Consider the following 72,089-nt stretch of genomic DNA (forward strand, 5'->3'; position numbering starts at 1 on the left):
CCCCACCTCAAGGCAGCAAGAAGCCAAGAAATGAGCAAACCACCCAAAATCCACCTGAGGACAGTAAGAGCCCAAGGAAAAATAATTCTGGCGCTAAAACGCCAGAAATTGAGTGGAAGGCTGGCGCTGAACGCCTAGACCATGCTCAGAACTGGCGTTCAACGCCAGAAACAAGTAAGGATCTGGCGTTGAACACCCAAAAGAAGCACAGTTCTGGCGTTCAGACGCCAGGAACAGATGAGGAGCTGGCATCTAACGTCACTCCAGCTTCTAACTCTGGCACTCAATTGCCAGTGAGGGATCAGACACACACAAGTGCTGATGACAACCCATCTAAAAAGGCTTCTTCAACCACTTCTGTAGGAAATAAACTTACCGCAACTAAGGTTGAGGAATATAAAGCCAAGATACCTTATCCTCAAAAAGTCCGCCAAGAGGAGCAGGATAAGCAATTTGCTCGCTTTACAGATTATCTCAGGACTCTTGAAATAAAGATTCCATTTGCAGAGGCACTTGAGCAAATACCTTCTTATGCCAAGTTCATGAAAGAGATCTTGAGTCATAAGAAGGATTGGAGAGAAACTGAAAGAGTTATCCTCACTGAAGAATGCAGTGCAGTCATTCTGAAAAGCTTTCCTGAAAAGCTTAAAGACCCTGGGAGTTTTCTGATACCATGCACATTAGAAGGTAATTGTACCAAGACAGCTTTATGTGATCTTGGGGCAAGCATCAACCTAATACCTGCATCCACTATCAGAAAGCTTGGTTTAACTGAAGAAGTTGAACCAACCCGGATATGTCTCCAACTTGCTGATGGCTCCATTAAATACCCATCAGGCGTCATTGAAGACATGATTGTCAGAGTTGGGCCATTCGCCTTTCCCACTGACTTTGTAGTGCTGGAAATGGAGGAGCACAAGAGTGCTACTCTCATTCTAGGAAGACCCTTCCTAGCAACTGGACGAACTCTCATTGATGTCCAACATGGGGAAATAACCCTGAGAGTCAATGAGGATGAGTTTAAGTTGAATGCTGTCAAAGCCATGCAGCATCCAGACACATCAAAAGACTGCATGAAAGTTGATCTTATTGACTCTTTGGTAGAAGAGATCAACATGGCTGAGAGTCTCGAATCAGAGTTGGAAGACATCTTTAAAGATGTTCAGCCTGATTTGGAGGATTCAGAGGAAATGAAAAAGCCTCTGAAATTTCCTCTGGAAGAGGAAAAACCTCCTAAACCCGAGCTCAAACCATTACCACCATCCCTGAAATATGTATTTCTGGGAGAAGGTGACACTTTTCCAGTGATCATAAGCTCTGCTTTAAATCCACAGGAAGAGGAAGCACTGATTCAAGTGCTAAGGACACACAAGACAGCTCTTGGGTGGTCCATAGGTGACCTTAAGGGCATAAGCCCAGCTAGATGCATGCACAAAATCTTATTGGAGGATAATGCTAAACCAGTGGTTCAACCACAGAGGCGGCTAAATCCAGCCATGAAGGAAGTGGTGCAGAAAGAGGTCACCAAATTACTGGAGGCTGTGATTATTTATCCTATTTCTAATAGCCCCTGGGTGAGCCCTGTTCAAGTTGTCCCCAAAATGGGAGGCATGACAATGGTTCATAATGAAAAGAATGAACTGGTTCCTACAAGAACAGTTACAGGGTGGCGCATCTCTATTGACTATAGAAGGCTCAATACAGCTACCAGAAAGGATCATTTTCCTTTACCATTCATAGACCAGATGCTAGAAAGATTGGCAGGTCATGATTATTACTGCTTTTTGGATGGCTACTCAGGCTATAACCAGATTGCAGTAGATTCCCAGGATCAAGAGAAAACAGCATTCACATGTCCATCTGGAGTGTTTGCTTATAGAAGGATGCCGTTTGGGCTGTGTAATGCGCCTGCAACCCTCCAGAGATGCATGCTCTCTATTTTCTCTGATATGGTGGAAAAATTTCTGGAAGTCTTCATGGATGACTTCTCAGTATATGGAAACTCATTCAGCTCCTGTCTTGATCACCTGAAACTAGTTCTAAAAAGATGCCAAGAGACCAACCTGGTTTTAAACTGGGAAAAATGTCACTTTATGGTGACTGAAGGGATTGTCCTTGGGCATAAAATTTCAAACAAGGGAATAGAGGTGGATCAAGCAAAAATAGAGGTAATTGAAAAATTACCACCACCTGCCAATGTTAAGGCAATCAGAAGCTTTCTGGGGCATGCAGAATTCTATAGGAGGTTTATAAAGGATTTTTCAAAAATCGCAAAACCTCTGAGCAATCTGCTAGCTGCTGACACGCCATTTGTGTTTGACACAGAGTGTCTGCAGGCGTTTGAAACCCTGAAAGCCAAGCTGGTCACAGCACCAGTTATTTCTGCACCAGATTGGACATTACCATTTGAGCTAATGTGTGATGCCAGTGATCACGCCATTGGTGCAGTATTGGGACAGAGGCATGACAAGCTTCTGCATGTCATTTATTATGCTAGCCGTGTTTTAAATGATGCCCAGAAAAATTACACAACCACAGAAAAAGAATTGCTTGCAGTGGTTTATGCCATTGACAAGTTTAGATCATACTTAGTAGGATCAAAGGTGATTGTGTATACTGACCATGCTACTCTTAAATATCTACTCACAAAGCAGGATTCAAAACCCAGGCTCATAAGATGGGTGTTGCTTCTGCAAGAGTTTGATATAGAAATAAGAGACAGAAAAGGGACAGAGAACCAAGTGGCTGATCATCTGTCCCGGATAGAGCCAATAGAAGGGACGTCCCTCCCCTCTCTTGAGATCTCTGAGACTTTCCCAGATGAGCATTTGTTTGCCATTTAAAAAATACCATGGTTTGCAGACATTGCAAACTATAAGGCTGCAAAGTTCATACCTAAGGAGTACAACAGGCAACAAAAGAAAAAATTAATCACTGATGCAAAGTACTACTTGTGGGATGAACCCTATCTCTTCAAGAGATGTGCAGACGGAATAATCTGTAGGTGTGTGCCTAGAGAAGAAGCACAGAGGATCCTATGGCATTGCCATGGATCACAATATGGAGGCCATTTCGGAGGTGAGCGAACAACCACCAAGGTCCTCCAATGTGGCTTCTATTGGCCCACACTCTATAGAGATTCCCGAGAGTTTGTACATAACTGTGACAGTTGCCAAAGAGCTGGTAATCTACCTCATGGTTACGCCATGCCTCAACAAGGAATCTTGGAGATTGAGTTGTTTGACGTATGGGGAATTGACTTCATGGGACCTTTCCCACCATCATACTCAAATACTTATATTCTGGTGGCAGTTGACTACGTATCAAAATGGGTAGAGGCCGTTGCCACACCTACCAATAATACTAAAACAGTGCTGAAGTTCCTCCAGAAATATATCTTCAGCAGGTTTGGGGTCCTTAGAGTACTAATCAGTGATGGGGGCACTCACATCTGCAACAAACAGCTTTACTCTACCATGGTCCAGTATGAGATTCGCCACAAGGTGGCAACTCCATATCATCCACAAACTAATGGGCAAGCTGAAGTCTCTAACAGAGAGCTAAAAAGAATCCTAGAATGGACTGTAAATACCCGTAGAAAGGATTGGGCAAGAAGCTTGGATGATGCTCTGTGGGCATACAGAACAGCATTCAAGACTCCTATAGGGACCTCTCCATACCAACTTGTATATGGTAAGGCATGTCACCTGCCCGTGGAACTGGAATATAAAGCCTACTGGGCAACCAGATTCCTAAACTTTGATGCCAAATTAGCTGGAGAAAAAAGATTGCTTCAGCTAAATAAGCTAGAGGAATTCAGATTCACTGCTTTCGAAAATGCCAAGCTTTATAAAGAGAAATAAAAAAAGTGGCATGACAGAAAGCTGTCATCTAGAATCTTTGAACCAGGACAGAAGGTTCTGTTGTTTAACTCTAGACTCAGGCTATTCCCCGGGAAACTGAAATCCCGGTGGAGGGGACCATATGTGATTACAAGTGTATCACCATATGGTTATGTGGAACTTCAAGATATTGATTCTGATAAGAAGTTCATTGTTAATGGACAGAGAATCAAGCACTATCTTGAAGGCAATATTGAGCAAGAGTGCTCAAGGCTGAAGTTAAATTAAAAGCTCAGCAAGGTCCAGCTAAAGACAATAAAGAAGCGCTTGCTGTGAGGCAACCCAGCCATGGGGCATCACTTCCTCTAAGCATTTTGCCATATTCTTGATTTTATTTGTTCATATAAAGTTCATTGATACTAAGGTAAAGAGTCAATTACATAAGTTCACAGGGTTACAGAAGAAATCTGCACACAAAACAGAGAAAAAGAGCTCACTGGCAAGAAAACGCCAGTAAGAGTCTGTTTTGGGCATTCAACGCCCAAAAGAAGCATCCACTGGGCGTTGAACGCCAGTAAGGATAGCCATCTGGGCGTTAAACGCCAGAAAGAAGCATCTTCTGGGCATTGAACGCCAGAAAGAAGCTCCTTCTGGGCGTTTAACGCCAGATTTACAGCGTCCTGGGCGTTCAGAAAAACGCCCAGTGACAAGGGAGTTCCTGGCGTTCAACGCCAGAAAGAAGCAACAGCTGGGCGTTGAACGCCTAGGAGAGGCAGCATTTGGGCGTTGAACGCCCAAAACATGCAGCATTTGGGCGTTCAAATGCCAGGATGGTGGGGAGGACGTGAATTCATTTTTACTTCATATTTTTCATTCTAATTTTAATTTTCATGTTTCAATTCATGATTTCTTGCATAAACATGTTAAGAACCCTGATTTCTAAAATCCCTAATTTCTAAAAACCCTACCTTAAAAATATCAAATGTATCTTAATCCATAAACACGAATTCTTCTTTTCAATCCAATTCAACTCTTTTTCAAATTTTCAAAACAAATCTATATCTTTTCATTCTAAAATCTTTTTAACTAATCAATATCTTTTTCAAATCTCCACATTATCTTTTTCAAAATCCAAATTTATCTTTTTCAAATATCCTTCATATCTTTTTAATCTTAAATCACATCTTTTCATATCATACTTTTTAAATCATATCTTCTATCTTATCTTTTTTTAATATTTTCGAAAATCCCACCCCCTCCCTTTTAAAAACATATTCGGCCTCCCTCCTCAAATCCACCATTCGACACTAGCTCTCCTTCTATCCCTCTCCTTTCTTTTATTTTGCTTGAGGACAAGCAAACCTCTAAGTTTGGTGTGTTTATCCGTGATCACTAAACCATACCCACTAAGATCATGGCTCCTAAAGGAAAACAACCCACTCCAAGAGGCAAGAAAGAGAGTGTTCCGAAACCACTTTGGAATCAAGGGAAGTTCTTAACTAAAGAACACTCAGACCATTATTACAAAATAATGGGTCTAAGATCAGTGATCCCGGAAGTTAGATTCGATCTGAAAGAAGACGAATATCCGGAGATCCAGGAGCAAATTCGAATCAGGAACTGGGAGATCCTAGCTAATCCTGAAACAAAAGTGGGAAGGAATATGGTCCAGGAGTTCTATGCTAATATGTGGCAAACAGACAGGCAAAAACTATCTGGATCTGCTATCTATGACTATCGGACCTTGGTCAGAGGAAAGATTGTTCATACCCACCCTAACAAGATCAGGGAGATCTTAAAGCTACCTCAGCTGAAAGATGATCCAGACTCCTTCAATAGGAGAATGATGAGAACGGACAAGGGCCTGGATAAGATTCTAGAGGATATATGTATCCCTGGAGCCAGGTCGACCACCAGCACGAAGGGTGTCCCAAATCAACTCAAAAGAGAAGATCTCAAACCAGTCGCCAGAGGATGGCTGGACTTCATTGGGCATTCTCTGCTGCCCACTAGCAACCATTCTAAAGTCACTATTAGAAGAGCAGTGATGATCCATTACATCATGATGGGAAAAGAAGTGGAAGTTCATCAACTGATTTCAACTGAATTTTACAAAATTGCAAACAAAAATTCCAAAGATGCCAGGTTGGGTTATCCAAGCTTGATTTCTATGCTCTGCAAGGACGCTTGAGTAAGGATGGGAATAACTGAGTATATCTCAGTTGAGCGGCCAATCACCAAAGCATCAATGGAAAAACAACAAGCACAGGATGACCCCATCAAGAAGAGAACACAGGAAATTCTCCCAGAAATCCCTCAATCTGAATACTGGGAGTATCTTGAAACATCTATTACCAGGATGCAAGAAGCTCTGGAACAAATAAAGAAAGAATAGAAGGAACAAAGTAGCATTCTTTGCTATTTGCTTAAAGAGCAAGAGGAGCAAGGGCGTGATTTAAGGGAATTGAAGCGCCAGAAATTATCTCTTGAAGGACCAAGCACTCCGCAGATTAGAGGAACATCCACTTCCCAGAACAAAGGTTGTTAAATTCCAATTTATGCTTTAACTCTGTGATAGTTGTCATTATAGGAGTTTACCTTAGAAAGTAGATATAAGTAGTAGTAATTAGCATACCTATTTTGATCTTATTTTCAATTAAGTTATAATTTATTTTTCTCATCATCAGCAAACATGAATAAAATAGTAGATCTTTAGAATAAGAGGCAATAAATTTTGAGTTTTTAACAAGAAAAATTCTAATTATTTACATGTGGTGGCAATGCTTTCTGTCTCCTGAATAAATGCTTGAACAGTGCACATGTCTTTTGAATTTGATGTTTAAGATTGTTAAATATGTTGGCTCTTGAAAGAATGATGAACATGAGACATGTTATTGATAATCTGAAAAATCATAAAAATGATTCTTGAAGCAAGAAAAAGCAGTGAATACAAAAGCTTGCAGAAAAAAAAATTTTTTAGAGAAAGAAAAAGAAAAAGCAAGCAGAAAAAGCCAAAGCTCTTAAAACCAAAAGGCAAGAGCAAAAAGCCAATGGCCCTTAAAACCAAAAGGCAAGGGTAATAAAAAGGATCCAAAGTTTTGAGCATCAGTGGATAGGAGGGCCTAAAGGAATAAAATCCTGGCCTAAGCGGCTAAACCAAGCTGTCCCTAACCATGTGCTTGTGGCGTGAAGCTGTCAAGTGAAAACTTGAGACTGAGCAGTTAAAGTCAAGGTCTAAAGTAAAAAGAAGAGTGTGCTTAAGAACTCTGGACACCTCTAATTGGGGACTTTAGCAAAGCTGAGTCACAATCTGAAAAGGTTCACCCAATTATGTGTCTGTGGCATTTATGTATCCGGTGGTAATAGTGGAAAACAAAGTGCTTAGGGCCACGGCCAAGAATCATAAAGTAGCTGTGTTCAAGAATCATCATAGTAAAATAGGAGAATCAATAACACTATCTGAATTCTAAGTTCCTATAGATGCCAATCACTTTGAGCTTCAATGGATAAAGTGAGGTGCCAAAACTGTTCGGAAGCAAAAAGCTACTAGTCCCGCTCATCTAATTAGAATCTGAGCTTCACTCAAAAACTCTGAGATATTATTGCTTCTTGACTTATTAGTAGTCTATTTTATTTATCTAGTTGCTTGGGGACAAGCAACAGTTTAAGTTTGGTGTTGTGATGAGCGGATATTTTATACGCTTTTTGGGGATAATTTCATATAGTTTTTAGTATGTTTTAGTTAATTTTTAGTTTATTTTCATTAGTTTCTAGGCAAAATTCATATTTCTGGACTTTACTATGAGTTTGTGTATTTTTCTGTAATTTCAGGTATTTTCTGGCTGAAATTGAGGGAGCTGAGCAAAAATCTGATTCAGGCTGAAAAAGGACTGCTGATGTTGTTGGATTCTGACCTCTCTGCACTCGGAATGGAATTTCTGGAGCTACAGAAGTCCAAATGGCGCGCTTCCAATTGCGTTGGAAAGTAGACATCCAGGGCTTTCCAGAAATATATAATAGTCCATACTTAGCTCAAGAATAGACGACGTAAACTGGCATTCAACGCCAGTTCCATGTTGCAGTCTGGTGTCCAGCGCCAGAAACAAGTTATAAGTTGGAGTTCAACGCCAGAAACAGATTACAACCTGGCGTTGAACGCCCAAAACAGCCCATGCACGTGAGAAGCTTAAGTCTCAGCCCCAGCACACACCAAGTGGGCCCCAGAAGTGGATTTCTGCACCATCTATCATAGTTTACTCATTTTCTGTAAACCTAGGTTACTAGTTTAGTATTTAAACAACTTTTAGAGATTTATTTTGTATCTCATGACATTTTAGATCTGAACTTTGTACCTTTTGACGGCATGAGTCTCTAAACTCCATTGTTGGGAGTGAGGAGCTCTGCTGTGTCTCGATGAATTAATGCAAGTATTTCTGTTTTCCATTCAAACATGCGTGTTCCTATCTAAGATATCCATTCGCACTTCAATATGAATGTGATGAACGTGACAATCATCATCATTCCTCCACGAACGCGTGTGACAACCACTTACGTTCCACCGTAGAATGAATGAATATCTCTTAGATCTCTTAATCAGAATCTTCGTGGCATAAGCTAGATTGATAGCAGCATTCAAGAGAATCCAGAAAGTCTAAATCTTGTCTATGGTATTCCGAGTAGGATTCAGGGATTGAATGACTGTGACGAGCTTCAAACTTGCGAGTGCTGGGCATAGTGACAGACGCAAAAGGATAGTAAATCCTATTCTGGTACGATTGAGAACCTGCAGATGATTAGCCATACGGTGACAGCGCACCTGGACCCTTTTCACTGGAAGGATGGATGGTAGCCATTGACAACGGTGATCCACCAACACACAGCTTGCCATAGGAGGACGTGCGTGCGTGAATCAGAAACAGAGGAAAGCAGAATTTCAGAAGACAAAGCATCTCCAAAACTCCAACATATTCTCCATCATTGCATACAAGTATAATTTGTGTTCTGCCCTTTTATTCCTTGCAATCAAATTTGATAAGTGAATTATTTTATTGTCTTCCTGACTAAAAGTTACAAGATAACCATAGATTGCTTCAAGCCAATAATCTCCGTGGGATCGACCCTTACTCACGTAAGGTATTACTTGGACGACCCAGTGCACCTTCTGGTTAGTTGTGCGAATTTGTGAAGAATTGTGATTTCCAATTTCGTGCACCAGTAACAATAGAAGCCTCATCCAGAAAATGCTACAGAACCCGTCAATCTCGGATGCAGAAAAAGTCCTAGCTATAACAAGTCAGGATCAAGGATGGATGACCCCCATAATTAATTACCTCCAAGAAGAAACACTCCCCACAAATGAGAAGGAAGGAAAAAGGTTAAAACGGGAGGCTCAGTACTACACCATCATAAACAACACCCTATACAAAAGAGGAATTTTAATACCATCGTTAAAATGTGTGCCGACCTCTAACACAAGGGAAGTTTTAGAGGAAGTACACAGCGATATTTGTGGCCATCATCTCGGGGCACAAGCTCTCACCAAAAAGGTACTTCAGGCGGGATTTTACTGGCCAACTCTACAAAAGGAAGCTACAGAATTCGTAAAGACATGTCCCCCATGCCAGAAACATGCCAACTTTCACATCGCCCCGCCAGAAGAACTCATCAGCGTAACTTTGCCTTGGCCATTTGCAAAATGGGGACTCGATCTTTTCGGACCCTTTCCCCAGGGATCAGGACAAGTCAAATTCCTCATAGTCGGAGTAGACTATTTCACAAAGTGGATTGAGGCAGAGCCCCTAGCCAATGCCACTGCTCAAAGAAGCCGGAGATTCCTATATAGGAACATTGTCACAAGGTTCGAGGTTCCATACTCCATCACCATAGACAATGGCACTCAATTCACAGATGCAGGCTTCAGGAAATTAGTAGCCGACTTAAACATAAAGCACCAGTTCACATCCGTCGAACATCCTCAAGCCAATGGGCAAGCTGAAGCTGCCAACAAAGTCATATTGGCTGGGTTGAAATGGAGACTGCAAGATGCGAAGGGAGCTTGGGCTGAAGAACTTCCATAGGTCCTATGGGCATATCAAACCACGCCACATTCTACCACAAACGAATCACCGTTCCGATTAGCGTACGGAGTGGAGGCAATGATCCCAGTAGAGGTCGAGGAAGGGTCCCCTAGAGTGGTCCACTACAATGAACAAACTAACTCTCAGCTTCAAAGAGAAGAGCTCGACCTACTTCTAGAAATCCAAGAAAGAGCTCGGATCAAGGAAGAAGCGCTAAAGTGCCGAATGGCTTCGAGGTATAATCAGAGGGTAGTGCCAAGAAGTTTCGTTGAGAATGATCTCATCCTAATCCGAAATGATATTGGAACAACTCGACCTGGAGAAGGAAAGCTGGCAGCAAACTGGAAAGGACCCTACCGAGTTACAGAAGTACTGGGAAAGGGCTACTACAGACTGTCCGAACTCGAGGGACGAGAGCTCCCCAGATCATGGCACGGTTGCAACCTAAAAAGGTACTATAGCTAGAAGATCTCGTCATAGGATGCACTCTTTTTCCTGAAAAGTTTTTTAATGAGGCACCAAGTTGAGATCTAGAAATTATTCGACTTAAAGGAATGAAAAACTCCCGCATGTATATATTTGTATTTTCTTTTGAATAAAATATATTTTAGATATTCTACAAATTCTCAAGACGCATTAATCTGAAGCATTCATTGCCCGATTATAAAGCAACAGATCAGCAGAAAGTGGAAAACAGATTCACTGCACGATCACGATGGAAGACCAATAAAGATGAAAACGCGATTCATCTAAAGGTCGACCAAACAAAGACAGAAATCACCTTCTACAAATCGACAAAGATGAACACAGAATAATGCAAGAAGTTATCGAAAGTAATCCGAAAAAGAACCTGACGAGGTCTTATGGATTGCTAAATAATAACTTAAAGACTGACCGACATTGAGAAGTCGGACCAAGTCAACCTAAGTTATCAGCAAATCCCTGGAAAGAGGTCTGGCCAACCCTATAAAAGAGGAATTGCTATAACTTAGAAGAGATCGACCTAACGAAGTCGGTTTCCTACAAAACAAGTTATAAAAGTAATCCCTGAAAGAGACCTAACAAAGGTCAAAGAAAGAGGATTACGAAATAACTTAGAAGAGATCGACATAAAGAAGTCGGTCCCCTACAACAAAATAAGTTATAAAAGTAATCCCTGAAAGAGACCTGACAAAGGTCCAAGAAAGAGGATTACGAAATAACTTAGAAGAAATCGACATAAAGAAGTTAGTCTCCTACAACGAACAAGTTATAAAAGTAATCCCTGAAAGAGACCTGACAAAGGTCCAAGAAAGAGGATTACCAAAATAACTTAAAAGAAGATGACATAAAGAAGTCGACCTCCTACAAACAAGTTATAAAAGAAGTCCCTGAAAGAGACCTCGCAAGGGTCCAAGAAAGAGGACTGCAAAAGTAATGGGAAAGAGGACCAACGTAAAGAAATCGGTTACGGATTGCTAGAAATACAAAGCAAGAGTGGGAAAACCGAGAAACAAGTTGGACCCCCACATCCACGATCTCAAAGGATCCAATCAACAAGCAACAAGTGCTAAGACAAGCACAAACGAGCATGATAAAATACAATATTATAACGAGCTTCAGGGTCAGGCCCAAAAGCTTGAAAACTACTTCTTGTTTTTCAAAACAAAAGTTGCTAGGCAAGCAACCTAAAGGATTATCCACAGTCGAGCAAAACATTCAAATTACACATAAAGAGTTTAAAAGCCCACAAGCCGGGCCAACTACACAAATACCCGAAGAGAAATCAGCAAAGATCAGGAGCCCTCTCGGCAGCATCAGTACCAGAAGAGGGAGGGCGATCTGAATAGGCACAGCATCCACGGTTCCATCATCCTGGTTCAGAATCTGGCAATCCGAACCAGACACAACCGGAGGAACTGAAGAGGTCGACACTTTGGCAGAAGACACAGGGGGAGGTTCAACATCATCATCATCCTAGTCATCAGGGACAATCTTACCATCCCTCACAACATTATCCAGGCTGAAGAGAGTAAGGTTGGCCTTGGGAGCAATAATCCGAACCTGCTCCCTCAAGTTCTCATAGGCAGCAATTACGCTTCCAACAAGATGACCTTGGAGCTCGGAGTAATCAGCTCGGGCATTCTCCAACTCCTCCCTCGGGCGCACCACCTCCCGATAAGATGTCACATAGCTGTCCTTATGCCTCAGTGCCGTGTCCTCGGCCAGCCTCACAGAAGCCGCCAGAGAAAGGGAACTCGCCTTCTCGTTCTCCAGATCCTTCTCCAGCTTGGCTACCTTTGCTTCAAGCTCCTCCTTCAGGCCCTTCATCTGATCAAACTCCTGTTTAGCCTCCTCCATAAAGGCTTTGGTGGCATGGAGAGGAAGATTTTGAGCAGTTCGGTATAGGGCAGCCCCCATATATGCCATCCTAACACTACTTCGAGTTATAAAGTCCTGATGGCGAAGAAGTGACACATCATCCATAGGAAGGGCACCAAAGGGACCAATTTGCTGATCTACGAACTCGATCGCATCAAAATCAGGGGCATCAAGGTTGAAAGGCTCAATTGTTTTTTGCTTCTTGTTAGGAGGAGCACCAGAAGCAGCGGCAGAAGATTGAGGAGGCTCAGCCAGACGAACCCGAGGAGTGGGGATCACCTTCCTCGGCCCAGGAGAACCCGGCACGGGCGGCTTCACTTGAACCTGAGAAGGTCCCTCCCCGGCCGCCTTGGCCGAAATGTTTTGAGCAGCAGCAGCCTTCTTCGCCTTCTTGTAGGCCTTCATGGAATCATTGTTTTTAGACATCTTTGAAAATACAGAATCAACCACAATGACGAGTTATAACATAGGAGAAGAAAAACTCAGAAACAAATATAGAAACAAGTCAGAGAGTACCCAAAGCAGTTCGAACCAAAGATGGATCACTCAAGAATCTTTTTGTATCCAGATGGGGTGGTTCCCCCCACAAATCTTCAAGAACAACCACAAAAGCCCGCTCAACCTCATTAAGCATCTCCCATGTATAACGTGGCACTCTCACATTCTTTTTCCACTTTAGAAGAAAAGCAGGCTCGTCATTCTCATCAAGAAAAAAGGGGCGGACCCCCTCAACAGCACGGACTCGGAAGAAATAATTCTTAAAATCTTTAAAAGACTCATCATACATGGCAAAAACTTTATGCCCCTGGGCCGATCTGAAAGAAACCCAGGAAGCTTTCTTTTTGGAAGAACCCCAGGGCTTGGCCGAGACAAAAAGATAGAGGAAAAGAGTTTGAGAAGGTGTTATGCCTAACTCTTGGCAAAGAAGTTGAAATATCTTGATAAAACCCCAGGAATTCGGATGAAGCTGGGATGGAGCAATGTTACATGACCACAACAAGTCGGTCTCGAAAGCAGTAAAAGGAAAAGTAACGTCCAACTAGCTGAAGAAATATTCATAGGCGTAGAAGAAGGGACGCTCCCCCTTGACGAAAGTAGGAAAACAAGCCCTCTCATCAGAGTCAGGAGCTACAAGCTCATAATCCCTCTCCCGAGCATTGTTACCACAAATCCTATGACGTTTCCTCAGTTCTACACAAAATTCAGCATCCACGACAGAGACACACATTAGGACAAGGGAGTCCAGCCAATCGGACATCCCCTCGGAAACTTTGGAAGACATCTCTATAATGTTATTGCGAGAAGACATGAGGCCGACTAATCCTACAATAAGAAAAGAAGATTGGATTACTAAAAAGCATCTCGGACAAGGGGCAAAATGACTCGACTAATATGATATAGGCAAACAAGCAGAAAAGGAAAACCCCAAGACTCAAACCAAAGTCCTAGGGCATCCTTTGGAGGCAGTAACAAAGCAAGGTTTCAGGAAATTTCTACAGCTTACGTCCCGTCACTCATCAAACGAGAAAGAAGGTTTCAAATAAGCAGACAAGGAAAGTAGAAACACAAAAGTCATCTAAAATTTTTCTACTGTCTATCAGCGAAGAGCATATCCAACATCAAATATGCCAAGCAGTGTATCGTCAAAGACACAACCCTTTTTGTGAACTAAGCAAAAACCATCATCTAAAGCACAAGCAGAAACGGCGACAACATGCGAAAACCCTAAAAGCATCAAGCAACAAGAAAGGCAAAGAAATTCATACAAAAGACAAAGAAACTCCAAAATACGCAATAATCAGGCGCAGTAAAAGCAGCAAGATCCAAGCTTTCTCCAAGCAAAAATCGAACTTTCTCAAAATCAGACATAAAAATGACAGAGGAGGAAAAAATCGAACCTGGAAAATAGGAGAAAACCTCGAAAGGAAGCTGAGGAGCAAGAAGCGACAGAGTCAACCCTCGAACGGAAAAAATTCGCCGGAAGAGGACGAAGGGAGAAACCCAGAATCACTCCTTTTTTCCACAGAAAGCGCTAGTAGAGCAGGCGTCGCAGGAAGAAACTGTGAAAATCTAGGGAAAAATAGAAAATGAGAGAGCAAAGGGAGAGGTTACGAAGGGAAACAAAGAAGAGAAACCGTTTTTGATGGCAAAATTCAAACCAAAGGAAACGGGGAATTTGAAGTCAATTAATGAGGGCATTAAACCTTCGCACATTCCCAAAGCATTGATATAAAAGTGCACGCTTTTAAAGGAAAAATGTTCCGCATTCAAAAAAGCTCTACAAAGAAAGGAATCGACAAAACGCTTGAGTTCGGTTTCACTAGAAAAGGACCGAAGTCAAGGACTCGACCTCAACAAAAAGACCGAGCTCAAGCAGGGGCACTGTTCATACCCTGAGTCGAGCTATCCGACTTCGGATGATTGGAGATAAAGTGACCGACCTATTCAGGTCAGACTATTCGACCTCTCTCCAAAAGAGGTCGGCCAAATCGATAGGAAAGCCCAAAAAGGGCCCAACTCAAGGAACACAGCCCAAATTCAAAGGCGGCTCAAGCCTACAGAGAGAAGGGCGGTTCCGTTGAAGATAAGCTGACCTCACTGGTATGCGAAATTGTGATCATCAACAATGGTGCCAAAGACTTGGAGCTCTCAAACGTGAATCACACTTTTTCACAATTCCGCACAACTAACCAGCAAGTGCACTAGGTCGTCCAAGTAATAAACCTTACGTGAGTAAGGGTCGATCCCACGGAGATTGTCGGCTTGAAGCAAGCTATGGTCATCTTGTAAATCTCAGTCAGGCGGATTCAAATGGTTATGGAGTTTAAGGTGATGAAAATAAACATAAAATAAAGATAGAGATACTTATGTAATTCATTGGTGGATTTTAGATAAGCGTATGAAAATGCTTTGTTCCCCTTGAACCTCTGCTTTCCTATTGCTTTCTTCCAATCATTCATACTCCTTTCCATGGCAAGCTTTATGTTGGGCATCACCGTTGTCAATGGCTACATCCCGTCCTCTCAGTGAAAATGGTCCTGATGCTCTGTCACAACATCGGCTAATCAGCTGTCGGTTCTCGATCATGTCGGAATAGGATCCATTGATCCTTTTGCGTCTGTCACACGCCCCACAATCGCGAGTTTGAAGCTCGTCACAGTCATCCCTTCCCAGATCCTACTCAGAATACCACAGACAAGGTTTAGACTTTCCGGATCTCAGGAATGGCTGCCAATAATTCTAGCCTATACCACGAAGGTTCCAATCTTAGATTAGAAACCCAAGAGATACGCATTCAAGCCATTGCTAGTAGAACAGAGGTGGTTGTTAGGCACATGTTCATAGGTGAGAATGATGATGAGTGTCACGGATCATCACATTCATCAAGTTGAAGAACGAATGAATATCTTGGAGAAGAAATAGACTTGAGTTGAATAGAAAAACAATAGTACTTTGTATTAATTCTTGAAGAACAGCAGAGCTCCACACCTTAATCTATGGTGTGTAGAAACTCCACCGTTGAAAATACATAAGAACAAGAGGGTCTAGGCATGGCCGTGAGGCCAGCCCCCAAACGTGAAAAGGTCTATAAAAAGTATGAGTAAAGGATGAAAATACAATAGCAAAGGGTCCTATTTATAGAAAACTAGTAGCCTAGGGTTACAGAAATAGGTAATTAATGCATAAATCTTCTTCCGGGCCCACTTGGTGTGTGCTTGGGCTGAGCATTGAAGCAATTTCGTGTAGAGACTTTTCTTGGAGTTAAACGCCAGCTTTTGTGCCAGTTTGGACGTTTAACTCCAGCTTTTGTGCCAGTTTTGGAGTTAAACGCCAGAATTCTTGAGCTGACTTGGAACGCCTGTTTGGGCCATCAAATCTCGGGCAAAGTATGGACTATTATATATTGCTGGAAAGCCCAGGATGTCTACTTTTCAACGCAATTGAGAGCGTGCCAATTGGGCTTTTGTAGCTCCAGAAAATCCACTTTGAGTGCAGGGAGGTCAGAATCCAACAGCATCTGTAGTCCATTTTCAGCCTCTGAATCAGATTTTTGCTCAGGTTCCTCAATTTCAGCCAGAAAATACCTGAAATCACAGAAAAACATACAAACTCATAGTAAAGTCTAGAAGAGTGATTTTTATTTAAAAACTAATAAAAATATAATAAAAACTAATTAAAATATACTAAAAACATAATAAAAATAATGCCAAAAAGCGTATAAATTATCCGCTCATCACTCACCCAAAGATAAGATAAGATAAGATAAGATAAGATAACTAACTTATCTTATCTAAGAAGGTCACTTCTCACCACTATAAAGACACTGGAGCACCCAGGTATAACTCATACTCTGATTCTACTAAAAACCTGTTTAATACCCATGCTAACTTAAGCATCGTAGTCTCTTGCAGGTACCCCCCACCCTCCGGTGACCAAGGATCAGCAGTGCAGCCAGTCCAACAAGTCAGACACAACAGCTCCGGCCGCCACCCACCAGCCGGACATGTCATCTCCGACCAGTACAGAAGATCTCGTCTGAGATCGACCTACAGTTTCATGTAACCCTCGGAACAAGATCGAGAAAGGATCACCCAGAGTAATCCACTACAATGAAGAGGCCAATTCCCTAATTCAAAAGGAGGAACTCGACCTACTTCTAGAAATTCGAGAAAGAGCTCGGATTAAGGAAGAGGCGTTAAAACGTTGAATGGCCTCAAGATACAACCGAAAAGTAGTACAGCGAGGTTTTACCGAGAACGATCTCGTCTTAATCTGAAATGATATCAGAACAAGTCGACCTGGAGAAGGAAAGCTGGCATCAAACTGGAAAGGACCCTACCGAGTCGTAGAAGTACTCGGAAAGGGATACTACAGGGTGACTGAACTAGAAGGGCAAGATCTACCAAGGTCGTGGCATGCCTGCAACCTAAGAAGGTATTATAGTTAGAGGTAATAAAGATCTTAGGTCAGAGTGCACTCTTTTTTCTAAAAAGATTTTTTAACGAGGCACCAAGCCAAGATCTATAAAATTGTCCTGCTTAGAGGGGTAAACACCCACATGTATATATTTGCATATTGTCTATTTCGAATAAAGTTTTTTCAGATTTTCTACAAATCCTCTTTTTCAAGACGCATTAATCTGAAACGCAAAAATTCATCACCCGATTATAAAGCTACAGATCAAAAGAAAGTGAAAATCAAATTCACTGCTCGATCACGATAAAGGCCAACAAAGATTAAAACCAAATTCATCAAAAGGTCGACCAAACGGGGATCAAACCCAATCTCTACAAAATCGGCAAAGATGAAAAATAACTTAAAGACCTGACGAGGTCGTAATAAAAATGGGTTGCTAAAAATAACTTAAAAATAGGCCGACGTAAAGAAGTCGGACCAGTCGACCACAATAACCAAAGTTATAAAAAGTAAATCCCTGGAAAGAGGTCTGGCCAGCCCTAAAAAAGAGGATTAATAAAAATAACTTAGAAGGGACCGACGTGATGAAGTCGGGCCAACAATATCACAAAGTTATAAAAGTAAATCCCTAAAAGAGACCCGACAAGCGTTCAAATAAAGAGGATTACTAAAAATAACTTAGAAAGGACCGACATGATGAAGTCGGCCCAACAAAATCACAAAGTTATAAAAGTAAATTCCTAAAAGAGACTCGACCTAGGTCCAAATAAAACGGATTACTAAGAAATAACTTCGAAAAGACCAAGATGAAGAAGTCGGCGGACAAAAGGCATGCGCTATAAGGGACTTCAAGTCGGACCCAGAAAGCCATGACCTCAAAAGAATCAAGCTACAAGTATATATATAAAAAAATAAAGGCAATCAAAAGAGGTCGGAAAACAAGATTCCAACATCCTGGAAATACTTGGAAAATATTAAGCAAGCAATCAACAAGCAGAAACAAAATTGCTATAATAAAAGAGGCCACCTGAAGTCGACCCCTAGAGGCTTGAAAAACTACCTTTGTTTTTTCAAAAATAAGGTTGCTAAAAAAGAAACTAAAGTATCCAGAACTCCAGACCACAAATTACAAAATAAAAGAGTTCAAAGCCGACAGGCCGGGCTATACACAATACATCAGAAATACTTATAAAGGATCCAAAGACTTTCCAGTAGCAGCATCTTGGGGTGAAGGAGGACGAGTCTGAAGAGGAACCACATCCATTGTCCCATCATCCCTATTTAAGATCTGAACATCAGGATCAGACTCGGGCTGAACGACTTCAGCTGCTGGAATCGAGGAAGGCGGAGCAACGGAAGCTTTGGCAGAAGGTACAGGTGGAGGGTTGACATCATCATCATCATCATCATCAGGGTCATCAGGGACAATCTTACAATCTTTGACAAAGTTGTCCAAGCTAAAAAGGGAGAGGTCGAGTTCGGGCGCAAGAACTCGAACCTGATCCCTCAAATTCTCATAGGCAGCAATTACACTACCTACAAGATAACCCTGGAGCTCGGCATAGTCAGCTCGGGCAGACTCCAAGTCCTCCCTAAGACCCATCATCTCCCTATAAGTTGTGACATAGCTCTCCTTATGCTTCAACGCCATATCTTCAGACAACTTGGTAGAAGCCGCCAAGGCAATAGCCCGAATCTTCTCCCCCTCTAACTCTTTCTCCAACTTGGCCACTTTCACCTCTAGCTCTTCCTTCAAACCCCTCATCCGGTCGAACTCTAACTTGGCTTCCTCCATAAAGGCCTTTGTTGCATGAATAGGAAGGTCCTGGGCAGTTCGATATAAAGCTGCCCCCACATATGCCATCTTGATGCTGCTCCGAGTAATAAAATCCAAATGACGAAGAAAAGAAACATCCTCAGTAGGAATGGTACCATAGGGACTAATTTGCTGATCAACAAACTCGACAGCATCGAAATCGGGGGCATCCAGGTTGAAGGGCTCAGCTGTTTTCTGTCTTTTTGGAGGAGGAGCGCCAGTAGGAGAAGAGGTAGCAGCAGAAGTCTGGGGAGGATCGACCAAATGAACCCGAGGGGTAGGAATCATCCTCCTCAGTCTAGGAAAGCTTGGTATTGATGGCTTTGGCAGAACATGAGAGGATCCTTCTCCAGCCACCTTGGCCGAGATATTCTGGGAAACTATATCCTTCCTCACCTTTTTAAAGGCCCTCGTGGAGTCATTATTTTTAACCATTTCTGAAAAATACAAACAAAACAAAGTTATAAAGCTGGAAGAAATAGAAAACAAGAAAGAAGTAAGCCAAAAGTAAAAAGAAGTCGACCACTACCCAGCTCGGCTCGGACAAGGGAAGGGTCTCCTAAAAATCTCTTTGTGTCAAGATGAGGAGGTTGTCCCCAAATTCCCTCCGACAAAGTCACAAAAGCATGCTCAATCTCATCAAGCATTTCCCACATGTATCTAGATACTACAACTTTCTTTTGCCAATATAAGGGGAAAGCAGGTTCACCATTCGACTCTAAGAAAAACGGTCGAGCTCCCTCAACAGCTCGGACCTTGAAGAAGTAGTTCTTAAAATCCCTAAAAGACTCATCATACATAGAAAACACTTTGTGCCCTTGGGCAGACCTGAAAAAAACCCAAGAAGCTTTCTTTTTAGTAGTCCCAGGCTTGGTCAAAACGAAAAGATATAGAAAGAGAGTTTGAGAAGGTGTGACATCCAACTCTTGGCAAAGCAACTGAAAGATCTTGATGAAGCCCCAGGAGTTTAGATGAAGCTGAGATGGGGCCACATTACACGACCACAACAAGTCGGTCTCAAAAGAAGTAAAAGGAAAAGTAATATTCAGCTGGCTGAAAAAATAGTCATAGGCATAGAAGAAGGGATGTTCCCTATGGGTCAAAGATGGAAAGCAAACCCTTTCATCGGAGTCTGGCGCTACCAATTCATAATCTTTCTCCTGGTCTCTACGACTACAGATACGGTGACGTTTTCTAAGTTCCACAAGATACTCGGAATTAACTACTGAGACATACATCAGAACAAGGGAGTCCAGCCAATCGGACATACCCTCAGGAACCTTGGAAGACGTTTCAACAATATTTTTGCGAGAAGACATGGCCAACTAGTCCTACAACAAGAAAAGAAAATGGATTACTAATCAAAATAGCTCGGGTGAAATCAAAACAGCTCAGACAACATGACTCAGAGCAATACAAATAGTAAAAGGAAAATTCCAAGACGCACACCAAGGTCCAGGGGCATTCTTTGGAGGCAGGGATAGAGTAAGGACTCAGGAAAAGTCTACAAGGCTACACCCCAATAAAACCAGCATCGAAGAAAAATAATCCCTTCCAAACAAGCAACAACACGAGAAGAAAATCAAAGCAAAGTCATCAGAAAGTCGTCAACTCTATCAGCGAAGAAAAACCATCAATAGGGCGTAAATTCATCAAAGGAGAAACCTTTTTAACAAAAAGTAGTTCATAAAAACCTCAAAAAATCAAAAGAACGATCAGAAAGCAGCGACAACATGCAAGGCCCTAAAAAGTATCAAACTACCAGGGAATTCACCCAAGAGCATACATAAGGTCGAAAGAAAACCAGAAAACATACATCACAGTGACAACCAAGCATGGTAATACGAAAAGGTTCAAGCTTTCCAACATAAATTCAAGCAAAACTGAAACTTTACCAAGGATAGAACAATGCAAGCACAAGGGAAGAATGACGAAAGAAGTAAAGAAACAGAAAGAAGAACCAACCTGAAAGAGGAGGAAGCGACGAGAAAGTTGAAGACGAAGGAGCAAAAATCCGGAATTGCCTTTCGAACAAAGGAAGCTCCAGTAACCACCAATGATGCCATGAAGAAAAGCGTGAAAAAAGGCTCAGGAAAAAAACAGAAAAAATGGAAAATGGGTGGAGTTACAGTGAGCAAAAGGGAAGAAGAAACGGAAGCCAAATCTTTGAAGAAACAAAAATTCAAAATGAAGAAAGGGGGAAAATAGTAAGGAGAAGAATTAATGAGTTATTAAAACCCTCACATGTTCCAAAGGCAAAGAGACGCGCGTTTCAAAAGAACAAAGGATGCCTATTTCAAAAAATTAAAAAAAAAAAGAAAACGTTTCGCATTTAGAGGAATCTCTACAAAAGAAATCGACAATGCTCGAGCTCGACTTCTCCAGAGGAGGATTGAAATCCTTAAGCTAAGGACTCGACCTCCGGAGGAAGACCGCACTCGAGCAGGGGCACTGTTCATACCCTGGGTCGAGCTGTCCGACCCGGGATGTTTGACGACAGGATGACCGACCTCTTCAGATCAGGACTACCCGACCTCTTCTCAAAGAGCTCGGCCAAATCACCAAGAAAGCCCAAAAAGGGCCCAAACAGAGGAACACGACCCAAATCCAAAGGCAGCCTAAGCCTATAGGGATAAGGGCGGTTCCCTTGAAGATAAGATGACTTCACTCAAAAATAAGATAAGATAACTATCTTATCCCTAGAAAGATCACTCTACAAATATTATAAATACACTGGAGCACCCAGGTATAACTCATACTCTGATTCTACTAAAAACCTGCTTAATACCCTTGCTAACTTAAGCATCGGAGTCTGATGAGCGGATAATTTATACGCTTTTTGGCATTGTTTTTAGTATATTTTTAGTAGGATCTAGTTACTTTTAGGGATATTTTCATTAGTTTTTATGTTAAATTCACATTCCTGGACTTTACTATGAGTTTGTGTGTTTTTCTGTGATTTCAGGTATTTTCTGGCTGAAATTGAGGGACTTGAGCAAAAATCAGATTCAGAGGTTGAAGAAGGACTGCTGATGCTGTTGGATTCTGACCTCCCTGCACTCAAAATGGATTTTTTGGAGCTAAAGAACTTTAAATGGCGTGCTTCCAATTGCATTGGAAAGTAGACATCCAGGGCTTTCCAGAAATATATAATAGTTCATACTTTGCCCAAGTTTAGATGATGCAAACTGGCGTTCAACGCCAGCTCTCTGCCCAATTCTGGCGTCCAGCGCCAGAAACAAGCTGCAAAGTGGAGTTCAACGCCCAAACTGGCACAAAAGCTGGCGTTCAACTCCAAGAAGGACCTCTACACGTGCAACATTCAAGCTCAGCCCAAGCACACACCAAGTGGGCCCCGGAAGTGGATTTATGCATCAATTACTTACTTCTGTAAACCCTAGTAGCTAGTTTATTATAAATAGGACCTCTTACTATTGTATTAGATATCTTTGGTCTCAGTTTTAATCCATTGTTCATCTTAGGAGACTATTGATAACGTTTTGGGGGCTGGCCTCTCGGCCATGCCTGGACCTTTCACTTATGTATTTTCAACGGTAGAGTTTCTACACTCCATAAATTAAGGAGTGGAGCTCTGCTGTTCCTCAAAGATTAATGCAAAGTACTACTGTTTTCCTATTCAATTCATCTTATTTCACTTCTAAGATATTCATTCGCACTTCAACCTGAATGTGATGAACGTGACAATCATCATCATTCCCTATGAACGCGTGCCTGACAACCACTTCCGTTCTACATTAGATTGAATGAGTATCTCTTAGATCTCTTAATCAGAATCTTCGTGGTGTAAGCTAGAATGATGGCGGCATTCAAGAGAATCCGGAAAGTCTAAACCTTGTCTGTGGTATTCCGAGTAGGATTCAATGATTGAATGACTGTGACGAGCTTCAAACTCGCGAGTCCTGGGCGTAGTGACAGACGCAAAAGGAGGGTGAATCCTATTCCAGCATGATCGGGAACCTCAGATGATTAGTCGTGCCGTGACAGGGCATCTTGGACCATTTTCACAAGAGGAGGGGATGTAGCCACTGACAACGGTGATGCCCTTGCATAAAGCCAGCCATGGAAAGGAGTAAGACTGATTGGATGAAGACAGCAGGAAAGCAGAAGTTCAGAGGAACGAAAGCATCTCTATGCGCTTATTTGAAATTCTCACCAATGATTTACATAAGTATTTCTATCCCTCTTTTATTATTTAATTTCGAAAACCCCATTACTATTTTATATCCACCTGACTGAGATTTACAAGGTGATCATAGCTTGCTTCATATCAACAATCTCCGTGGGAATCGACCCTTACTCACGTAAGGTATTACTTGGACGACCCAGTGCACTTGCTGGTTAGTTGTGCGAAGTTGTGAACCATGGTATTGGCATCATGTTTTTGGCACCATTTCCAGGGAAAGAAAGAGCAATGAATTTTACATAATCAAAGTGTAATCACAATTTCGTCCACCAAGTTTTTGGTGCCGTTGCCGGGGATTGTTTGAGTTTGGACAACTGACGGTTCATCTTGTTGCTCAGATTAGGTAATTTTCTTTTTGTTATATTTTCAAAAAGTTTTTAAAAATATTTCAAAAATTTCTCCTTTGTTTTCGAAAAAATTTTTTTTAAAAAAAATATTTTCAAAAATATATTTTTCTTCAGAATTTTTAAGAATGAATTCTAGTGTTTCATGAAGCATGTTGAAGCCTGGCTGGCTGTAAAGCCATATCCAAACTCCTTTGGGATTGGTCTTCAACTAATTACCTCAATGGATGTAATTCCATTCTAAAGCTTGGCTGGCTATTAAGCCATGCTTGACCCTTTGATTGGAGCTTTAGACCAAAGAGCATAAGATTCCTGGAATTCATATTAAAAATTTTGGAATCCTTATTTTTCTTTTTCAAAATGATTTTCGAAAAAAAAAACATTAAAAGAAAATACAAAAAAATTATAAAATCATAAAAATCAAAAAATATTTTTTTATGTTTCTTGTTTGAGTCTTGAGTCATGTTATAAGTTTGGTGTCAATTGCATGTGCATCTTGCATTTTTCGAAAATTTTCATGCATTCATAGTGTTCTTCATGATCTTCAAGTTGTTCTTGGTAAGTCTTCTTGTTTGATCTTTGCATTTGCATGTTTTATGTCTTTTCTTGTTTTTCATATGCATTCTTGAATTCTTATTGCATGAGCATTAAAGATTTCTAAGTTTGGTGTCTTGCATGTTTTCTTTGCATTAAAAATTTTCAAAAATAAGTTCTTGATGTTCATCATGATCTTCAAAGTGTTCTTGGTGTTCATCTTGATATTCATAGCATTCTTGCATGCATTCATTGTTTTGATCCAAATTTTTCATGCATTGCATCATTTTCATTGTTTTTCTCTCTCATCATTAAAAAAATTCAAAAATAAAAAAAATATCTTCCCCTTTTTCTCTCTCAAAATCTCGAAAATTAGATTTGACTTTTTCAAAAATTTTTAAAATTCAACTGTTTCTTATGAGTCAAATCAAATTTTCAATTTAAAAATCTTATCTTTTTTCAAAATCTTTTTCAAAAATCAAATCTTTTTCATTTTTCTTAGTTATTTTCGAAAATTTTAAAAATATTTTTTCAAAAATCTTTTTCTTATCTTTATCTCCTAATTTTTGAAAATAACATCATCAATTAATGTTTTGATTCAAAAATTTCAAGTTTGTTACTTGCTTGTTAAGAAAGATTCAAACTTTGAGTTCTAGAATCATATCTTGTGATTTCTTGTGAATCAAGTCATTAATTGTGATTTTAAAAATAAAATCTTTTTCAAAACTAATTTCAATCATATCTTTTCAAAAATATCTTCCCTGTCTTATCTTTTTCAAAATATGATTCTAAAATATCTTTTCTAACTTCCTATCTTCTTATCTTTTCAAAATTGATTTTCAAAATTTGTTTCAACTAACTAACTAACTTGTTGTTTGTTTCTTATCTTTTTCAAAACCACCTAACTAACTCTCTCTCTCTCTCTCTAATTTTCGAAAATATCTCCCTCTTTTTCAAAAATTCTTTTTAATTAACTAATTGTTTTAATTTTTGATTTTAATTTTCGAAAACTACTAACCTTTTTCAAAAACTATTTTCGAAAATCACTAACCCTTTTTCAAAAAAATTATTTTCGAAAATTCACTTCCCTCTCTCATCTTATTCTATTTATTTATTCATCTACTAACATCTCTTCCTCACATTACTCACCAAATTCGAACCCCCTCTTCTATCTGTGTTCGAATTTTTTTTTCTTTTCTTCTTCTACTAACAATAAGGAACCTCTTTACTGTGACATAGAAGATTCCTCTTCTTTTCTTTTTCTCTTCTCTTTCTTATGAGCAGGGACAAAGAAAAAGGCATTCTTGTTGAAGCTGATCCAGAACCTGAAAGGACTCTGAAGAGGAAACTAAGAGAAGCTAAATTACAATAATCCAGAGACAACCTTATTGAAAATTTCGAATAAGTAAAGGAGATGGCAGCCGAACCCAACAACAATAATGCAAGGAGAATGCTTGGTGACTTTACTGCACCTAATTCCAATTTACATGGAAGAAGCATCTCCATTCCTACCATTGGAGCAAACAATTTTGAGCTAAAACCTCAGCTAGTTTCTCTGATGCAGCAGAACTGCAAGTTTCATGGACTTCTATCTGAAGATCCTTTTCAGTTCTTAACTGAATTCTTGCAGATCTGTGATACTGTTAAGACTAATGGAGTAGATCCTGAAGTCTACAAGCTCATGCTTTTCCCTTTTGCTGTAAGAGACAGAGCTAGAATGTGGTTGGACTCTCAACCCAAAGACAGCCTGAACTCTTGGGATAAGCTGGTCACGGCTTTCTTAGCCAAGTTCTTTCCTCCTCAAAAGCTGAGCAAGCTTAGAGTGGATGTTCAAACCTTCAAACAAAAAGATGGTGAATCCCTCTATGAAGCTTGGGAAAGATACAAACAGTTGACCAAAAAGTGTCCTTCTGACATGCTTTCAGAATGGACCATCCTGGATATATTCTATGATGGTTTATTTGAGCTATCAAAGATGTCATTAGATACTTCTGCAGGTGGATCCATTCACCTAAAGAAAATGCCTGCAGAAGCTCAAGAACTCATTGACATGGTTGCTAATAACCAGTTCATGTACAATTCTGAGAGGAATCTTGTGAATAATGGGACGCCTATGAAGAAGGGAGTTCTTGAAATTGATACTCTGAATGCCATATTGGCTCAGAACAAAATATTGACTCAGCAAGTCAATATGATTTATCAGAGTCTGAATGGAATGCAAGCTGCATCCAACAGTACTCAAGAGGCTTCTTATGAAGAAGAAGCTTATGATCCTGAAAACCCTGCAATAGCAGAGGTGAATTACCTAGGTGAACCTTATGGAAACACCTATAACCCATCATGGAGAAATCATCCAAATCTCTCATGAAAGGATCAAAGGCCTCAACAAGGCTTTAAAAATGGTGGAAGAAACAGGTTTAATAATAATAAACCTTTTCCATCATCCACTCAGCAACAGACAGAGAACTCTGAACAAAATACTTCTAATTTAGCAAACTTAGTTTCTGATCTATCCAAGGCCACTGTAAGTTTCATGAATGAAACAAGGTCTTTCATTAGAAATTTGGAGGCACAAGTGGGCCAGCTGAGTAAAAGGATCACTGAAATCCCTCCTAGTACTCTCCCGAGCAATACAGAAGAGAATCCAAAAGGAGAGTGCAAGGCCATTGACATAAGCACCATGGCTGAACCTGTAAGGGAAGGAGAGGACGTGAATCCCAAGAAGGAAGACCTCCTGGGACGTCCAGTGATCAATAAGGAGCTTCCCTCTGAGGAACCAAAGGACTCTGAGGCTCATCTAGAGACCATAGAGATTCCATTGAACCTCCTTATGCCATTCATAAGCTCTGATGAGTATTCCTCTTCTGAAGAGAATGAGGAAGTTACTGAAGAGCAAGCTGCCAAGTTCCTTGGTGCAATCATGAAGCTAAATGCCAAATTATTTGGCATTGATACTTGGGAAGATGAACCTCCCTTGTTCATCAATGAACTAAGTGATCTGGATCAACTGACATTGCCTCAGAAGAGACAGGATCCTGGAAAATTCATAATACCTTGTACCATAGGTACCATGATCTTTAAGGCTCTGTGTGACCTTGGTTCAGGAATAAACCTCATGCCCCTCTCTGTAATAGAGAAACTGGGAATCTATGGGGTACAAGCTGCTAAAATCTCATTAGGATGGCAGACAATTCAAGAAAACAGGCTTATGGACAAGTAGAGGACGTGTTAGTAAAGGTTGAAGGCCTTTACATCCCTGCTGATTTCATAGTCCTGGATACTGGAAAGGGAGAGGATGAATCCATCATCCTAGGAAGACCTTTCCTAGCCACAGCAAGAGCTGTGATTGATGTGGACAGAGGAGAATTGATCCTTCAATTAAATGAGGACAACCATGTGCTTACAACTCAAGGATCTCTCTCTGCATCCATGGAGAGGAAGCATAAAAAGCTTCTCTCAAAGCAGAGTCAAACAAAGCCCCCACAGTCAAACTCTAAGTTTGGTGTTGGGAGGCCACAACCAAACTCTAAGTTTGGTGTTGAACTCCCATATCCAAACTCTACGTTTGGTGTTGGGGGAGTCTCAACAATGCTCTGAACATCTGTGAGGCACCATGAGAGCCCACTGTCAAGCTATTGACATTAAAGAAGTGCTTGTTGGGAGGCAACCTAATTTCCATTTATCTAACTATATTTTTCTTAGTTATATGTCTTTATAGGTTCATGATCATGAGGAGTCACAAAATAAATATAAAAATTGAAAACGGAATAAAAAACAGCAGAAAAAAATCACACCCTGGAGGAAGCATCTGCCTGGCGTTCAACGCCAGAACAGAGCATGGTTCTGGCGCTAAACGCCCAAAATGGGCAGTGTCTGGGCACTGAATGCCCAAAATGGGCAGTGTCTGGGCGCTGAATGCCCAAAATGGGCAGTATCTGGGTGCTGAACGCCAGAAATGCACCCTGGAGAAGAGCTGGCGCTGAACGCCTAGAACAAGCATGGTTCTGGCGTTCAACGCCAGAAATGGGCAACAAATGGGCGTTCAATGCCCAGAACAAGCACCAATCTGGCGCTGAACGCCCAGAGTTGTGTGCAAGGGCATTTTGCAAGCCTGATTTGGTGCAAGGTTGTAAATCCTTGAACACCTCAGGATCTGTGAACCCCACAGGATTACCTCAGGATCTGTGGACCCCACAGGATCCCCACCTACCTCCACTCACTTCTTCTCACCCCTCTTTCACACAATCCCATAAACACTCTTCCCCAAAATCCTTCACCAATCACCTCAATCTCTCTTCCCCATCAACTCTTCACCACTCACATCCATCCACTCTTCCCCATAAACCTACCTCATAAACTCCACCTACCTTCAAAATTCAAAATCAATTTCCCACCCAAACCCACCCTATATGGCCGAAACTTTCCCCCCTCCCTTCCCTATATATAGCCCTCCATTCTTCCTCATTTTCACACAACACACCCCTCTTTCCCCTCTTGGCCGAAGCACAACTCCCCCCTCTTCTCCATATTTTCTTCTTCTTCTTCATCTAATTCTTTCTTTTCTTGCTCGAGGGCGAGAAATATTCTAAGTTTGGTGTGGTAAAAGCATAAGCTTTTTGTTTTTCCATTACCATTGATGGCACCTAAGACCGGAGAATCCTCTAGAAAAGGAAAAGGGAAGACAAAAGCTTCCACCTCCGAGTCATGGGAGATGGAAAGGTTCATCTCCAAAGCCCATCAAGACCACTTCTATGATGTTGTGGCCAAGAAGAAGGTGATCCCCGAGGTCCCTTTCAAACTCAAAAGAAATGAGTATCCGGAGATCCGACATGAAATTCAAAGAAGAGGTTGGGAAGTTCTAACAAATCCCATCCAACAAGTCGGCATCCTAATGGTTCAAGAGTTCTATGCCAATGCATGGATCACCAAGAACCATGATCAAAGTAAGAACCCGGATCCAAAGAACTATGTTACAATGGTTCAGGGGAAATACTTGGATTTTAGTCCGGAAAATGTGAGGTTGGCGTTTAATTTGCCTATGATGCAAGGAGATGAACGCCCCTACACTAGAAGGGACAACTTTAATCAAAGGTTGGACCAAGTTCTCATGGACATATGTGTGGAAGGAGCTCAATGGAAGATTGACTCCAAAGGCAAGCCGGTTCAACTAAGAAGATTGGACCTTAAGCCTGTAGCTAGAGGATGGTTGGAGTTCATTCAATGCTCAATCATTCCCACTAGCAACCGGTCTGAAGTTACTATAGACCGGGCCATCATGATCCATAGTATCATGATTAGAGAAGAGGTGGAAGTTCATGAGATTATACCTCAAGAACTCTACAAGGTGGCTGACAAGTCCTCCACTATGGCAAGGTTAGCCTTTCCTCACCTCATTTGCCACCTATGCAACTCGGCTGGGATTGACATAAAGGGAGATATCCTCATTAAAGAGGACAAGCCCATCACTAAGAAAAAGATGGAGCAAGCAAGAGAGCCCATTCATGGAGCTCAAGAGGCGTATGAAGCTCATCACCATGAGATCCCAGAGATGCCTCAAATGCATTTTCCTCCACAAAACTATTGGGAGCAAATCAATACCTCCCTAGGAGAATTGAGTTCCAACATGGGACAACTAAGGGTGGAACATCAAGAGCACTCCATCATCCTTCATGAAATAAGAGAAGATCAAAAAGCAATGAGGGAGGAGCAACAAAGACAAGGAAGAGACATAGAAGAGCTCAAGGACATCATTGGTTCCTCAAGAAGGAAACGCCACCATTACTAAGGTGGATTCATTCCTTGTTCTTACTTTCTCTGTTTTTCATTTTCTCTATGTTAAGTGCTTATCCGTGTTTGTGTCTTCATTACATGATCATTAGTAGTTAGTAACTATGTCTTAAAGTTATGAATGTCCTATGAATCCATCACCTCTCTTAAATGAAAAATTTTTTAATTCAAAAGAACAAGAAGTACATGAGTTTCGAATTTATCCTTGAACTTAGTTTAATTACATTGATGTGGTGACAATGCTTCTTGTTTTCTGAATATATGCTTGAACAGTGCATATGTCTTTTGAAGTTGTTGTTTAAGAATGTTAAATATGTTGGCTCTTGAAAGAATAATGACTAGGAGACATGTTATTTGATAATCTGAAAAATCATAAAAATGATTCTTGAAGCAAGAAAAAGCAGCAAAGAACAAAGCTTGCAGAAAAAAAAAGAAAAAAAAAATTAGCAAAAAAAAATAGAAAGAAAAAGAAAAAGCAAGCAGAAAAAGCCAAAAGCTCTTAAAACCAAGAGGCAAGAGCAAAAAGCCAATAACCCTTAAAACCAAAAGGCAAGGGCAAATAAAAAGGATCCCAAGGCTTTGAGCATCAGTGGATAGGAGGGCCTAAAGGAATAAAATCCTGGTCTAAGCGGCTAAACCAAGCTGTCCCTAACCATGTGCTTGTGGCGTGTAGGTGTCAAGTGAAAACTTGAGACTGAGCGGTTAAAGTCAAGGTCCAAAGCGAAAAAAGAGTGTGCTTAAGAACCCTGGACACCTCTAATTGGGGACTTTAGCAAAGCTGAGTCACAATCTGAAAAGGTTCACCCAATTATGTGTCTGTGGCATTTATGTATCCAGTGGTAATACTGGAAAACAAAGTGCTTAGGGCCACGGCCAAGACTCATAAAGAAGTTGTGTTCAAGAATCATCATACTGAACTAGGAGAATCAATAACACTATCTGAACTCTGAGTTCCTATAGATGCCAATCATTCTGAACCTCAATGGATAAAGTGAGATGCCAAAACTATTCAAGAGGCAAAAAGCTACAAGTCCCGCTCATCTGATTGAAGCTATGTTTCATTGATAGTTTGGAATTTATAGTATATTCTCTTCTTTTTATCCTATTTGATTTTCAGTTGCTTGGGGACAAGCAACAATTTAAGTTTGGTGTTGTGATGAGCGGATAATTTATACGCTTTTTGGCATTGTTTTTAGTATGTTTTTAGTAGGATCTAGTTACTTTTAGGGATGTTTTCATTAGTTTTTATGTTAAATTCACATTTCTGAACTTTACTATGAGTTTGTGTGTTTTTCTGTGATTTCAGGTATTTTCTGGCTGAAATTGAGGGACTTGAGCAAAAATCAGATTCAGAGGTTGAAGAAGGACTGCTGATGCTGTTGGATTCTGACCTCCCTGCACTCAAAATAGATTTTCTGGAGCTACAGAACTCAAAATGACGTGTTTCCAATTGCATTGGAAAGTAGACATCCCGGGCTTTCCAGAAATACATAATAGTCCATACTTTGCCCAAGTTTAGATGACGCAAACTGGCGTTCAACGCCAGCTCTCTGCCCAATTCTGGCGTCCAGCGCCAGAAACAAGCTGCAAAGTGGAGTTCAACGCCCAAACTGGCACAAAAGCTGGCGTTCAACTCCAAGAAGGACCTCTACACGTCCAACATTCAAGCTCAGCCCAAGCACACACCAAGTGGGACCCGAAAGTGGATTTATGCATCAATTACTTACTTTTGTAAACCCTAGTAGCTAGTTTATTATAAATAGGACCTCTTACTATTGTATTAGATATCTTTGGTCTCAGTTTTAATCCATTGTTCATCTTAGGAGACTATTGATCACGTTTTGGGGGCTGGCCTCTCGGCCATGCCTGGACCTTTCACTTATGTATTTTCAACGGTAGAGTTTCTACACTCCATAGATTAAGGTGTGGAGCTCTGCTGTTCCTCAAAGATTAATGCAAAGTACTACTGTTTTCCTATTCATATCATCTTATTTCGCTTCTAAGATATTCATTCGCACTTCAACCTGAATGTGATGAACGTGACAATCATCATCATTCCCTATGAACGCGTGCTTGACAACCACTTCCGTTCTACATTAGATTGAATGAGTATCTCTTAGATCTCTTAATCAAAATCTTCGTGGTGTAAGCTAGAATGATGACGGCATTCAAGAGAATCCGGAAAGTCTAAACCTTGTCTGTGGTATTCCAAGTAGGATTCAATGATTGAATGACTGTGACGAGCTTCAAACTCGCGAGTGCTGGGCGTAGTGACAGACGCAAAAGGAGGGTGAATCCTATTCCAGCATGATCGGCAACCTCGGATGATTAGCCGTACCGTGACAGGGCATCTTGGACCATTTTCACAAGAGGAGGGGATGTAGCCACTGACAACGGTGATGCCCTTGCATAAAGCCAGCCATGGAAAGGAGTAAGACTGATTGGATGAAGACAGCAGGAAAGCAGAGGTTCAGAGGAACGAAAGCATCTCTATGCGCTTATCTGAAATTCTCACCAATGATTTACATAAGTATTTCTATCCCTCTTTTATTATTTAATTTCAAAAACCCCATTACTATTTTATATCCACCTGACTGAGATTTACAAGGTGACCATAGCTTGCTTCATATCAACAATCTCCGTGGGATTCGACCCTTACTCACGTAAGGTATTACTTGGACGACCCAGTGCACTTGCTGGTTAGTTGTGCGAAGTTGTGCACCATGGTATTGGCATCATGTTTTTGGCGCCATTGCCAGGGAAAGAAAGAGCAATGAAATTTACATAATCAAAGTGTAATCACAATTTCGTCCACCAGAGTCCCTTGCAGGTACCACCCCCCTCCGGTTATGAAGGATCAGCACCACCACCAAGTCCAACAAGTCGGACACAACAGCGCCGACCAGTACAGAAGATCTCGTCCGAGATCGACCTACAGTTTCAGGTAACCCTCGGAACAACACCAAACTTAAAAATTTCAAAATTAGAAACACGATTTTTCAAAAATAGAGAGAGAAAAACACCAGTAGACACCAAAATTAGAGATTTTGAAATCAAACAAAGAGAGATAGCAAGAATAATTTGAACAATAAAGAAGAAATTAAGAACATATTTCGAGAGTTTCAAAAGAAAAATCAATAAGGATCGAAAGGACAACAAACTTAAAATTCAACAAACAACTCAAACAAAAGAAAAAGATGAAAACTTTTGAAGAATTTTGAAAAAGGCGATAAGAAAAACGATTAAAAGGAAAATAGTAAAGAAGAAAAATAAAAATACCTGATTTAAGGAGCAGAACAAACGGTAGTTTGTCAATCTCGAACAATCCCCGGCAATGGCGCCAAAAACTTGGTGTGCTAAATTTAAACTCACACAACTGAACCGGAAAGTGCACCGGGTCGTCCAAGTAATACTTCAGGTGAGTGAGGATCGAATCCCACGAGGATTGCCGGATTGAGCAAGTTGTGGTTATCCTGCAGATCTTAGTCCGGCGAATAGAAAGGTAAGTTTGATTGTTGTAGGCGCATAAGCGAACAATAACAAAAGCGGTAAATGGATACGATAGACTCAGTGATGAGACGTCAGTTAAGGCTTCGAAGGTACTTCTTCTGAATTAACACGTCGTACTCTCTACTTCAACAATGAATGATTGCTTCAATGGCAAAGCTGTAAGTGATTAAGCCATGGTTCGTGGTCATTAATCTCTTCAGGTCCAGACCGAACATCCGAACAGACTAGATCAATCTGAGAGAGGGTGAAGCGAACGCAAGTCAATCTCTCTGCTGATCCTACTCAAAACGCCACAAACAAGGCCGGATCTTCCAGGTCAGAGACTGCTGCTCTTATGGTTCTAGCCCTTAGAGCCACAAGAACCTCAATTGCCCTTGACTAACGGGGTTATATGTCACATACCCCATTGATCCAAATAATTTTATTGGAACCCGTGATGGATCCTCAAGCTGTAGCTCAATACTATCTGGGTCAGGACTCGTAAGAACTCATGTAGAATCGAGATTCATAAGGATGAAGAACGACAATGCATCATAGAATAGAATCACACATTGATTGAAATGGAAAAGTACTTGTATTAATTCATAGGAATCAGCAGAGCTTCTAACCTTAACCTACGAGGTTTAGTTGCTCATACTGTACAAAGAAATAACTAAAATATTCAAAAGTGGTAAAAGAGAGATCCTCAACAATAGTGATCTCCTTTCTATATATACTAACCTAAACCTAAAGAAACATTAATAGTCATTAGAAATTACAAAAATGAAATAAACTAACCTAAAAGTGCGAAAATTCGCTTCTGGGCCCCACTTGGTGAGTGTTTGAGTAGAGCTTGGTGTCCAACTTGAAGAAGTGGGAATTGAACGCCCACTAAGGGGGTAGGATTGCAGTTTCCTTGCTCCCTTTGTGGCGTTGAATGCCAGGTTTGAGCGTTCAACGCCATCCTTGGTCCTCTTGGGGCGTTGAACGCCCCATAGGGGGTAGTTTGGGCGTTCAACGCCAATTTTGGGCTGTCCAATTCGAATAAAAACGTGTCATTTAGACCTTTAAAACTCTAGAAATGCTCGTTTGAATGCATGGAGGTCAGAATCTGACAACATCTGCTCTACTTTCCTTGCCTCTGAATCAAACTTTTCCAGAACTTCACCAAATTCCCCCAAAATTCACCTAAAATTATAGAAAAACATAAAAGCTCAAAATAATATCTAAAGAAGTGAATTTTGCATTATAACCTACTAAAACTTAAAAAAAACATACTGAAAACACTAACTAATTGATGCCAAAAAGCGTATAAAATATCCACTCATCAAAGTTCTTTCCCCCTCAGAAGCTGACCAAGCTGAGGACAGATGTTCAAAACTTCAGGCAGAAAGAGGCTGAGTCTCTCTATTGTAACACCCTAACTTTTAGCACGTCATGATTGTACCAAAAGTAAGGCGTTACTAACTCATTTTCCTTATTAACCTTTCAATATTGAGCCTTTAGTTCGATGTCGCATTTCAATTTTTAAGAAAATGCCTGAAAATTTTATTTTTATTAATTAAAATCATATATCAAAGATCACCCAGTAATAGTAGTCACATAGTTATTACTAATAATAAATGTCATACAAATAAATTCAATATAAAACTCGAATACATTACCTATCCCTCTAGGTAAAATAAAATCCTAATCAATAAATGCGAGGGAATTCTATGAAAACAACTTAACTTTTAAACAAATCCAACTATTCGTCCGCAGCCTCATACTGAGTCTTCGAACCTGTGTCACTGAAAGGGTGGAAAATTTTGGGGTGAGAACAAACCACATGTTTTCAGTAGGGAATGGGAATGCCGTAAAAGTAATGAATAAAATGCGAATAATTAACATACTCAAGGAAACTATAGTTTTATCAAACCTTTTGAAAATACTCTTGGTTTTACTTTAGCTAATTAATTACTTGTTTTAAAATCTATAAACTCAAAATAAATTTTAATTATAAAACTAGTCATATAAACTATCTCTCAGCTACATAATTAATTTTCAATCACGACGTCAATTCTTAATCACCTTAATACATTCACAAACTAATAGCACAAGAAAGAGATTTAATTTAACATACAAGCAAGTCACAACAAGACAACAGTACAATCACAAAGAAGTAATACAAGCAAACACAATCAAATGCATATGCGCAAACATTATGATGTATGTTTGTCCTAAGAAGGCCATGAGCTCATGTGTCGGTTGCCTACCTGCTCCCGACATTACCCGGGTACGAATCCCAGATATGGCTTTCCAGATGCATACAGTGTGCTTATAAGTCTTACGGCTAGGCCGCATACAGTGTGACTTTGATGCAAAATTTAAAGTCCACAAACTAACCGGCAAGTGCACCGGGTCGTACCAAGTAATACCTTACGTGAGTAAGGGTCGATCCCACGAGGATTGATGGATTAAGCAACAATAGTATTTGATAGGCTTAGTTAGACAAACAGAAAATAGTGTTTGAATATTCAAAGAGCATTAAAAAGTAGACAGGGAAATGACTAATTTGGGAATAAAATATGGAGAAGATAGTTAAGGCTTCAGAGTTATCTATTTTTCTGGATTAACTTTTCTTACTAACTATTTTAATTATGTAGGATTTAATGTATGACAAACTATATGTGACTAGACCCTAATTCCTTAGACCTTTCTAGTCTTCTCTAAAATTCATTAACTGCCAATTCCTTGATCAATTAATTCCAATTAGAAGCTACATGATCAAATTCCAGTTTATATGCCACAAAAACTCTAATTACCCAAAAATAAAAGGATTATTTGTCACGTATCCCGTTAAATCAAGATAATTAAAATTTAGGAGAATATATTTTCAAGCTGTTGTTCAAGTAAAGAGCTTTCCCAAGTTATACAAGAACTCAAATAGAAAGAGGGTCATACTTCCGTTCCACCCAAATTCATAAGATAAAGAGCGAAAACAATTCTTAAATTATAAATCCATGCATAAATTAAAATAAAAAAGGTAATAAAATCAATCCATACAAATAGACAGAGCTCCTAACCTTAACAATGAAGGATTAGTTGCTCATGGTTCAGAAAAGAAAACAAGGATTCTAATAAAATGTATTTTGGTAGTCTGGGATGGAATCCCCCTGTTAACTAATTGGGATCTTTTTATATCTAATCCCAATAAATTTAAAATCTATTATCTAAAACTAAAATAATATATTTTCCTTAAAAGATAATATTTGAATTCAAATTTGAATTAATTAACAAGTCTTCAGCTGATGGGTGGAGACCACTTGCTTTGTCCATTATGCAGCTTCTAATGTGTTTTCTGGGCTGGAAACTGGGTCAAAACAGCTTAGAAATCGCCCCCAGCAATTTTCTGCATTTTCTGCACGTGGCGCATGTCACGCGTACGCGTCAGTGACGCATATGCGTTGATGGTCTTTTTCGCGAGTCACGTGGATGCGTCGGTCACGCGGACGCGTTGCTGTGCAAATCTTCAACTCACGCGTACGCGTTAGTCACGCGTACATGTCGCTCCTCGCTGCCATCTCCTTTGATTCTTGTGCTGCAGAAACTCCATCAAATCCCGCCGAATGCTACCTAAAATAAACAAACTTGCAAAAGACTCAAAGTAGCATCCATATTGGCTAAAAGGTAATTAATTCTTTACTAAACTCAACAAATTAGATGCAAATTCACTAAGAAAAGATAGGAAAGATGCTCACGCATCACAACACCAAACTTCAACTGTTGCTTGTCCTCAAGCAACCAAAACTAATATAAGCTTAGGATGTGAATTTGCATGAGAATGAGAGTTCGATTAAGCTCATGTCTCTTCTTATAGTGGGGTTTGTAACTGCAATCCTGAATAGTTTTGGCATCTCACTTTATCCTTTGAAGTTCAGAATGATTGGCATCCATAGGAACTCAGAATTCAAATAGTGTTATTGATTCTCCTAGTTCAGTATGTTGATTCTTGAACACAGCTACTTTATGAGTCTTGGCCATGACCCTAAGCATTTTGTTTTCCAGTATTACCACCGGATACATAAATGCCACAGACACATAACTGGGTGAACCTTTTCAGATTGTAACTCAGCTTTGCTAGAGTCCCCAGCTAGAGGTGCCCAGAGTTCTTAAGCACACTCGTTTTGCTTTGGACCACGACTTTAACCTCTCTGTCTCAAGCTTTTCACTTGACACCTTCACGCCACAAGCACATGGTTAGGGACAGCTTGATTTAGCCGCTTAGGCCAGGATTTTATTCCTTTGGGCCCTCCTATCCATTAATGTTCAAAACCTTGGATCCTTTTTACCTTTTGCCTTTTAGTTTAAAGGGTTATTGGCTTTTTCTTCTTGCTTTATTTTATTTTATTTTATTTTATTTTATTTTATTTTTTTTCACAAGCTTCGTATTTTTCACTGCTTTTTCTTGCTTCAAGAATCAATTTTATGATTTTTCAGATTATCAATAACATTTCTCTTTTTTCATCAATCTTTCAAGAGCCAACAATTTTAACATTCATAAACTTCACTATAAAAAATATGCACTATTCATGTCATGCATTCAGAGTCACAGAAAATACTACCACATTTGAATAAATGAGACTACTCTAAAATTAAGCTCAAATTCTCATACACTACATCTGTTCTTCTTTCTTTTTGATTTCAAGCTCAGTGGTTAATACATGAGACATCTTTCAGAATTAAAGCACTTAACAGAAAATTAAACTAGAACCTATGAATCTACTAATAAAGGATCATGCAGTAACCAAAACAAAGTAGCAGAAAACCAGAACATAACATAACAAAAGTGGGAAGGAAAAAAAATGAAAGGAACTCAACCACCTTAGTTATCCGAGAAGTCATTTTATTCTTCAGGTTGTGCTCCTTTGTGAAGATGATTCGCCTCCCTTTGGTGCCATAAGAATAGATAGAAAACCTATAAGCGACGCGTCAACACCAAACTTAAAGGTTTGCTTGTCCTCAAGCAAAGAAGAACTGAAAATAAAAAGAAACAAATATTATACTGAAATAAGAATAAAATGATAAAAGAACAAGTGAGAATTAGGATTTGGGAGACAAAATAAAAAATTAAAAACTGGCGGCGAACTGGTGGAGGTGTGTGGCGCAGGCGACGCGTACGCGTGGGTCGCGAGATTTTCTTAATGACGCAGAAGCGTCAGGCACGCGTCCGCGTGCCCTAGGTTTTGTGCGATTTGCGCGAAGCCAGCTGCACGCACGCACAACTCTCTGTTCGCGTGGCTGGGGGACTAAGATTCTCATGTGATGCGTGCGCGTCATGCACGTGCATGCGTGGCTGGTTGTTTCTACAAAGGACACAAACGCGTCGAGGATGCGTCCACGTGACCAAATTTTGTGCAAATGGCACACTTCCAGCCCCAAGCCAGCACAACTCTCTGCCAAAACACCCATTTACGCCGATTTTAACGTCACGCGTGCGCGTCATTGACGCGCACGCATGAGGTGTCTAAAATTGCAGACGACGCGCACGCGTAGGGTATGCGTACGCGTGGGTTTGTTTGTGCTAGAGGCATCCTTCCTGTGCCACTCCCGTGCAACTCTCTGTTCAAATTTATTTTTTCACGCACACCCATTTGACGCGTACGCGTCAGCGACGCTTGCGCGTCATGTGCCTCTTTTTTTTTTCCGGCTCCTGTTCTAAGATAGCTGCATGATCTGAAAAATAGTAAAAACTTAGTAAAAAAAATCAAATAAAGAAGAAAAACTACTAGTACAAAAAATAGCTAAGGATACAAAATAATCGGGTTACCTCCTGACAAGCGTTTCTTTAACGTCACTAGCTTGACGGTCAGTTCTGCTAGTTCAGCAGATGAGTGTACCTCTGGCAATCAATCTCGCCTCCAAGATAGTGCTTCAACCTCTGGCCATTCACTGTAAATTTCCTGTTAGAATTCTCTTCCTGTATCTCTACATGACCATATGGTGAAGCTCTGGTAACCATAAATGGTCCTGACCACCGGGATTTCAGCTTCTCGGGAAAGAATTTGAGCCTTGAATTATATAGAAGCACTTTCTATGCTAGCTCAAAGACTCTGATGGGAATCTTCTTGTCATGCAGTAGCTTGGTTCTCTCCTTATAGAGCTTGACATTCTCATATGCTGAGTATCTGAATTCATCAAGCTCATTCAACTGAAGCATCCGCTTAATTCCTGCAGCTTCTGAATCAAGATTCAGATATCTGATTGCCCAGTATGCTTTGTGCTCTAGTTCAACTGGCAAGTGACAGGCTTTGCCAAAGACCAACTGATATGGGGACATGCCAATAGGGGTCTTGTAAGCTATCCGGTATGCCCAGAGAGCATCATCAAGCTTCCTAGACCAGTCCTTTCTTGAAACACTGACGGTCTTCTCTAGAATTCTCTTAAGTTCCCTATTGGAAACTTCAACCTGTCCACTTGTCTGAGGGTGATAGGGGGTTGCCACTTTATGACGGACTCCATATCTCTGCAGAAGAGAGTCCAGCTGTCTGTTACAGAAGTGGCTTCCACCATCACTACTGAGTGTCCTTGGGACACCAAACCGGCTAAAGATATATCTCTGAAGAAAGCTCATTATCACCTTGGCATCATTGGTGGGTAGAGCCACAGCTTCCACCCACTTGGACACATAGTCAACCGCCACTAAAATGTAGTTGTTTGAATGTGAGGGTGGGAAAGGTCCCATGAAATCAATACCCCACACATCAAACAACTCAACTTCAAGAATCCCCTACTATGGCATTTCATGGTTGGCAGGAAGATTCGTGGCCTTTGCACATCTATCACAGTACTTCACAAATTCTTTTTAATCTCTGAAGAGAGTTGGCCAGTAAAACCCGCTCTGAAGGACCTTTGTAGCTGTCCTTTCACCACCAAAGTGGCCTCCATAATCAGAACCATGACAGTGCCAAAGAATCTGCTGTGTTTCTTCATCTGGGACACATCTCCGAGTTATACCATCTGAACACCTTTTAAAAAGGTATGGTTCCTCCCAAATGTAGTACTTGGCATCAGTCAATAGCTTCTTTACTTGTTGCCTGTTGTACTCCCTTGGATAAAATTCATGGCCTTATAATTGGCAATGTCTGCAAACCATGGAGCCTGCTGAATGAAGAATAATTGCTCATCTGAAAACATCTCAGTCACAACTGTGGGTGGTTGTTCTCCTGCTTTAGGCTCAATTCTGGAGAGATGGTCAGCTACTTGATTTTCTGACCCTTTCCTGTCTTTTATCTCAATATCAAACTCCTGAAGGAGCAATACCCATCTAATTAATCTTGGTTTAGAATCCTGTTTGGTTAGAAAGTACTTTAAAGCAGCATGGTCAGTATAAACAATAACCTTAGAACCAAGTAAATAGGACCTAAACTTATCAACAACATATACAACAGCTAATAATTCCTTTTCTGTAGTTGTGTAATTCTTTTGAGCATCATTTAACACACGACTGGCATAGTAAATGACATGTACAAGTTTACCATGCCTCTGTCCTAAAACAGCTCCTATAGCAAAATCACTAGCATCACACATTAATTCAAATGGTAAATCCTAGTCAGGGGGAGCTACAATAGGAGCAGAGGTAAGGTTTGCTTTCAGAGTTTCAAAGGCATGCAGAAAATCAGAATCAAAGATAAAAGGAACATCAACAACCAACAGGTTACTCAATGGTTTAGCAATTTTGGAAAAATCCTTTATAAATCTTCTATAAAATCATGTATGACCCAAGAAACTCCTAATTGCCTTAACATTAGTTGGTGGTGGTAATTTTTCAATTACCTCCACCTTTGCTCTGTCTATGGTGTGCGAAATCGTGATCATTCCATTCCTTGGTAACGGCGCTAAAAACTCAATGCGCACGTTCATGATCTTATATCTGTTTCACAACTTCGTACAACTAACCAGCAAGTGCACTAGGTCGTCCAAGTAATAAACCTTACGTGAGTAAGGGTCGATCCCACGGAGATTGTCGGCTTGAAGCAAGCTATGGTCACCTTGTAAATCTCAGTCATGCGGATTCAAATGTATTAAGAGATTATAGTGGACGAAAATTAAATATAATATAAAATAGGATAGTGGTACTTATGTAATTCATTGGTGAGAATCTCAGATAAGCGCATAGAGATGCTTTCGTTCCTCTGATCTCTGCTTTCCTACTATCTTCATCCAATCAATCCTACTCATTTCCATGGCAAGCTTTATGTAGGGCATCACCGTTGTCAATGGCTACATCCCATCTTCCTGTGAAAATGGTCCAATGCGCTGTCACTGCATGGCTAATCATCTGTCGGTTCTCGATCATACTGGAATAGGATTTACTATCCTTTTGCGTCTGTCACTACGCCCAGCACTCGCGAGTTTGAAGCTCGTCACAGCCATCCCTTCCCAGATCCTACTCGGAATACCACAGACAAGGTTTAGACTTTCCGGATCTCAGGAATGGCCATCCATGGGTTCTAACTTATACCACGAAGACACTAATAACTCGGACTCGGTCCCCTGTATTAGATATCCAAGAGATATCCATTCAATCTATGGTAGAACGGAAGTGGTTGTCAAGCACGCATTTATAAGTTGAGAATGATGATGACTGTCACGATCATCACATCCATCATATTGAAGTGCAAATGAATATCTTAGAAGTGGAATAAGTTGAATTGAATAGAAAAACAGTAGTACTTTGCATTAATCTTTGAGGAACAGCAGAGCTCCACACCTTAATCTATGGTGTGCAGAAACTCTACCGTTGAAAATACATAAGTGATGAAGGTCCAGGCATGGCCGAATGGCCAGCCCCCATGATCTAAGAACTAAACGTCCCAAGATGTAAAATACAATAGTAAAAAGTCCTATTTATACTAGACTAGCTACTAGGGTTTACAGAACTAAGTAATTGATGCAGAAATCTACTTCCGGGGCCCACTTGGTGTGTACTTGGGATGAGCATGAAGCTTTCACGTGGAGAGGTCAATTTTGGAGTTGAACGCCAGTTTCTAACGTGTTTCTGGCGTTGAACTCCACTTTGCAACTTGTTTCTGGCGTTGAACGCCAGACTGCAACATGAAACCGGCGTTCAATGCCAGTTTGCGTCATCTAAACTCGTGCAAAGTATAAACAATTATATATTTCTGGAAAGCCTTAGATGTCTACTTTCCAATTCAATTGGAAGCGCACCATTTGGAGTTTTGTAGCTCTAGAAAGTCCACTTTGAGTGAAGGGAGGTCAGAATCCAATAGCATCTGCAGTCCTTCTTCAACCTCTGAATCTGATTTTTGCTCAAGTCCCTCAATTTCAGCCAGAAATTACCTGAAATCACAGAAAAACACACAAACTCATAGTAAAGTCCAGAAATGTGATTTTTAATTAAAAACTAATAAAAATATACTAAAAACTAACTAAATCATACTGAAAACTATGTAAAAATAATGCCAAAAAGCGTATAAATTATCTGCTCATCACAACACCAAACTTAAATTATTGCTTGTCCCTAAGCAACTGAAAATCAAATAGGATAAAAAGAAGAGAATATACTATAAATTCCAAAATATCAATGAAACATAGCTCCAATCAGATGAGCGGGACTTGTAGCTTTTTGCCTCTTGAATAGTTTTGGCATCTCACTTTATCCATTGAAGTTCAGAATGATTGGCATCTATAAGAACTCAGAGTTCAGATAGTGTTATTGATTCTCCTAGTTCAGTATGTTGATTCTTGAACACAGCTACTTTATGAGTCTTGGCCGTGGCTCTAAGCACTTTGTTTTCCAGTATTACCACCGGATACATAAATGCCACAGACACATAACTGGGTGAACCTTTTCAGATTGTGACTCAGCTTTGCTCAAGTCCCCAATTAGAGGTGTCCAGGGTTCTTAAGCACACTCTTTTTTTGCTTTGGACCTTGACTTTAACCGCTCAGTCTCAAGTTTTCACTTGACACCTTCACGCCACAAGCACATGGTTAGGGACAGCTTGGTTTAGCCGCTTAGGCCAGGATTTTATTCCTTTAGGCCCTCCTATCCACTGATGCTCAAAGCCTTGGATCCTTTTTATTATCCTTGCCTTTTGGTTTTAAGGGCTATTGGCTTTTTCCTCTTGCGTTTTGGTTTTAAGAGCTTTTGGCTTTTTCTGCTTGCTTTTTCTTTTTCTTTCTCTCTTTTTTTTTTCGCCAATTTTTCCCCCTTTTTTTTGGCAAGCTTTTTGTATTCACTGCTTTTTCTTGCTTCAAGAATCATTTTTATGACTTTTCAGATTATCAAATAACATGTCTCCTTATCATCATTCTTTCAAGAGCCAACATATTTAACATTCTTAAACAACAACTTCAAAAGACATATGTAATGTTCAAGCATTCATTCAGAAAACAAAAAGTATTGTCACCACATCAAGATAATTAAACTAGTTTCAAGGATGAATTTGAAACCATGTACTTCTTGTTCTTTTGTTTTTAAAACAGTTTTCATTTAAGAGAGGTGATGGATTCATATTCATGACTTTAAGGCATAGACACTTAGACACTAATGATCATGTAATAAGACACAAATATAAATAAACATAAAGCTCAAAAATCAAAAAACAGAAAATAAATAGACAAGGAGATTAAGGAATGAGTCCACCTTAGTGAGGGTGGCGTCTTCCTCTTCTTGAAGAACCAATGGTGCTTTTGAGCTCCTCTATGTCTCTTCCTTGCCTTTGTTGCTCCTCCTTCATAGCTCTTTGATCTTCTCTAATTTCATGGAGGATGATGGAGTGCTCTTGGTGTTCCAGCCTTAGTTGTCCCATGTTGGAACTTAATTCTCCTAGGGAGGTGTTGATTTGCTCCTAATAGTTTTGTGGGGGGAAGTGCATCCCTTGAGGTATTAGTGGTTATGGAAAAAAAGCAATGCTTTTTCCACACCAAACTTAAAGTGTTTGCTCATTGGTGCACGAAATTGTGATGTCCAGGCTCGAACAATCCCTGGCAACGTGAGCAACTTGGTACGCGTAATCGTGATTACACTTTAATTATGTAAAATTCATGGCTCTTTCTTTCCCTGGCAATGGCGCCAAGAACATGGTGCCAATACCATGGTTCACAACTTCGATACAACTAACCAGCAAGTGCACTGGGTCGTCCAAGTAATACCTTACGTGAGTAAGGGTCGAATCCCACGGAGATTGTTGGTATGAAGCAAGCTATGGTCACCTTGCAAATCTCAGTTAGGCAGATATAAATGGATAATGGTGTTTTCGAATTTAATATAATAAAATAGGAATAGAAATACTTATGTAATTCATTGGTAGGAATTTTAGATAAGCGAATGGAGATGCTTTCGCTCCTCTGAACCTCTGCTTTCCTGCTATCTTCATCCAATCAGTCTTACTCCTTTCCATGGCTGGCTTTATGCAAGGGCATCACCATTGTCAGTGGCTACATCCCCTCCTCTCAGTGAATAATATGCTCATGCACCCTGTCACAGCACGGCTATTCATCTGTCGGTTCCCGATCATGCTGGAATAGGATTTACCCTCCTTTTGCGTCTGTCACTAACGCCCAGCACTCACGAGTTTGAAGCTCGTCACAGTCATTCAATCATTGAATCCTACTCGGAATACCACAGACAAGGTTTAGACTTTCCGGATTCTCTTGAATGCCGCCATCATTCTAGCTTACGCCACGAAGATTCTGGTTAGGAGATCTAAGAGATATTCATTCTAGCTTATTTCATGTAGAACGGAAGTGTTTGTCAGGCACGTGTTCATAGGGGAGAATGGTGATGAGCGTCACACATAATCATCACCTTCATCACGTTCTTGGGTGCGAATGGATATCTTAGAAGCGAAATAAGATGAATTGAATAGAAAACAGTAGTACTTTGCATTAATCTTTGAGGAACAGCAGAGCTCCACACCTTAATCTATGGAGTGTAGAAACTCTACCGTTAAAAATACATAAGTAAAGGTCCAGGCATGGCCAAGATGGCCAGCCCCCAAAGTCTAAGAACAATGCATTCAAAGATGATCCTAAGATCCTAAGATGATCAAAAGATGCCTAATACAATAGTAAAAGGTCCTATTTATAATAAACTAGCTACTAGGGTTTACATGAGTAAGTATTTGATGCATAAATTCACTTCCTGGGCCCACTTGGTGTGTGTTTGGGCTGAGCTTGAGTGTTGTACGTGTAGAGGTCCTTCTTGGAGTTGAACGCCAGTTTTTGTGCCAGTTTGGGCGTTCAACTCTGGTTTTGGCTCCTCTTCTGGCGCTGGACGCCAGATTTGGGTAGAAAGCTGGCGTTGAACGCCAGTTTACGTCGTCTATTCTTGGCCAAAGTATGGACTATTATATATTTCTGGAAAGCCCTGGATGTCTACTTTCCAACGCAATTAAAAGCGCGCCATTTCGAGTTCTGTAGCTCCAAAAAATCCACTTTGAGTGCAGGGAGGTCAGAATCCAACAGCATCAGCAGTCCTTCTTCAACCTCTGAATCTGATTTCTGCTCAAGTCCCTCAATTTCAACCAGAAAATACCTGAAATCACAGAAAAACACACAAACTCATAGTAAAGTCCAGAAATGTGAATTTAACATAAAAACTAATGAAAATATCCCTAAAAGTAACTAGATCCTACTAAAAATATACTAAAAACAATGTCAAAAAGCGTATAAATTATCTGCTCATCACAACACCAAACTTAAATTGTTGCTTGTCCCCAAGTAACTGAAAATCAAATAGGATAAAAAGAAGAGAATATACTATAAATTCCAAACTATCAATGAAACAGAGCTTCAATCATATGAGCGGGACTTATAGCTTTTTGCCTCTTGAATAGTTTTGGCATCTCACTTTATCCATTAAGGTTCAGAATGATTGGCATCTATAGGAACTTCAGATTTCGAATAGTGTTATTGACTCTCCTAGTTCAATATGATGATTCTTGAACACAGCTTCTTTATGAGTCTTGGCCGTGGCCCTAAGCACTTTGTTTTCCAGTATTACCACCGGATACATAAATGCCACAGACACATAATTGGGTGAACCTTTTCAGATTGTGACTCAGCTTTGCTAAAGTCCCCAATTAGAGGTGTCCAGGGTTCTTAAGAACACTCTTTGTTTTTGCTTTGGACCTTGACTTTAACCGCTCAGTCTCAAGTTTTCACTTGACACCTACACGCCACAAGCACATGGTTAGGGACAGCTTGGTTTAGCCGCTTAGACCAGGATTTTAATCCTTTAGGCCCTCCTATCCACTGATGCTCAAAGCCTTGGGATCCTTTTTATTTGCCCTTGCCTTTTGGTTTTAAGGGTCATTGGCTTTTTGCTCTTGCCTCTTGGTTTTAAGAGCTTTGGCTTTTTCTGCTTGCTTTTCCTTTTTTTCTTTCTATATTTTTTTTCGCCTATATATTTTTTTTTTCTGCAAGCTTTGTTCTTTGCTGCTTTTTCTTGCTTCAAGAATCATTTTTATGATTTTTCAGATTATCAAATAACATGTCTCCTAGTCATCATTCTTTCAAGAGCCAACATATTTAACATTCTTAAACAACAACTTCAAAAGACATATGCACTGTTCAAGCATACATTCAGAAAACAATGATAAGAGAGGTGATGGATTCATAGGACATTCATAACTTTAAGACATAGTTACTAACTACTAATGATCATGTAATGAAGACACAAACATGGATAAGCACATAACATAGAAAACAAAAAACAGAAGAAATAAGAGCAAGGAATGAATCCACCTTAGTGATGGTGGCGTTTCCTTCTTGAGGAACCAATGATGTCCTTGAGCTCTTCTATTTCTCTTCCTTGTCTTTGTTGCTCCTCCTTCCTTGCTTTTAGATCTTCTCTAATTTCATGAAGGATGATGGAGTGCTCTTGATGTTCCACCCTTAGTTGCTTCCAATAATTGTGTGGAAGAAAATGTATCCCCTGAGGTATCTCAGGGATCTCTTGATTTGCAGTCAAATGTTCTACCACTGAGCTATAGACCCTTGATGGAAGCTTTTGTCTTCCCTTTCCTCTTTCTAGAGGTTTCTCTGGCCTTAGGTGCCATCAATGGTAATGGAAAAAACAAAAAAGCTATGCTTTTACCACACCAAACTTAGAATGTTGCTCGCCCTCGAGCAAAAGAAGAAAGAATAGAAGAATAAGAAGAAGATATGGAGGAGATGGATGGGAGTGTGTATTCGGCCATATGGGTGGGATTGGGTGGGAGAGAGATGTTGAATTTTGAAGGTAGTGGGTGTATGGATGTGAGTGGTAAATGGAAAACAGAAGGGATGATCATGAATGGAAAGAGAGATGATGAGGTAGGTGGGGATCCTGTGGGGTCCACAGATCCTGAGATGATCCTGTGGGGTCCACAGATCCTGAGGTGTCAAGGCATTTACATCCCTGCACCAATTTAGGCATGTAAAATTCCCTTGCACACAACTCTGGGCGTTCAGCGCCAGGTTGGTGCCCATTTTGGGCGTTCAACGCCCATTTGCTGCCATTTCTGGCGTTGAACGCCAGAACCATGCTTGTTCTGGGCGTTCAGCGCCAGAACCATGCTCTGTTCTGGCGTTTGAACGCCAGACATATGCTCCTCCAGGGTGTGATTTTTCTTCTGCTGTTTTTGATTCCGTTTTTCAATTTTTTGTTTGTTTTGTGACTCCACATGATCATGAACCTAATAAAACATGAAAAACAAAAACGAAATTAGATAAATAAACATTGGGTTGCCTCCCAACAAGCACTTCTTTAATGTCAATAGCTTGACAGTGGGCTCTCATAGAGCCTCACAGATGTTCAGAGCATTGTTGAAACTCTCCAACACCAAACTTAGAGTTTGACTGTGGGGGCTTGGGTTGACTCTGCTTTGAGAGAAGCTTTTCATGCTTCCTCTCCATGGCTGCAGAGGGAGATCCTTGAGTTTTAAACACAAGGGAGTCCTCATTCTATTGAAGGACTAGTTCACCTCTGTCAACATCAATCACAGCTCTTGCTGTGGCTAGGAAAGGTCTTCCTAGGATGATGGATTCATCCTCTTCCTTTCCAGTATCCAGGACTATGAAATCAGCAGGGATGTAAAGGCCTTCAACCTTTACTAACACGTCCTTTACTTGTCCATAAGCCTGTTTTCTTGAATTGTCTGCCATCTCTAATGAGATTCTAGCAGCTTGCACCCCATAGATTCCCAGTTTCTCTATTACAGAGAGGGGCATGAGGTTTATTCATGAACCAAGGTCACACAGAGCCTTAAAGATCATGGTGCCTTTGGTACAAGGTATTATGAACTTTCCAGGATCCTGTCTCTTCTGAGGCAATGTCAGTTGATCCAGATCACTTAGTTCATTGATGAACAAGGGAGGTTCAACTTCCCAAGTATCAATGCCAAATAATTTGGCATTCAGCTTCATGATTGCACCAAGAAACTTGGCAGTTTGCTCTTCAGTAACCTCCTCATTCTCTTCAGAAGAGGAATACTCATCAGAGCTCATGAAGGGCATAAGGAGGTTCAATGGAATCTCTATGGTCTCTAGATGAGTCTCAGATTCCTTTGGTTCCTCAGAGGGAAGCTCCTTATTGGTCACTGGACGTCCTAGGAGGTCTTCCTCCTTGGGATTCACGTCCTCCTCTCCCTCATTGGGTTCGGCCATTTTGCTTATGTCAATGGCCTTGCACTCTCCTTTTGGATTCTCTTCTGTATTGCTTGGGAGAGTACTGGGAGGGATTTCAGTGATCCTTTTACTCAGCTGGCCCACTTGTGCTTCCAAATTCCTAATGGAAGACCTTGTTTCATTAATGAAACTCACAGTGGCCTTAGATAGATCAGAGACTAGATTTGCTAAATTAGAAGCATTTTGTTTAGAGTTCTCTGTCTATTGCTGAGTGGATGATGGAAAAGGTTTATTATTATTAAACCTGTTTCTTCCACCATTATTAAAGCCTTGTTGAGGCTTTTGATCCTTCCATAAGAAATTTGGATGATTTTTCCATGATGAGTTATAGGTGTTTCCATAGGGTTCACCTAAGTAATTCACCTCTGCTATTGTAGGGTTCTCAGGATCATAAGCTTCTTCTTCATAAGAAGCCTCTTGAGTACTGTTGGATGCAGCTTGCATTCCATTCAGACTCTGAGAGATCATATTGACTTGCTGAGTCAATATTTTATTCTGAGCCGATATGGCATTCAGAGTATCAACTTCAAGAACTTCCTTCTTCATAGGCGTCCCATTATTCACAGGATTCCTTTCAGAAGTGTACATGAACTGGTTATTAGCAACCATGTCAAGAGTTCTTGAGCTTCTGCAGGCGTTTTCTTTAGGTGAATGGATCCACCTGCAGAAGTGTCCAGTGACATCTTTGATAGCTCAGATAAACCATCATAGAATATATCCAGGATGGTCCATTCTGAAAGCATGTCAGAAGGACACTTTTTGGTCAACTGTTTGTATCTTTCCCAAGTTTCATAGAGGGATTCACCTTCTTTCTGTCTGAAGGTTTGAACATCAGCTCTAAGCTTGCTCAGCTTTTGAGGAGGAAAGTACTTGGCTAAGAAAGCCGTGACCAGCTTATCCCAAGAGTTCAGGCTGTCTTTGGGTTGAGAATCCAACCACAATCTAGCTCTGTCTCTTACAGCAAAAGGGAAAAGCATGAGTCTATAAACTTCAGGATCTACTCCATTAGTCTTAACAGTATCACATATCTGCAAGAATTTAGTTAAGAACTGAAAAGGATCTTCAGATGGAAGTCCATGAAACTTGCAGTTCTGCTGCATCAGAGAAACTAATTGAGGTTTCAGCTCAAAGTTGTTTGCTCCAATGGCAGGAATGGAGATGTTTCTTCCATGTAAATTGGAATTAGGTGCAGTAAAGTCACCAAGCATCTTCCTTACATTATTATTATTTTCTGCTGCCATCTCCTTTTCCTGTTCGAAAATTTCTGAAAGGTTATCTCTGGATTGTTGTATTTTAGCTTCTCTTAATTTTCTCTTCAGAGTCCTTTCAGGTTCTGGATCTGCTTCCACAAGAATGTTCTTATCCTTGCTCCTGCTCATATGACAAAGAATAGGGCACAGAAAAATAATAATAATAGAGATCCTTTATACCACAGTATAGGGATCCCTGTGTGAGTAGAAGAAGAGGGGGAGACAAAGAATGTAATATAATGGAAAAAAACACAACTGTGAGGATGGCAAAGATGTGAGATGAGATGTTAGGATATGAATGAATAAATAGAATAAGATGGGGGAGGGATAATTTTCGAAAATTATTTTGAAAAAGAGTTAGTGATTTTCGAAAATGGTTTTTGAAAATTGTTAGTATTTTTTCGAAATTTTTTTTATTAAAAATAAAAATAAGAATAATTAGTTAATTAAAAAGAAATTTTTGAAAAAAAAGGGAAGATATTTTCGAAAATTAGAGAGAGAGAGTTAGTTAGGTAGTTTTGAAAAAGTTAAGAAACAAACAAAAAGTTAGTTAGTTAGTTGAAACAAATTTTGAAAAGATAAGAAGTTAGGAAGTTTGAAAAGATATTTTGAAAAGATATTTTTTTGAAAAAGATAAGATAAGAAGATATTTTTGAAAAGATATGATTGAAATTAGTTTTGAAAAAGATTTGATTTTTAAAATCACAATTAATGACTTGATTCATAAGAAATCACAAGATATGATTTTAGAACTTAAAGTTTGAATCTTTGTTAACAAGCAAGTAACAAACTTCAAATTTTTGAATCAAAACATTAATTGTTTATGTTATTTTCGAAAATTTGGTATAAAAATAAGAAAAAAATTTTTGAAAAATATTTTTTGAATTTTCGAAAATAACTAAGAATTTTGAAAAAGATTTGATTTTTGAAAAAGATTTTGAAAAAAGATAAGATTTTCAAATTGAAAATTTGATTTGACTCATAAGAAACAACTTGATTTTAAAAATTTTTGAAAAAGTCAACTCAAATTTTCGAATTTGATGAGAGAAAAAGGGAAAGATATTTTTTTGATTTTTTGAATTTTTATGATGCAAGGGAAAAACAAGAAAAATGATGCAATGTATGAAATTTTTAGATCAAAACAATGAATGCATGCATGAATGATATGAGTGTCAAGATGAACACCAAGAACACTTTGAATGTCAAGATAAACATCAAGAACATAATTTTGAAAAATTTTTAATGCAAAGAAAACATGCAAGACACCAAACTTAGAATTCTTTAATGCTTAGACACTAAGAATTCAAGAATGCATATGAAAAATATGAAAAGACACAACAAAAAAAATCATCAAGATCAAACAAGAAGACTTACCAAGAACAACTTGAAGATCATGAAGAACACCATGAATGCATGAGAATTTTCGAAAAATGCAAGATGCATATGCAAGTGACACCAAACTTATGATATGACTCAAGACTCAAACAAGAAACACAAAAATATTTTTGATTTTTATGATTTTCTAATTTTTTTGGATTTTTATTTTATATTTTTCGAAAAATTCTTTTGAAAAAGAAAATAAGGATTCCAAAATTTTTAATATGAATTCCAGGAATCTTGCCATGTTAGTCTTAAAGCTCCAATCAAAGGGTCAGGCATGGCTTAACAGCCAGCCAAGCTTTAATCAAAATATGAGTGTAATTCAGACATGACAAGCCTAACATGCTCTATCCAAAAGAATTAGACATGGCTTTACAGCCAGCCATGCTTCACATGCTTCATCAAACACTGGAATTCATTCTTAAAAATTCTGAATAAAAAAAAAATTTTTTTTTTTTGAAAACATTTTTATTTTTTTCGAAAACAGATGAGAAAATTTTAGAAATATTTTTGAAAATAAAATAAAAAGAAAATTACCTAATCTGAGCAACAAGATGAACCGTTAGTTGTCCAAATTCAAACAATCCCCGACAACGGCGCCAAAAACTTGGTGCACGAAATTGTGATGTCCAGGCTCGAACAATCCCTGGCAACGTGAGCAACTTGGTACGCGTAATCGTGATTACACTTTAATTATGTAAAATTCATGGCTCTTTCTTTCCCTAGCAATGGCGCCAAGAACATGGTGCCAATACCATGGTTCACAACTTCGATACAACTAACCAGCAAGTGCACTGGGTCGTCCAAGTAATACCTTACGTGAGTAAGGGTCGAATCCCACGGAGATTGTTGGTATGAAGCAAGCTATGGTCACCTTGCAAATCTCAGTTAGGCAGATATAAATGGATAATGGTGTTTTCGAATTTAATATAATAAAATAGGAATAGAAATACTTATGTAATTCATTGGTAGGAATTTCAGATAAGCGAATGGAGATGCTTTCGCTCCTCTGAACCTCTGCTTTCCTACTATCTTCATCCAATCAGTCTTACTCCTTTCCATGGCTGGCTTTATGCAAGGGCATCACCGTTGTCAATGGCTACATCCCCTCCTCTCAGTGAATAATATGCTCTCGCACCCTGTCACGGCACGGCTATTCATCTGTCGGTTCCCGATCATGCTGGAATAGGATTCACCCTCCTTTTGCGTCTGTCACTAACGCCCAGCACTCGCGAGTTTGAAGCTCGTCACAGTCATTCAATCATTGAATCCTACTCGGAATACCACAGACAAGGTTTAGACTTTCCGGATTCTCTTGAATGCCGCCATCATTCTAGCTTATGCCACGAAGATTCTGGTTAGGAGATCTAAGAGATATTCATTCTAGCTTATTTCATGTAGAACAGAAGTGTTTGTCAGGCACGTGTTCATAGGGGAGAATGGTGATGAGCGTCACACATAATCATCACCTTCATCACGTTCTTGGATGCGAATGGATATCTTAGAAGCGAAATAAGATGAATTGAATAGAAAACAGTAGTACTTTGCATTAATCTTTGAGGAACAGCAGAGCTCCACACCTTAATCTATAGAGTGTAGAAACTCTACCGTTAAAAATACATAAGTAAAGGTCCAGGCATGGCCGAGATGGCCAGCCCCCAAAGTCTAAGAACAATGCGTTCAAAGATGATCCTAAGATCCTAAGATGATCAAAAGATGCCTAATACGATAGTAAAAGGTCCTATTTATAATAAACTAGCTACTAGGGTTTACATGAGTAAGTATTTGATGCATAAATCCACTTCCTGGGCCCACTTGGTGTGTGTTTGGGCTGAGCTTGAGTGTTGTACGTGTAGAGGTCCTTCTTGGAGTTGAACGCCAGTTTTTGTGCCAGTTTGGGCGTTCAACTCTGGTTTTGGCTCCTCTTCTGGCGCTGGACGCCAGATTTGGGTAGAAAGCTGGCGTTGAACGCCAGTTTACGTCATCTATTCTTGGCCAAAGTATGAACTATTATATATTGCTGGAAAGCCCTGGATGTCTACTTTCCAACGCAATTGAAAGCGCGCTATTTCGAGTTCTGTAGCTCCAGAAAATCCACTTTGAGTGTAGGGAGGTCAGAATCCAACAGCATCAGCAGTCCTTCTTCAACCTCTGAATCTGATTTCTGCTCAAGTCCCTCAATTTCAGCCAGAAAATACCTGAAATCACAGAAAAACACACAAACTCATTGTAAAGTCCAGAAATGTGAATTTAACATAAAAACTAATGAAAACATCCCTAAAAGTATCTAGATCCTACTAAAAATATACTAAAAACAATGTCAAAAAGCGTATAAATTATCCGCTCATCACTCGTCCTCGAGAAAAAGAAGAAAGAAAGGATGAGAAGAAGGAGAGATGGAGGTGTGTTGATGGTTTGAATTTGAGTGGGTGGGTGTAGGTGGGTTGTATGATGGTTTTAGGGGAGTAATGGATATGAGTGGTGAAGAGGTAATAGGGAAGAGAGTTTGAGGTGATTGGTGAGGGGTATTTGGGGAAGAGTGATATGAAAAGGTGTGAAGAGGAGAGAAGAAAGGTAAGTGGGGATCCTGTGGGGTCCACAGATCCTGAGGTGTTTGAGGATTTCTCATCCCTTCACCTTTGAGGCGTGTAAAACGCCCTATATATGCAATCCTGGCGTTTAACGCCAGATTGCAGCATGTTTCTGGCGTTAAACGCCACTTCCATGCTTGTTTTGGGCGTTCAGCGCCAGTCTGCAGCATGTTTCTGGCGTTGAACGCCAGTTTTCCTTTGGGGTGCATTCCTGGCGTTTAAACGCCAGAATACTGCTTGTTTATGGCGTTTAACGCCAGTTTCATGCTCTATTCTGGCGTTAAACGCCAGCCAGATGCTCCTTACTGGCATTTAAACGCCAGTAAGCCCTTCCTCCAAGGTGTTCTATTTTCAATGCTGTTTTTTATTCTGTTTTCGATTTTTCAGTAGTTTTTGTGACTCCACATGATCATCAACCTAATAAATCATGAAATATCAAAGAGAAAATAAAATAAAAATGATTAAATAACATTGGGTTGCCTCCCAACAAGCGCTTCTTTAATGTCAATAGCTTGACATTGGGCTCTCATGGAGCCACACAGGTGATCAGGTCAATTTTATAGACTCCCAACACCAAACTTAGAGTTTGGATATGGGAGTTCAACACCAAACTTAGAGTTTGGTTGAGGCTTCCCAACACCAAACTTAGAGTTTGACTGTGGGGGCTTTGGTTGACTCTGCAGTGAGAGAAGCTTTTCATGCTTCCTCTCCATGGTTATAGAAGGAGATCCTTGAGTTTTAAACACAAGGGAGTCCTCATTCAGTTGAAGGATCAATTCTCCTTTATCCACATCAATCACAGCTCTTGCTGTGGCTAGGAAGGGTCTTCCAAGAATGATGGATTCATCCTCATCCTTCCCAGTATCCAGGATTATGAAATCAGCAGGGATGTAAAGACCTTCAACCTTTACTAACACGTCCTCTACCTGACCATAAGCCTATTTTCTTGAGTTGTCTGCCATCTCTAATGAGATTCTGGCAGCTTGCACCTCAAAGATTCCCAGTTTCTCCATTATAGAGAGGGGCATGAGGTTTATCCCTGACCCAAGGTCACACAGAGCCTTCTCAAAGGTCATGGTGCCTATGGTGCAAGGTATTAAGAACTTTTCAGGATCCTATTTCTTCTGAGGCAATTTCAGTTGATTCAGATCACTCAGTTCATTGGTGAACAAGGGAGGTTCATCTTCCCAAGTCTCATTGCCAAATAATTTGGCATTTAGCTTCATGATTGCACCAAGGTACTTGGCAACTTGCTCTTCAGTAACATCTTCATTCTCTTCAGAAGAAGAATACTCATCAGAGCTCATGAATGGCATAAAGAGGTTCAATGGAATCTCTATGGTCTCTAGATGAGCCTCAGACTCCTTTGGTTCCTCAGACGGAAACTCTTTATTGATCTCTGGACGTCCCAGGAGGTATTCCTCACTGGGATTCACGTCCTCCTCCTCTTTTGTGGTTTCGGCCATGATGGTCATTTCAATGGCCTTGCACTCTCCTTTTGGATTTTCTTCTGTATTGCTTGGGAGAGTACTAGGAGGAGTTTCAGTGATTTTCTTACTCAGCTGGCCCACTTGTGCCTCTAAATTTTTAATGGAGGACCTTATTTCGTTCATGAAACTCACAGTGGCCTTAGATAGATCAGAGACTAAATTTGCTAAGCTAGATGGATTCTACTCAAACTTCTCTGTCTATTGCTGAGTGGATGATGGAAAAGGTTTACTATTGTTAAATCTGTTTCTTCCACCATTAGTAAAGCCTTGTTGAGGCTTTTGTTGATCCTTCAATGAGAGATTTGGGTGATTTCTCTATGAGGGATTATAGGTGTTTCCATAGGGTTCACCCATGTAATTCACCTCTGCTATTGCAGGGTTCTCAGGATCATAAGCTTCTTCCTCAGAAGATGCCTCTTGAGTACTATTGGATGCATCTTGCATTCCATTCAGACTCTGAGAAATCATATTGACTTGCTGAGTCAATATTTTATTCTGAGCCAATACGGCATTCAGAGTATCAATTTCAAGAACTCCCTTCTTCTGAGGCGTCCCATTACTCATAGGATTCCTCTCAGAAGTGTACATGAACTGGTTATTAGCAACCATGTCAATGAGTTCTTGAGCTTCTGCAGGCATTTTCTTTAGGTGAATGGATCCACCTGCAGAAGTATCCAATGACATTTTAGCTAATTCAGACAGACCATCATAGAATATATCCAGAATGGTCCATTCTGAAAGCATGTCAGAAGGACACTTTTTGGTCAGTTGCTTGTACCTCTCCCAAGCTTCATAGAGGGATGCTCATTCTTTCTGTCTGAAGGTTTGAACATCCACTCTAAGCTTACTAAGCTTTTGAGGAGGGAAGAACTTGGCTAAGAAAGCCGTGACCAGCTTATCCCAAGAGTTCAGGCTATCCTTAGGTTGAGAATCCAACCATACTCTAGCTCTGTCTCTTACAGCAAACGGGAAAAGCATAAGCCTGTAGACCTCGGGATCAACCCCATTGGTCTTAACAGTATCACAGATCTGCAAGAATTCAGTTAAGAACTGAAAAGGATCTTCAGATGGAAGTCCATGAAACTTGTAGTTCTGCTGCATCAGAGAAACTAATTGAGGTTTCAACTCAAAATTGTTTGCTCCAATGGCAGGAATGGAGATGCTTGTTCCATGTAAATTGGAATTAGGTGCAGCAAAGTCACCAAGCATCCTCCTTGCATTATTATTATTTTCGGCTTCCATCTCCTCTTCTTGTTCGAAAATTCTTGTAAGGTTGTCTCTGGATTATTGTATTTTAACTTCTCTTAGTTTCCTTTTCAGAGTCCTTTCAGGTTCAGGATCTGCTTCAACAAGAATGTTCTTGTCCTTGCTCTTGCTCATATGATAAAGAAGGGAATAACAAAGAAAATATGGAATCCTCTATGTCACAGTATAGAGATTCCTTCATGTGAGTAGAAGAAGAAAAGAATGTAATGTAAAGAAGAGAAGAGGGAAAACTCGAACACAGAGAGGGAGGTGGTGTTCGAATTTTTGAATGGAAGAGAAGTGTTAGTAGATGAATAAATAAATAGAAGAAGATGAGAGAGAGAATTTCGAAATTTAATTAAAATAAAAATTAAAATTGAAAGTTAGATTTCGAAAATTAAAGTTGAAATTAAAATTAAAACAATTAGTTAATTAAAAAGGAATTTTGAAAAAGGAGAGAGGGAATTTTCGAAAATAAGAGAGAGAGGATTAGTTTGGTAGTTTTGAAAAAAATATGATTGAAACAAAAAGATAAGATTGATTGAAAAAGTTTTGAAATTTGTTTTTGAAAAAGATATGATTGAAATTGAAAAAAGATATGATTGAAACAAAAAGATAAGAATTGAAAATCATTTTTTTTAAAGATAAGAAGTTAGAAAAGATTTTGAAATTGAATTTGAAAAAGATATGATTGAAATTTTAATTTGAAAAAGATTTGAAAAGAAAATTAAAAAGATTTGATTTTAAAGTTAATTACTTGACTAACAAGAAACTAAAAAGATATGATTCTAGAGTTTAAAGATTGAATCTTTCTTAATAAGCAAGTAACAACATGAAATTTTTCAATCAATCATATTAAATGTTAGTAAAGATTTTGAAAATTATGAGATAGAATTAAGAAAAAGATAGGATTTTTGAATTGAAAATTTGATTTGACTCATAAGAAACAACTAAATTTTAAAAAGTTTTGAAAAAGTCAACTCAAATTTTCGAAAATTTATGAGTGAAAACGGGAAAGATATTTTTTTATTTTTGAATTTTAATGATGAAAGAGAAAAACACAAAATTGACTCAATGCATGAAAATTTTGGATCAAAACATGTGATGCATGCAAGAACACTATGAATGTCAAGATGAATACCAAGAACACTTTGAATGTCAAGATGAACACCAAGAACTTATTTTTGAAAAATTTTCAAGAAGAGAAAATATGCAAGACACCAAACTTAAAAATTTTTATTCTTTAGACATTAACAAATTGAAAATGCATATGAAAAACAAGAAAAGACACAAAACAAGAAAATATGAAGATCAAACAAGAAGACTTACCAAGAACAACTTGAAGATCATGAAGAACACTATGAATGCATGAATTTTCGAAAATTTTTAGAAAAATAAAAATATACAATTGACACCAAACTTAAAAATTGACTCAAGACTTAAACAAACAACATAAAATATTTTTGATTTTTATGATTTTATTAATTTTTTTTTTGGATTTTTGTGTATTTTTATTTTTTTGAAAACATATAGGGAAAAGGAAACAATGAATTCAAAGTCCTCAATCAAGATTCCAGGAATCATACCAGGTTAGTCTAAAGCTTGATGGCCAGCCAATCTTCAGCATACCATTTTGAAACTTTAGAATTCATTCTTAAAAAATTTTTAAAATAATTTTCAAAAACAAAGAGAAAAATTTTTTTGAAAGATTTTTGAAGAATTTTTTTTTTTGAAAATAAAACAAAAAGAAAATTACCTAATCTGAGCAACAAGATGAACCGTCAGTTGTCCAAACTCGAACAATCCCTGGCAACGGCGCCAAAAACTTGTTGTGCGAAATTGTGATCATTCCATTCCTTGGTAACGGCACTAAAAACTCAATGCGCACGTTCATGATCTTATATCTGTTTCACAACTTCGTACAACTAACCAGCAAGTACACTGGGTCGTCCAAGTAATAAACCTTACGTGAGTAAGGGTCGATCCCACGGAGATTGTCAGCTTGAAGCAAGCTATGGTCACCTTGTAAATCTCAGTCAGGTGGATTCAAATGTATTAAGAGATTATAGTTGACGAAAATTAAATATAATATAAAATAGGATAGTGGTACTTATGTAATTCATTAGTGAGAATTTCAGATAAGCGCATAGAGATGCTTTTGTTCTTCTGATCTCTGTTTGCTGCTGTCTTCATCCAATCAATCCTACTCCTTTCCATGGCAAGCTTTATGTAGGGCATCACCGTTGTCAATGGCTACATCCCATCCTCCTGTGAAAATGGTCCAATGCACTGTCACTGCATGGCTAATCATCTGTCGGTTCTCGATCATACTGGAATAGGATTTACTATCCTTTTGCATCTGTCACTACGGCCAGCACTCGCGAGTTTGAAGCTCATCACAGCCATCCCTTCCCAGATCCTACTCGGAATACCACAGACAAGGTTTAGACTTTTCGGATCTCAGGAATGGCCATCCATGGGTTCTAACTTATACCACGAAGACACTAATAACTCGGACTCGGTCCCTTGTATTAGATATCCAAGAGATATCCATTCAATCTAAGGTAGAACGGAAGTGGTTGTCAGACACGCGTTCATAAGTTGAGAATGATGATGACTGTCACGATCATCACATCCATCATATTGAAGTGCGAATGAATATCTTAGAAATGGAATAAGTTGAATTGAATAGAAAAATAGTAGTACTTTGCATTAATCTTTGAGGAACAGCAGAGCTCCACACCTTAATATATGGTGTACAGAAACTCTACCGTTGAAAATACATAAGTATTGAAGGTCCAGGCATGGCCGAATGGCCAACCCCCATGATCTAAGAACTAAACGTCCCAAGATATAAAATACAATAGTAAAAAGTTCTATTTATACTAGACTAGCTACTAGGGTTTACAGAAATAAGTAATTGATGCAGAAATCCACTTCCGGGGCCCACTTGGTGTGTGCTTGGACTGAGCATGAAGCTTTTACGTGGAGAGGTCAATTTTGGAGTTGAACGCTAGTTTGTAACGTGTTTCTGGCGTTGAACTCCACTTTGCAACTTGTTTCTGGCGCTGAATGCCAGACTGCAACATGGAACTGGCGTTCAACGCCAGTTTGCGTCTTTTATATTCGGACAAAGTATGGACTATTATATATTGCTGGAAAGCCCTGGATTTCTACTTTCCAACGCAATTGGAAGCGCGCCATTTGGAGTTCTGTAACTCCAGAAAATCTACTTTGCGTGCAGAGAGGTCAGAATCCAACAGCATCTGCAGTCCTTCTTCAACCTCTGAATCTGATTTTTGCTCAGGTCCCTCAATTTCAGCCAGAAAGTACCTGAAATCACAGAAAAACACATAAACTCATAGTAAAGTCCAAAAGTGTGAGTTTTAATTAAAAACTAATAAAAATATACTAAAAACTAACTAAATCATACTGAAAAACTATGTAAAAACAATGCCAAAAAGCGTATAAATTATCCGCTCATCACTCCGTATGAAGCCTTGTATGGACTGAAGTGCCAATCTCCATTTTGTTGGTATGAATCAGGTGAAGTGAGCGTTTTGGGTTCTGATTTGATAGCCGAGACTACTGAGAAGATTAAGAAAATTCGAGAGAGAATTCTAACTGCCCAGAGTCGACAGAAAAGTTACGCGGATCGGAGACAAAAACTGTTGGAAGTTGAAATGGGAGAACATGTATTTCTAAGGGTTACACCGACAATTGGGATCGGAAGAGCGATTAAGACCAAGAAGTTGAATCCAAAGTTCATTAGACCGTTTGAGATTCTGAGGCGATTCGGGCCGGTGGCGTATCAAGTAGCTTTGCCACCTCATTTGTCTAACTTGCATGACGTATTCCACGTGTCACAGCTCTGCAAGTACATGTCAGATGCGGCTCATGTGTTGGAGCCTGAGTCGGTTGAGTTGAGGAAGAACTTGACTTTCTAAGTAACGCCAATGAGAATTGATGACACTAGTGTGAAGAAGCTGCGAGGAAAGGAAGTTTCATTGGTTAATGTAGCTTGGGAGCGAGCAGAAATTGAAAAGCATACTTGAGAATTGGAGTCCGAGATGCGAAAGTATTACCCCAAGCTTTTCTCAGGTAATCATTAAATTTTGAGGGCAAAATTTCTTATTTGGTGGGGAGAATGTAAGAACCGCAACTAATCAACCGGTTAATTAAGTAATTAAAATTGACCAAATTAGGTTCTGAAAATTTAGTGAGAATTTGAGGATTTAAATATGATTTTTGGACTCAGTAGGTTTTTCTGAGTTAGAAAATGTGTTTTCTACGAAAAATTGTGAAAAACTACGAACCGGCAGTCGAACCGGTTGAACCGGTTCAAGTCTGCCCGGTGCTGCGCGAGAAAAAGTGAAAACAGTCAAAAACCTTAGAAAAATAATAGAAATCGAAAACCGGGCGTTAATTTTAAAGGTTTGGCCCGAAGTTGGGCCGAACAGGCTAAAAATGATAACGGGTTGGACTGAACCCAAGTTGGGCCCAAGCCCAATATATATATACCCTCATTAAAAGCCAATTCAGCACACAACACTCTCATAACTCACACACACCAGCTGAGAAAGAGAAGAGGGAGAAGAGAGAAGAGCACTATTCACACATCACTTAAATCCGCGATATCTCGAGCTACGGTGCTCCGATTCGGGTGCCGTCAGCGGCTACGCGAAGCTCTCGCCGAGCCCATCCTTTCTATCTAAGCATTGTGGTAATTATCTCGAGTTTCCCTGTCCATTTTTCGTGCCTTTGAGAAATTTGAGTTTTAGGGTTTGGTTTTGAGTGAAATCTTGTGTTTTTGGTGTTTAGGTACACTCTAGCACTTGATTACTTGTGGTTTTGGCTTCCAAAACTGTTGGGTAAGGTGAGTTACTCTTGAACCCTTGTGAAATTTTAATTTTTTATGAGCCCAAGGTTGAATTGTGATGGTTTATGTATATATAGCTTGAATAATTGTGAGTTTGGAGGCCTTTAGTGATTGCTGGTGGCTTGCATTGTGTTGGAAAGCTTGTTGGTGATCATTGTTGTAAGATCCAGAACTTTTAAAAAAGTCTTATCATGATCAAGTCTCAAATCATATAGTTATTTATAGCCTTAATTTCGAAAATCAGTTTATTAAAGATGGTTAAGGCAAGTTTTGATTTATTGGATTTGAGATAAGTTATGATTATCATCCAATTTCACAATTATTGGATTATTTTCTATATTTGAATTATAAAGTTGATAGTTATGAAATAATAAGGATTTTATATGATTTGGATTAGATAAGTAATATTTTAAATATTAATATTGCTATTTTAGAAAAATGAAGAAATTAAGTATATTATTTCTAATTTTTAGATTTGGGCATTTTATTGAAAATAATTTGTGAAATTGATGAGCAAGTAGTATTTTCTATATACCTCTAGTGTTGGATTTAATTTGGGTTTCAATTACCATATTATTCTCAACTTTATTTGAAATTACCAAAATGCCCCTAACCCTAGCTTTTGAAAATAAAACCCTAATTCCTAAGCATAGCAGCCGCCACCCCTTTTCTTCTTCCCTTCAGCAAACCTGCAACCCAACAATTTCCTAAGAGAAAAGGAAACAGAAGCAGAAAACGGGCCAGAGAGAGAGGATGAGTTGCGGATGAAGAGAGGAGGAGAGGAAAGAGATTCGCGCTGGCGTGCTGGGCTCCACCGCCGCCGTCGCGTCGTCGCCGTCAGCACTGCGGGATGCCATCTGCGTCGCTGTCGCTGAAGCTTCGCGCCGCTGTCCAACCGCCGTGCCTCGCCGTCAGTTGCTGCTCATCCTCATCGCGACCAAAGGGGAGCGCGAGACCGAGGGAGAGAGAGAAATCGTGGAGTTGGCGTCGCGCGGAGAGGGACTCGCCGCTCCTTCCCACCGCCGCCGAGCTGCCATTGTCGACGCGTGTCACCGCGGCTGAGGGTGTCGCCACTACCAAACCCTGGCCGAAGATTCTTCCGCTGCACGCGAGAGGAAGAGGAGCGATGAGGCAGAACGCGTCCTCGCCGGAGTTCTTGAGCGCCGTCGTCGCTCGTGCCTCCTCCCGCCCCCAAATCTGCTCCCACTTCTGGGTTCTGGAATCTGACCCGGACACCGCTGCCACCATCCGAGCTCGCTGCTGCTGATGATGGTAAGCCCAAACTGCCGCCGGCAAAAGGGGTTCAGGCCGCCGCGGGTGTCGCTTCCGGAGAAGAGAGCTGCATCTCTGTGATTCCGACCGCCAGGAGTGGTTCTGTGACGTTAGGGACCACTGCCGGAGCTGCTGGCTACTCCTGCAGTAGCCGAAAAAGTATGCGGGTAAGGGTTTTAATTTGCGGTTTCTGTCCTTTTTGGATTTCGGAAAGAGTATTGACACTGCGTGGTTGTACAGCTGCTATTATCAGAAATTCGGGCCACCGCCGTTATTCAGAATTTATTAACGGAGCCGCTGCCGAGTCGATTTGGAGTTGCGGCTGTTTTGTTTCGCTAATCTAGTGAGTATCTCTATTTCGAAAGCCTTGCGTTAGTACCTTGTTGTGCTTGGTTAATGAATATGAGTTTTGATAACGCGGGGTTGAGTCTTGATTATTGTATGTTGCGATTAGTGTTGCTATGGTTATTGCGAAAGTGGCTGGGAGCTGAGGTCTTGGTTGCCGTCAGTTCGGGTTGAGGCGTAAAGGACTCTGTGAGACGTTTGGGTTATGAAATTTGCGTTTTGAGGTAGGGGCGCTTTCCGAAAACTACAGTTTATTATTGGAATTATTACATATGGATACTGATGTGAGATATGGTGTAATTAGTGATTGTATCTGCCTTATGTATTATTTGATTGACTCGAATGATTATGGATGTTGGCTTGGCTGAATTGTTGTGTGGCTTGTGAAATGTAATGTTTAAAGTTGATTCTTTAAATATTTGAAATGAGTTCAATCCGTTGAGGATTGGTTTGAATTGAGTCAATTATTTTGATGATGTGAAAGATAGAATGCTCTTGAAATTCAGCCTGGGTTGCTTTAATTGCTCTGGTTTTGATAAATGATTTATTGCTGAACCGATTCTTTAAAGCTTTATAAATGAGTTAAATCGGTTGATATTGAGTTGATTTCTGAAATGGTTTCCTTGAGGTATGCCATTGAGGCGACTGTTGGATTTAGCTTGCTTTTGAATTGATTTCTGGTTTTGAGCTGTTGAAAAGGAATGAGAAACGGTTTAGTTGGGACCCAAACCGGGTGGCAAAAGTCCAAGTTTTAGGGGAGGTGCTGCCGAAATTTCTATAAAATCCGAGTCTTTATTGAAATATTGTCTGGAAAATGATGAGTTAAAGACTTCTACTATTTTATTTGAATTGTCAAGAAAAGGATGATTCATGCTTTCGAAATGAATTAATAAAGAGGAAATTGTGATTTAGTCTTGCTTCTTAAGAAAGGCATTGTATCTCTTTCAGGAGAAGGTTATTTAGATGAAACTTGTGTTTTAAAGCTGTTTGGATGTGAAAAGGGTTTATGCCTTTGAATTTGACTTGGGGGTTTCAATTAAAGAAGTTTCAATGACTTTGAAAGAACCTGAATGTCTATTGACAAGTTTCATTTTGAAATGTTTTGAGAAAGGTTTTAAGTACTCTTTGAATTCTGAATTCTTGCAAGACTAAAACAATTTTGAACAGTTGAAACGTTCTAGAATTTATCATGGGGGTTGAAGTTGGTTTTGCCTAAGTAAAGGAAACGGCTTTGAAAGGAGTAAATGATTACATGACTCGGTTTGGCTTAGATCCTATTTGCTTACTCAAATCAGAAAGCCAATGTTTTAATGATTTTAAATGAATTTGGCGAAATGAGTTATGTTATTCTCCCCTAAAGACTTGGGACTCTGCCGAGAAACTTTTGTTATGAAATCCCATTGTTGTATGGGTGATTTTGAATACTTTGAAATAAATCCTTAACTTGCCATGATTTTGGAAGTTTTGGAAAGAGGAAGCCGAGAGTGGCTTATTTTAAAAAGGGAATTTTCCTTGAGTAAAATTGGCTTATGAGCCTGAGATAATTTGAGAAATGAGATCTTTAAAGCCAAGGCTGAAAAGAGTTGAAACTTGATTTCAAAGTGAAATGAATTGAGAAAACGATTTATGGCTTAAATGCCGATTTAATGAATTTGATGATTTTGAATGTGGAATTGCTGTTTTATTATGAGCCGGAATGGCTATGTATGATTATGAATATTGACTGGTTCTGGATTGAACCGTGAGCCGGAATGGCTGTGTGTGATTATCAATATTGGCTGGTTCTGGACTGAACCGTAAGCCGGATGGCTGAGATGGATGTTGATCCATGGATGAGAATGAATGCATGTATATGCTGAATTATTGATAATTGTGATTTTTGCACTTCCACTATTGGAGATGAGGGTTTCCCTGGGTAGTAGCAATGGCTAGCCACCATGTGCTCCAGGTTGAGACTCGAAGCTCTGTTAACCCAATGTCGTAAGTGTGGCCGGGCACTGTGAAAGGCCCGGATGAGCTCGCCCCCATAAATATTCACCAGTGATGGTGATGGATAAATATTCACCAGTGATGGTGATGGATAAATATTCACCAGTGAGGGTGATGGATATGGATCATGATTATGATCAAGTTTATGATGAGTATAACTCGAGTTGGGGATGCACGACAGAGGGACAGTCCAATGGTTAGCTACCAGGACTTGTCGGGTTGGCTCTATAACCGACAGATGATATCATCAGCCACTAGGGACAGGCATGCATCATATGCATTTGTGTGACATTGGTTGGGTGTGCATATTATACTTGGTTTGCCTATGTGATTAATTTCTAACTGTTCTACTTGTAATAACTGTTTGTTTGTGCTTGAACTTCCTATCTGTGTTTGCATCTGGGACTCTGTTGGATTGTGGTGATTAGTTGTTGGTTGGATTGTTTGGGCCTAGGGCCGTGGTTGGAAAGAGATGAATTGACGGTTGATTTCGGTTTTGTGTTTCTGGTTTGGAATAAAATTATGAAAGGCTATTTTGGTTCCGCATAGATAAACCGTTTTGAAAGGCTTTTGAGTTTTGAGAATTGAACGGTTCTTCTTTCCGAAAAGATTTCCGACTTTACTTTCATTGTAAACCGTTGTTTTTGAAAAGAGGCATAAGACGGTTATGAATCACTGGTGCGGTTATCTTCATGTATCCTATTACAGTAATTCCCAAAAACCCTCTACTGAGAACCCTTTCGAGGATGATGTTCTCACCCCCCTACATTTTTTCCCTTTCAGGATATGGGCGCAGAAGTTACGAAGAGTTTATTTAATTGTTGTTGTGATGCCCTGTATCGTTTTAGTTATGGTTTATTGTACCCTCGCCTTTATCTTGATATATTCTGTAAGAGGGATAGGAAATTGTATTGGATTATGCTTGTAATAATATTTATATATATATGTATGTACTCTTTATGAGTTTCTGTAAGTTGTATGGATGTACGTTGTATATCAAAAGTATTTTTTTGGGAGCGGTTTTGCGGTTTAAAGTTTTAAACAGGCTCATATTTTAGTATTAAATAGTATAAGTGTCGTCGTAATGTCCGAGCTATCAGAGTCGCGCAGCCGGAAGTGTGAGCTTTGGTAGTTAGGGTGTTAGATTATGGTATCAGAGCAGTTCTTCCTGTAGAGCCTGAGGAATGGACTAACTATGCTTTAGTTGCATACTCTGAGCGTTTGTCATGTATTAGGTCTTGTCGAATGACGAGAATTAGAGCTTTATGCACATGACGATCTATTGATTAACGCTGTTAGTCTTGCATTGCATAACTCCTGATATTAAGTTTGGCCGGCTTAATACTAGTGAATTATGTATATGAAAGCACTGATGGGTTATCATAGATGATATACAAGTTTTGAGTAAAGCGAATCGCGGGTTTTGGGGGAATGTTAGAAACTTTTTCTCGAGGCTATTCAGTTGTGTGTCTTAAATTCTGTTCGAGTCGACCTATTCTTTCATATCCTAACTTGAAGTTCTTGTTTGGTACTCCTCTTGAAAAGTAATTTGATGTTTCCACTCTATTTCTCTATTCATATGCATTCTTGAATGATCTTAAGTGCATATGCTTGTTTAGAATCCTTGATGCATCTGTCTTCCTCTGTTTGAGTTCTTGATTCAAGTATTCTTTGATATAGTCTTGAACTTGTCTTAATGTGCTGTGACTTTTAACTCTGGGTTCCGAGTTCATTCTTAGAGAACTTGTTTATTCAGTTTTCCTCTTATTTGACAGTGATTACAGCTAATTTTGGGATTTTTATAAAAATTGCTGTTGACTAGATATACACTTATCTATATGTGGAACTTTGAAGATTTCTTATACAGTTTAACAACTATTTATTTCTAATGCCTCGCCTGTACCTTTACTGGTTTATAGAACTGCACCTACTTAAAATACAAATTGACTTTCTAGTAACTTTACTATGGTTCCAATGCACATCTTCATTTGATTATGTATTTGGGTATTTTTTCAAAATTTTGAAAAGAAAGGATTTACTACTTTTGTCTCGGTTGAGTTTCGTTTGATAAACTTTACTTAATTCATTTTGATTTGAGTTTGATTGAGCACGCTACATGGTTGTGCCATGGTTGTTCTTTTGAAAGTGTTGGACTCATAGCTTTCTTCCTATGAACGGACTAAATTCTCTATTAAATCTTCCATCTCCATGAATGTCATGTTTGACCTTGTTTTTAACTGATCTTTTACATTTTGTGGATATTGCCATTGATCTTGGTTTTTCTCTTGTGTGAATCTCACTCTTATGTGAGTCAGCTTGATTTGTTTCAATTTCGTGCATCGTTTATTCTCTCATTATCTTTACAAGAGTTTTTAGTAAAAAAAAAATTATCCTTGAGAAATTACAAATGATTGAGTTGTCTTTTCTATGATTTTGTATTCTTTTGGATCAATTTAAAACTTGTTTGATGTTTCATGTCTAGTAGATCTTGTTTGAACTACTTTAATTTAAGATCCTTTCTCGCAAGGCTTGACTCCTTTTTAGTACATCTTAAACTTCTTGAATGTTCTTCTGAGATGGTGATTTCAAGAACACTTTTGGAGTCTTGTTTTGAACCTTTTTAAAGAAACTTTGAATTCTCTTTGAAGAAATATTAAACGGAATTTATTTTCTGTTGCTTGATTGAGATTGAAATCATTGTTCAATTTTGACGAAGTTAATTCAAAGTTGGCAAGCGCTATTTTAAATGAGGTTTTGGAAAGCTCCCTTGTTTAGTGGAAATTGGTTCGTTTGTAATGCACCACTTATTTCCTTTACCAAATTGTAAGCGAATTTTTACTTCGGAGTTTCTTTTTTTAAAAAAAAAGAGTTTAACTTCCTCTTTCGTACTTGTTATGAATATTATACACGCTTGTTTGAATACGAAATTTTGAGAATTTTGAACAAGCATTTGATTACTTCCGAGTTTTTATGAACTGCTTTTGGTTAAGTTGTGCATCTAATTATCTTTCTAAAATATTTGAGGAAATATTTTAGCTCTTAGCCAAAGTTGTGTGCATTTGTTTTTGGAACTCTACACAATCTACTTCAACATGAAATTGAATTAAAGCAAAGCCACGATTATGCTTTTATTTTTCTCTTGAAGGAGGCTTGTTGCTTAACTTTTCTTTTAAACTGCGAAGTTTTCGATTCTTTTAAGAACAATGTATTCGAAAGTATTTTAATTATGCTCGAGTTCTGTGAGCTTGACTTGGGTCTGAGATATTCTTTTCTGTAAACCTCTTACTTCTTCGACTCAGCTTGAAATTGTTCCGAACTAATGCGCTGATTCTCCTTCCTATTAATCCTATTGAATTTCTTTGATCCAAGGGTTATCTTTGAAGTTGTCAATTGAATTGTGTCTAGCAAACTTCATTGCTTGAGCATCCTTGTTTATTTGGAATTGGATACTCTGTCTCGAATCTATGAGTATGGTCCTTGACAATTGCCTCTCCTTTCTAAAGTTTTGTATCCTTCTGAGTAGACTCGAGAATTGTTTTGATATCACGTGCGACTTGTAGACGTAGTAACGCGATGCGTTAGTTCTTTAAGACGTGATATGTGTATACGGAAGTTGAAGCAGTAGGTGTGCAACGTTATGAATTTTGGGTGTTTCGTTCCTTGCGAACGGGCTTGCAGTTGTCTGGCCTATGATCGGATATGAGGATTGTAAAGTGCTTAATGGGGTTGGAAAGATGAAGCTTGGAGGTTGAGATGAGATTAGTGTGTGGAGGTTAAGCACGTCGTTTTAACCCCATCATGTTTTATAACCTTCAATGCCTTGCCTTACTATCACATGTTTGAACCATGTCATCATTGCTTTGTGAACGCCCATCTTGATTTGCATCCTATTTGGTACCTAAGTTTTTGTAAGGCTTTGAGATCATATGACCTTGTGTGTTGAGCCTATCTTGTAACGTTTGCTTTGCAATCACACACCTACCTTTGTATCCTTATGCATACGACCATCCAAGTATTTGAAAACCATATATATGTTTATATTTTGAGATACGTTTGTTTCTCCCTTAAATGTGTTCAAGGATGAACTGTTATGAAATTTCTTTCGTTTTGTATCAATTTTCGAGGATGAAAATTTTTATAAGGTGGGTGGGATGTAAGACCCAGAACTTTTAAAAAAGTCTTATCATGATGAAGTCTCAAATCATATAGTTATTTATAGCCTTAATTTCGAAAATCAGTTTATTAAAGATGATTAAGGCAAGTTTTGATTTATTGGATTTGAGATAAGTTATGATTATCATCCAATTTCACAATTATTGAATTATTTTCTATATTTGAATTATAAAGTTGATAGTTATGAAATAATAAGGATTTTATATGATTTGGATTAGATAAGTAATATTTTAAATATTAATATTGCTATTTTAGAAAAATGAAGAAATTAAGTATATTATTTCTAATTTTTAGATTTGGGCATTTATTGAAAATAATTTGTGAAATTGATGAGCAAGTAGTATTTTCTATATACCTCTAGTGTTGGATTTAATTTGGGTTTCAATTACCATATTATTCTCAACTTTATTTGAAATTACCAAAAAGCCCCTAACCCTAGCTTTTGAAAATAAAACCCTAATTCCTAAGCATAGCAGCCGCCACCCCTTTTCTTCTTCCCTTCAGCAAACCTGCAACCCAACAATTTCCTAAGAGAAAAGGAAACAGAAGCAGAAAACGGACCAGAGAGAGAGGATGAGTTACGGATGAAGAGAAGAGGAGAGGAAAGAGATTCGCGCCGGCGTGCTGGGCTCCACCGCCGCTGTCGCGTCGTCGCCGTCAACACTGTGGGATGCCATCCGCGTCGCTGTCGCTGAAGCTTTGCGCCACTGTCCAACCGCCGTGCCTCGCCGTCAGTTGCTGCTCATCCTCATCGCGACCAAAGGGGAGCGCGAGACCGAGGGAGAGAGAGAAAGCGTGGAGTTGGCGTCGCGCGGAGAGGGACTCGCCGCTCCTTCCCACCGCCGCCGAGCTGCCATTGTCGACGCGTGTCACCGCGGCTGAGGGTGTCGCCACCACCAAACCCTGGCCGAAGATTCTTCTGCTGCACGCGAGAGGAAGAGGAGCGATGAGGCAGAACGCGTCCTCGCCGGAGTTCTTGAGCGCCGCCGTCGCTCATGCCTCCTCCCGCCGCCAAATCTGCTCCCACTTCTGGGTTCTGGAATCTGACCCGGACGCCGCTGCCACCATCCGAGCTCGCTGCTGCTGATGATGGTAAGCCCAAACTGCCGCCGGCAAAAAGGGTTCAGGCCGCCGCGGGTGTCGCTGCCGGAGAAGGGAGCTGCATCTCTGTGATTCCGACCGCCAGGAGTGGTTCTGTGACGTTAGGGACCACTGCCGGAGCTGCTGGCTACTCCTGCAGTCGCCGGAAAAGTATGCGGGTAAGGGTTTTAATTTGCGGTTTCTGTCCTTTTTGGATTTCGGAAAGAGTATTGACACTGCGTGGTTGTACAGCTGCAATTATCAGAAATTCGGGCCGCCGCCGTTATTCAGAATTTATTAACGGAGCCGCTGCCGAGTCGATTTGGAGTTGCGGCTGTTTCGTTTCGCTAATCTAGTGAGTATCTCTATTTCGAAAGCCTTGCGTTAGTACCTTGTTGTGCTTGGTTAATGAATATGAGTTTTGATAACGCGGGGTCGAGTCCTGATTATTGTATGTTGTGATTAGTGTTGCTATGGTTATTGTGAAAGTGGCTGGGAGCTGAGGTCTTGGTTGCCGTCAGTTCGGGTTGAGGCGTAAAGGACTCTGTGAGACGTTTGGGTTATAGAATTTGCGTTTTGAGGTAGGGGCGCTTTCCGAAAACTACAGTTTATTATTGGAATTATTACATATGGATACTGATGTGAGATATGGTGTAATTAGTGATTGTATCTGCCTTATGTATTATTTGATTGACTCGAATGATTATGGATGTTGGCTTGGCTGAATTGTTGTGTGGCTTGTGAAATGTAATGTTTAAAGTTGATTCTTTAAATATTTGAAATGAGTTCAATCCGTTGAGGATTGGTTTGAATTGAGTCAATTATTTTGATGATGTGAAAGATAGAATGCTCTTGAAATTCAGCCTGGGTTGCTTTAATTGCTCTGGTTTTGATAAATGATTTATTGCTGAACCGATTCTTTAAAGCTTTATAAATGAGTTAAATCGGTTGATATTGAGTTGATTTCTGAAATGGTTTCCTTGAGGTATGCCATTGAGGCGACTGTTGGATTTAGCTTGCTTTTGAATTGATTTCTGGTTTTGAGCTGTTGAAAAGGAATGAGAAACGGTTTAGTTGGGACCCGAACCGGGTGGCAAAAGTCCAAGTTTTAGGGGAGGTGCTGCCGAAATTTCTATAAAATCCGAGTCTTTATTGAAATATTGTCTGGAAAATGATGAGTTAAAGACTTCTACTATTTTATTTGAATTGTCAAGAAAAGGATGATTCATGCTTTCGAAATGAATTAATAAAGAGGAAATTGTGATTTAGTCTTGCTTCTTAAGAAAGGCATTGTATCTCTTTCAGGAGAAGGTTATTTAGATGAAACTTGTGTTTTAAAGCTGTTT

The 72,089-nt window shown here is 39.7% G+C and overlaps 2 non-coding genes across 2 annotated transcripts; one reads left to right on the forward strand and one right to left on the reverse strand.

Moving 5' to 3' along the window:
* Positions 1 to 25,908: 25,908 nt before the first annotated feature.
* Positions 25,909 to 26,016, reverse strand: LOC148561922 (small nucleolar RNA R71). Its single transcript, XR_015887109.1, has one exon. It is a non-coding gene; the product is annotated as a small nucleolar RNA R71 (small nucleolar RNA).
* Positions 26,017 to 49,786: 23,770 nt separating this feature from the next.
* LOC148561923 (small nucleolar RNA R71) lies at positions 49,787 to 49,894 on the forward strand. The gene has a single exon (XR_015888292.1). It is a non-coding gene; the product is annotated as a small nucleolar RNA R71 (small nucleolar RNA).
* Positions 49,895 to 72,089: the final 22,195 nt, after the last annotated feature.

The sequence above is a fragment of the Arachis ipaensis genome, chromosome B6 (assembly GCF_059453495.1).
Source record: "Arachis ipaensis isolate K30076 ecotype BB chromosome B6, ASM5945349v1, whole genome shotgun sequence".
Lineage (NCBI taxonomy): Eukaryota > Viridiplantae > Streptophyta > Magnoliopsida > Fabales > Fabaceae > Arachis > Arachis ipaensis.